The 62,320-nt window shown below is 35.1% G+C and overlaps 5 protein-coding genes, 1 long non-coding RNA gene and 1 other non-coding gene across 12 annotated transcripts; 5 read left to right on the plus strand and 2 right to left on the minus strand.

Moving 5' to 3' along the window:
- Nucleotides 1-2,557: 2,557 nt before the first annotated feature.
- On the minus strand, nt 2,558-2,929 carry LOC100257008 (uncharacterized). The gene has a single exon (XM_002280925.4). It carries the CDS (start codon nt 2,927-2,929, stop codon nt 2,558-2,560), a length of 372 nt encoding a protein of 123 aa, XP_002280961.1.
- A 1,748-nt stretch (nt 2,930-4,677) lies between these two features.
- TRNAK-UUU (transfer RNA lysine (anticodon UUU)) lies at nt 4,678-4,750 on the plus strand. The gene has a single exon. It is a non-coding gene; the product is annotated as a tRNA-Lys (tRNA).
- Nucleotides 4,751-7,700: 2,950 nt separating this feature from the next.
- On the minus strand, nt 7,701-10,826 carry LOC100262117 (subtilisin-like protease SBT4.4). Its single transcript, XM_010653145.3, has 8 exons — nt 10,741-10,826; nt 10,545-10,636; nt 10,202-10,448; nt 9,466-10,059; nt 9,150-9,374; nt 8,946-9,057; nt 8,556-8,769; nt 7,701-8,471 (listed from the first exon to the last, which is right to left on the minus strand). Exons 1-8 carry the CDS (start codon nt 10,815-10,817, stop codon nt 7,921-7,923), a joined length of 2,112 nt encoding a protein of 703 aa, XP_010651447.1. The 5' UTR covers nt 10,818-10,826; the 3' UTR covers nt 7,701-7,920.
- A 5,812-nt stretch (nt 10,827-16,638) lies between these two features.
- LOC109122819 (uncharacterized) lies at nt 16,639-22,491 on the plus strand. 2 transcript variants are annotated; one of them, XM_059737462.1, is made up of 3 exons: nt 16,639-16,886; nt 21,330-22,136; nt 22,296-22,491. In XM_059737462.1, exons 2-3 carry the CDS (start codon nt 21,648-21,650, stop codon nt 22,308-22,310), a joined length of 504 nt encoding a protein of 167 aa, XP_059593445.1. In that variant the 5' UTR covers nt 16,639-16,886; nt 21,330-21,647; the 3' UTR covers nt 22,311-22,491. The 2 variants fall into 2 exon arrangements, with proteins under 2 accessions (XP_059593445.1, XP_019076271.1); XM_019220726.2 differs by lacking the exon at nt 16,639-16,886 and having other exon boundaries at nt 20,949-22,136.
- An 11,702-nt stretch (nt 22,492-34,193) lies between these two features.
- Nucleotides 34,194-47,203, plus strand: LOC100260350 (protein INVOLVED IN DE NOVO 2). Of its 5 annotated transcripts, none has more exons than XM_010652710.3 (8): nt 34,195-34,390; nt 34,561-35,472; nt 35,962-36,143; nt 44,868-44,936; nt 45,033-45,320; nt 45,486-45,695; nt 46,303-46,535; nt 46,868-47,203. In XM_010652710.3, exons 2-7 carry the CDS (start codon nt 34,572-34,574, stop codon nt 46,531-46,533), a joined length of 1,881 nt encoding a protein of 626 aa, XP_010651012.1. In that variant the 5' UTR covers nt 34,195-34,390; nt 34,561-34,571; the 3' UTR covers nt 46,534-46,535; nt 46,868-47,203. The 5 variants fall into 5 exon arrangements, with proteins under 5 accessions (XP_059593447.1, XP_059593446.1, XP_010651012.1 ...); XM_019220727.2 differs by having other exon boundaries at nt 34,196-34,295; nt 34,391-35,472; XM_059737464.1 differs by having other exon boundaries at nt 34,194-35,472; nt 46,836-47,203.
- A 3,294-nt stretch (nt 47,204-50,497) lies between these two features.
- On the plus strand, nt 50,498-52,167 carry LOC132253915 (protein INVOLVED IN DE NOVO 2-like). The gene is made up of 5 exons (XM_059737283.1): nt 50,498-50,600; nt 50,702-50,883; nt 50,988-51,056; nt 51,165-51,335; nt 51,937-52,167. Exons 1-5 carry the CDS (start codon nt 50,498-50,500, stop codon nt 52,165-52,167), a joined length of 756 nt encoding a protein of 251 aa, XP_059593266.1.
- Nucleotides 52,168-55,484: 3,317 nt separating this feature from the next.
- On the plus strand, nt 55,485-57,504 carry LOC104879617 (uncharacterized). The gene is made up of 6 exons (XR_002030276.2): nt 55,485-55,695; nt 55,798-55,986; nt 56,289-56,356; nt 56,469-56,651; nt 56,728-56,923; nt 57,008-57,504. It is a non-coding gene; the product is annotated as an uncharacterized LOC104879617 (long non-coding RNA).
- The last annotated feature ends 4,816 nt before the right edge of the window (nt 57,505-62,320 follow it).

The following is a 62,320-nucleotide window of genomic DNA, read 5'->3' on the forward strand; positions in this document are numbered from 1 at the left end:
TTTTCATCAAAAAAGTTTTTAATACTATAACTATAAGCACTTTCTAGAAGCCTTATCAAAGGGTTTTTAGTCCATTTGACAATGTTTTTGAAAAAAAATTAGAAATTTGACAAAATTTTAAAATTATTTTAATTTTTTTAAAAATTATTGATAGTGCTTTATGAAGAAACTTTTGATAAGTGATTCTCTCGTTTAGAAGGTTTCGTGAAAAAACTTTTGATAAGTGATCACTTATAAAGAAAATACTTCTATTAAAAGTATTTTAGAAAGAAATATTATCAAACTAACTTTTGATGGGTGATTTTTTAAAAATACTTTTAGAAAAGAAATTTGAAATAAAAATATTTTGAATATAAATAATTTCAAAGGCATTATAAGTACTAACAGTTAGAAAACATATATTTTTTATTTTTTATTTTCCAAACTTACTATGATCATAAAAGAACAAAAAAACAGAAAAAAAAAGAAATGGAAAAAACAAAACTAGGCCATGACTCATGAGTAAGGATTAAAATATCTGGATATATTGTCGATATATCTGCGATATATCCATTATCCATGGATACCAATACAAAATTCGGAAAAATATATATTGTGAAACAATATTTTCAGATATTTTATTGATATTTTTGGATATTTTACCGATATTTCTAGATATTTTATCGATATTTCACTTTTTTATTTTATTTTATTAAATAAATAAATTATAATTATTTTATTTTTATATTTTGATTTAATTTATTACCAAAAATATAAAAACATAATTTTCTTAATAGGTATTTTTTTTATAATCTATATATTTATTAAATATAATAAAAATAAATATTAAAAAAGTTATGCATAAAATACAATTAAATTAAAATGGATCATAATTTTAATATTAAATATATTTTAAAATTAGACATTATCATAATAATATTATAAAATAATCTATAATGCAATTTATAATAAATGTATATTTATATAATTTATATTTTTTTATTTACGTAAAGGATATTATTATCAAATATGATAATATATATATATATATATATATATATATATATATATATATATATATATATATATATATATTAAAAATAGCTTTAAAATATCTAATTTTACTTTTTATATAATTTTTTAATTTTTATTAATTTTTACGATATTTTGTTTCAAAATATCTATGGATATTTTCATCCTCGAACACTTGGCTTCAAATACCAATGACATTAATACTAGTCAAATCCCCTAAATCCCCTCTCTTTCGTAGAAAAGAGAAAACACACAGACAAACAATTTTTGCATTAGTGAAAGCTAGAACCTGAGACAGGCGGGAGATAAGAAGAGCCATCCCCAACTCAGCCTCAGATGTAGACTGGCATCGTAGGTCGAGGTTGACCGCCAATGTAACGAAAATAATAATAATTTTTTAAAAAAAAGAAAGTGTAAGCGTAATTTATGTGTACGACGTTTGCCATTTGCTGACACCCCATCACCGGCTCGTCCGCATGATAAGTCTAATCACGAGATGCAGCAGCCCCGTCTCTTGGCTACTTGTGCAGTTCAAAATTTCCCGATGCTTTTCAATGATACAGACTCCAGAGTAATTAAGATAGCTTCAGTTCAGACTTCACAGCCCTTCATTTATTTTATGGAATTCTATCCAGAGTCCAGATCATACAAACAGGGTGATAATGGGAGCTGGACTTTGGGGAGGAGGGTGGTCCTGTGCCTACTACTACTACTGTAGAGAGCCGCAATAATTAACTGACTGCAGAGTCGTACCAAGTACACAGCCACGGGAATTGGGAAATCGTTGAATCCCCAATCCCAATTGCTAGCTCCTGCATGATTTTTCAGCTTTTCCTCACTTTTTTTCACGTCCTCTTTCCTCACCTCACAATCATTCTAATTAAATTTCCCTCACACTCATCCTCATGCTCAAAAATCTAATTCAAGGGTTTGACAATCGCAGAATACGTACCCAGGTCCAGTTCTGCCTTATGCATCCAACGGCTGGGGATGGCAATAGGACTGACAGAGATATTATTTGAATTAAAAAAAAATGCTAACTGTTTCATTATTTTTTGTAGTTTATTTAGATCATGTCATAGTTTGAAAATAAATACTATTTTTTATTATAATTATTTATGACAAAAACTTTGAATTAAAAACATCTTTTATAAGTATCATTTTCAATAATAATTATCGGGCGGTTGTGATATGCTCTCCTGGATCAGAAGGGCCCAAAAGTGACAATGATTTTAGGTAGACATATGCATGAGGATGCATCAACCAAAGGACAGCAGACAAAAGCAAGAAAAGGAGCAACCAAAAATGGGAAAACAGGCCGAATTCGATAGAAAGTTGAACGAACAACAAGCTAAGATGAGAAGAAAGCATAAAAAAATGGACGAGCACAGAAACAGAAACACTTTATTCATGTAACTGACTACCACTACCACGAGTTCCTCACACTATCACACCATAACAATGGTGCACCCCATCATCCACCAACCAACCAACCACCACTCTTCAATACAGAGCGACCGTATAATTCTTCTATACTGATGTATGCTCAGGCCTCGCGGACTTCAAAGAAAGATCGATTCTTGACGACGATATCGTAAAAGTGAAAAGACTTGAAGTTGGCAAAGCTTTTGGGGAGGGACAGGAGGTGAGAAGAGTTGTCGGACTTGTGGAACTGGACCAGGCTGGGATGCTGGTAGTTGTGGTACCGACTCCACCCCAGTTGGTTCAGTCGCTGCTCCAGTTCCGTGTAGCTTCGAATCACCTGATTCTCTGGGAGGTACACCAGAAGCCGTGGACGTGCACCTGGGGCGGTGGCTGTGCCCGGAAATGGCGGCTCCTTTTGTTCGAACGACTCCCGGGTCGGGTTCGTCACGAGCCGGGCCACGCCATTCTTGTCGAATACCCAAACACCAGACATTGCAACAGAGAGAGGGAGAGAGCGAGAGCGAGAGAAGTGGGGAAGGGGGGAGTACGGACGTAAAGGGTGGGTTTAGGGTGTTATGAGATTTAATGGGGGAAGAAGCAAGGTGTCAGTTCTACATATCTGAAATGACCAAATCACCCTTCTCAAGGCGAAAAATTATGAACATATGCATAAGTAATAGAGATTTTGGTATTTTTAGTTTAATTCTTGTGAAATTTTATCCGAGTTGTGTGCTTTGGCTTATGGTACAGATAGGGCTATATTGGTAATTTGAATACATGGTTCGCCCCAAATATATCGAGTCAATGGTTGTGTGGGCAAAATGGTTTTATCATCGGTTACAGTTAAAAGTGTGGGTAAGGATTAACTAATTTTACATATGACTATATGAGCTATGCTGAGGTGACCGTTGACAGAGTGGACATTTGATATATCACATGAGTTATCTATGTGTCTTTGACTTGCCAGACAATTTCCTGTTATTTTTCTCAATATCGTTACGGTAAATTTTGTTCAAATTTTAAAAATGGTTTTCATAAAATTACCTCGATTTTGGGTTTAAGGATTTTTTTTGAAATTTCTGTAATCATATATCAAAACTAAAACAAAATTTATTTTCTCACACTAGGAATGAGAAGTTCCCTCAACACCTCCATAATAGAGAGTGTCTCACATGTCAATCACCTAAGAAATGTCTCGAAAGGTTCATGAATCATTGGCAACTAGTAGGGGAGGCCCGTGGTTTAAAAGAAGCTAAGGAGATGGATGACCCACCAAGCCAAAGACAAAGTGGTCTTTTCTTGTTGAGCCTGTGTGTGATTGTGAAAGACCAGATCCTGAACACTCTATAGGCAGTTCTCGTAGAAACCCATATGTGGGTCATCCAAGCTACCTCAAATTCAACAAAAAGGGTTCTCACATGGGTCCTTGATGGCCTCTAGATAGAGGGTATGAGTCATTTCCCCAGTCCTCTATGACCCTACACTTGTAGGGACTGAAGCAAGTTAAAAGATCTCAATACCCAGGGCTATCTATAATATGTCTTGTTTAGTTGTGATATCCAATTTGAGATATAAAGGAAAAATTTCTTAATTATATATATAAATTTTTCTTAATTATATAGATACATTTTCAAATTGTAAGAGCCTATAAAACCTATAACAAATAATATGTGTATAAAAGGGAATGAGTTATTACGTATTACTTTTTTAGACAAATTATCATGAAAAGTTGTGGAAATTGTACCAATGAAGATGATTGAAGTATTGACACCTCATAAATCACTAACATTGTTGTTTTAGTACAAGTTATGGGTAGTAGTACTCCTTGTGACAGGTCGAAAACTATTAACCATTAAAGTACTAGATGAGGACAATGGTAAGTAGTTTTGTCGGAATAATGATGAAAGCAATTATTAGAATGTGTACTCATTTTAGTGGTGGACATATAAAGACATAAAAATTGCCTTAAGTTGAATTCATATTTGATTGTTTCTGGCATCTCCTTCGTGATAGAGGAATTTTTATAATTCAAGCTAGCTAGATATGTACTATTTGGTTGGAAAGGTGGATAATTTTCGAGTTTCATTCTCATTGTTAGTAAATCATTATTTTGAGTTTGTATTAGGGTAGTTTGTAGCTTTTGGGAATGGAGAACTATAGAGTATACAATTGCCTCATGGTAGGGAGGAGCCAACAAAGTGAAGTGTATTAAATTAATATGTTTCACAAAATGACCATCAAGCCGTCTTAGCTCAGCCGGTAGAGCGCGTGGCTTTTAACCACGTGGTCGTGGGTTCGATTCCCACAGACGGCGGCCTTTTTCCCTTTTTTAACTTCTAAGAAATGTGGGAGGAGGAGAGTATGACATGTTTCAAAACCTTTTTCGAAACAATTTTTTTGTTTTTTTATAATATAAATATTTTTATTTATTTATTTAGGTTTTCAAGTTTTTTGAGAATATTGTATTCAAAATAAATTTGAGATGTTTTTAATATATGGTTGTTTTTTATATGCGTTTTGAGAAATAATTAGGCATATGGATAAAATTTAAGAACTTTTACATTATATATATAAGATAAAAAAAATAAATCTTAAAACTATTTTTTATATTTAAGTTTCCATATAAAATTTTTTTGTTCAAAATAAACCAACATTGTTTGAAAAAAATTTCCACATAAGATCCTCTATATTTGTTTGGAGAGAGATAGAAAAAGAAAAAGAAAATAAAAGGAAAAAAGTGAGAGGAACGGAGGTAGAACCATGGTTGTTCATGTTAGATTGTAAAGCCTAAATCAATTTTATGGGGCTTTGTACGAAATGCCAACTATTGTGATTTTTCTTATTGTATTTGAAAAGTACATACATTCCACAAATAAATTTTAAATAGGCTTACCATTAAAAGACTAATCCTTACTCCAACAAAAATAATATTTCTAATATAATAAATAAGGAAGAAGAAAGATGGTTAAACCACAAAAACAACACTTACCTTTCTTTTTGCATGTGCATCACCACTTTTGACTCAACAAGATAACAAAGAGTGGAGGGAAGATAAATGCAAACACTCTTTATAATGGTTTGGCAACCCACCTACGTCTACCCTTTTCAAATTTTTAATCGAATGAAGGTTCCATTATCCAAGACTTCAATTCAAACCCTCAATCTTTTACATTTGGATTCATTGATTCTAATGGATATTATAATTCCTTCAAGTTCTCAACTAACTTGAAATCTCCATTACTAAAAAAGAATAAGAGTATGAAAATTTAATGCTCCCACTTCTAGTACAAATGTAGTTAGCTCAATACAAAGAAAAGACTAAGATGGATATCAAAGGGTGAACAAAAGGATTTGTAAATGAAGGATCCATTGCACTTAAATGAAGAGTTTTAAAAGAAAGAAAGTAGATGAAAACCAATTCAATGAAAGTGTTCTATTATCAAGAAATATAAAATATTTCTAAATTTATATAAAATCAACTTAGACACCCGAAAGAACACAAAAATATTTTGAACGGTTGAGATTCAGTTTAATCAATTAACTAATTGTTGGTACAATTAATGTTCTGTAGGTCATTGTTGGTGTTTGTAATGCTTAATCGATCGTTGAATAAATGTCAACTACTAAAAAAGAAAGAAAATTTTGTGCAAACTTGACTCGTTTTCAACTGGAAAAGTCTAATCGGTTGAACTAGTTTTCTAATTGATTTGACCGGTTTAGGGCATCGTTGACCAATTGCACAAAAAGTTGTCAAAAATGCTTTTATTTTGAGTTTAAATTTTTTGGTAATTTAAGCATTGCATTTGAAAACCTTTATAATATGTTTTTGAAAGAATTAAGCCTTAGGTTTTAAAGTAAAATGTATATAAATCTAATTTAATATAAAATGCCACTTTTAAGTTTAGGTAATGATAACTATGAAGTATTTGGAAGTGCATAAAAAATATTTTAATCTAAATGCACCTAGGAGATTATTTTACATAGGTTCCTTAACAACTTGAGTTTTTAAGGATTCATTTCTTTATAACGTTTGAATCTCTCGCAAGCATATTTGAGTTTTCATTTAAATTTATTAATAAAACCTCAAAACTTTATTTGATTTATATAATTTAGTATATTTATCCTTGTTTTGTAATAATCAAAATGTAAGTAAGAGAACTTTGGACTAATATAATATATGCATTTTTTCTTCCGATGTAGAAACATTTTTTATGAAATATTTCTATAAAGAAAACTTTTGTACTGGTCTTGAAAAATTTCCTTTCATTTAATTATTATTCAAATAAATATTTATTTTTTATTAAATAATTTTGTATTTATTTCTTTCTTGTTTACTATATGAAAGGAAAAAAATCATTAAAAAAGGAAAAAGATAAAAAGAAAGGAAAAGGATTAACAAAAGAAGAAAATGCATTTTTTAAGAATTAAAGAGAAAAAGGATAAAAGAAGGGAAAGGTTCTAAGGACCACGGATGGCCGAATAGCCACAAATGCAACTCTTTTCCCATCTTTCAACGAGGAAGAGAAATAAGAGATGAAAATCAAAAGAAAGAAGATTGTTGATAGGAATATGATATTATGGAAAATTTTCAAAAAAAAAAAAAAAATAGAAGAAAAATCCATGGAATATATTCTGAAAAAAGAAAAAGGAAGATTGTAAATTGGAAGAGGGATATTATGGAAAATTTTCAAATAGATATTATGGAATGTGTGGTAAAACAATAATCATAAATTTAGGTATATATTTAGGAGTATTTGGTCCAATTTAATACTTATTTATTAATTATTTAAGTTGACTTTAAATTAAATTATATTTAAACGATTGATTTAATACTTATTATTTAATTTTTGCTTTAAGCATTAAAATTATTTAATATAATTAAATTAAAATTTATTCTAAATCATCGAATTTAGTATTTATTCTCATAAAGTATAACTATGACAAAGAAACCAAGTAACAATGAAGGTGTCGTAAGTAATAAAAGACATTGTGTAAGTAGATAGGGCAAATGAAATCAAAAAGGAAAAATGAAAACATAAATTTAAAAATAAATTAATTATTTTTATTTATTACTTAAAATTATTTTTTATTTTAAATCATATTATTAAGTTATTTTATCAAATATATTTAATTTATTTAATGACTTAAATTAAATTATTAAATTGATTTATCAAATACCCACCTAAAAGAAGTGTGGTAAATGAAAAGTAAAATAGCACGTATGCCATAAATGAAAAATGGGCCATTAGGGAAAGCCATCTTGGACTCTACATTTATAATTTTATTTTCTTAAGCGAATTATGTAAACATAAAACAAAAATTGGTTTATTTATTTACATGTAGTTTTCATGGTCATTATTCAAATGCGGCAAGGGGTTTCCTTCAATGGAGATGAATTAAAAAAATGTGAACGAATATCAAATTCATCATGTTCTTGATTATTAGATCGAAAGGAAATAAAGCTACTTCTGTGACAATTACGAATTAAAATCCATCCTTGAGTACATACACGAAAATGGGACTCCTCACGTGATGATTGCCATCGGACCAAGCCAGCGATGCAGACGCAGTCGGATCCTTTTCGAAGTTTAGTCCGTCTCCGGTAACAGTCACAAGAAAAGATTTTGTCTCGTTCAATGATTTGAAAGAGAGGGTGGAAGGATTCACTTGGACCTTTATATGGCGACTCCTGATTCTGATCTTTGCTTTGTAAGTGGAATTTGCAAAGCCAACGTTTGTAACAGTCCTTGGAAACTTCACTGCGAAAGGCTTTTTTGGGTCAACTTTAGCTGCCATTGAAGGATAATTGAGATCCCTTGGAGAGCCTTTACCATCCTTAGGACAACTAGTGCTGTTGTCTCCTGATATGAGCCTCACTTGATTTGTGTCATATCCCATGGTGCACATCATTTTAATGTAGTCTTCTTTGGAGGCATCGTACACTAAACCCGGACTTCTAGCTTTTACAGGATCGATATGGCCAGATCCATAGGCGAGTTCGCCATCTGGGTTGTTGGAGGGGTCCAGTCTCTGGGCTATAAACACAAGAATTTTAGAAAACTAGAACATAAAGTTATAAATGTAATAGTCCAAAACTGCGGAAGATTTATGAAGATTACCGGTAGTCATAATAGCGGATTTGATGGCGGAAGGAGACCAGGTAGGGTGAAAGGACTTGACATAAGCAGCAACTGCAGCAGCATGGGGGCAAGACATGGAGGTTCCTGATAAGAAATTGTAGTTCACCCTCCTGTCATCTTCATCAGTGTCCGAAATAGGAGCAATCGGGGAAAATGCAGCTAAGATATCAACACCGGGGGCGGTTATATCTGGCTGCAACAATATTAAAGTGAACCTGAGAAATGGATGAAAGAAATATTGAAATGAAACAAAATTATCACTGAGAGGCTTTGAGCTTGGTTGCCAGTGATCATAGGAAAGCTTCTAGTTTTAGAAAGGTTAAAAACCTTTTCTAAAATCACTATTCTGGACTACATGGGCATATATACCTTCAAAAAATCTGGTACGATTCTGTTAGGCCCTCGTGATGAAAAGAAGGCCACAACCGGGGCAGAAGTGTCGTTGAGGGATTCACTTTTCAGTATGTTTGCTTTAGGCTTTCTGTAAACACAATTTTAAGGAAACAATCAAGAAAACCAAACAATTATTCAAGAAATGTAAATGTAGTACTACTTGTTTATTAGAATCCTCACTTTGTGGAATTGATGTAGGCCTCCACCTTCTCAAAGTCCGGACGAGTCAAAGTTGTCATGGGTACAGGGACGATGAATGGAACTTTTTCTTGGTATTCCTGGGCTAGCGTGATTGTCCCAAGGGCACCAACCCTACTAGCTTCTACATATATTTGTGGATTGTTTTTACACAGCACAATCTTTCCCTTCGACAAATCCTCGTTTAAGCACGAGGGCCTGCAAATCCTGTAGTGCAGCCGCAATTCTATTATACTTACGTGTGAATTGCTGTATCAAATAATTTAATGGTCAGGATGGATGAACCTCTTGAACTTACTCGGCATTTTGTTTATCACATGTACTAGCGGTCTTTCCATATACAATAGGATGGTTAGTTCCATTCAACTCAAAAGAATTAATGGCAATACCCTCCACAGTAACTCCATTTCCAAGAACAACCTCGCCGATGATTCTGCGATCAGTGGTGCTGGCTGCTACGCTGACCATCCATGGTGCAACGCTGCTTACTGATACTGGGACAGGACCATTATTTCCTGCAGAATTCAAGGTTAAAATACCCTTTGCCATAGCATGGAAAGCGCCAATTCCAATGGAATCGGAGTCCAAAGGCAATGCTGCAGCTGCTCCAAGTGAAACCGTAATTATGTCAACCCCATCAGAAATAGCATCATCGAAGGCAGCCATCACATCTGCCACCGTGCACCCTGTTTCGTAACACACTTTGTATACGGCAATCCTTGCAGAAGGAACTCCTCCTCTTGCATCTCCTTTACCCACTCCATAAAAACTCGCACCCTTTACTACGCTTCCGGCTGCGGTGGAGGCAGTGTGGGTTCCATGACCCTCACTGTCTCTTGCAGTATTATCCGGAGATATCATCGAGTTGTATACTCGAGCTCCAATTATCTTCCTGTCGAGTATGATCATCAATATAAAAGAACATAAAAAGAGGAGATTATCTCTGCTTAATCAACATTAATGTGTATATAATTATACAAGAGTTACAGCATTAGAGGCGATTGTGAATACTAAAGGAGATTAGTTAGGCTTACTTGTTGCAAGTGAAATTTTGTCCACCTTTACAAGAACCTTTCCATTTTTTTGGGACAGGGCCCAAACCCTCATCACTAAAGCTTTTTGATTCAGGCCAGATACCAGTATCAAGAACACCGATGATAATATCACTCTCAATACTTGGAACTCGTTTTACAGTCTGAGGGAAACCCATAAAATCCCAAGATCTTGTGGTGTGAAGTTGAAGGATTCCACTTGGGAAAACAGACACCACTTCCTCCTTACCTGCATATTAAGGTCTGAAAGATGAGTTTTCATCTTACTATAAATCAAATAAATGAACTTGTTTTGAATCACAAAGATCGATGCAGCTATACATACTAGCCAATTTTTCTCGTTCTTGTTCTGTGAGCTTGGCTGCAAATCCATTGAAACTCCTTCCGTAGCTTCTTACCAGAGAGTCCTCCGGTGAACTTTATGGAGAGCAAAGCATGATCATACAAACCAAAAGTAGTTCATAAGAATATAATCATATCACAAACCCCCCACCTAAAAAGGGAAAAAAATCAAAGGTTACCTGCCCCCTAGAGCATCCTCAAGGATGCTAAGGTGTTGAGATAAAGGTGAGAATTGCTGTTGAGGGAGGGCTCCCATGTACACTATATACGTCTACATATATCATGATCAATAGATCAGTATCATTGTCATAAGAAACAAGTTAAAATAAAAATAAAAAATGACTGTTGATCAACAGCCAAAACAAGACTTGCCTTCCTTTCTTGATCATTAGCCGCACCACCCTTGAAGCTTGTAGCAAAAACAAGCAAACAGATGGAGAAAACCCCAACAAAATTGAACCTAGCCATGGTTGGTTCTCTCCAACAATGGTGATCTGCGTATTGTCCTTCACTAGTTATATATGGATTATTTTCAGGAATTTTGTTCTTATTTTATTTTAGGAAAACAAACATCCTTGTGTAAATCAAATTAACTTTTGGATGGAATAGATGGGAAGAAAAGATATATATGGAGGTCATTTTGTTTGGTATAAAGAAGGGTATTTTCCTTGGAATGTTTCCATAAAAGCAAGTGATGTCCAAGATTAGATAGATCCTTATATGAAAAAAAAGGCAGATCAAGTCAGGCGATCAAGTCAATGGACATTTTTGAAAAATAATAATAATAATAACATTTTTCTTGAATTGTCCTTGTTAGTGCGATTCTTGCAATGAGGTTTTAGTAGGAGTAAAAAGAGAACGGAAGCATAGAAAGTTAAAAAAGAAAAAGTGATAATTGTTTAAAACTTTTATCTTATTTCATTTGTTGAAAAAGTTGATGGAAACAAAATTAAATTCTTTAGGAAAACTTCCAGCTTTCTTAGACTTTCTTTTAAAGAAAAAAAGTCTTAAATCTAGGTTGTCCAAACAAATTATTATAAATTATTTTCCTTAATTAGTTTTTTCTTTTCCTGTATAGTTTTCATGTGAAATTTTTTAGGGATAAAAGAAAAATAATAGGAAACAAATCTTAAAAAAATCAAAAAATTCTAGCATTTCATATGAACCAAACATATGACCTTAGGTTTTGTTTGCTTGGTCAAAAATAGTATGAGATAAAATAAGAGATGGGATATTATATCATATAAAGTGATAGATATGATAAGTTATTTCATCATTTAACTTATAATATGTTTAACTAAATGAATATATTATCTATCCTGATTATGTTTATCCCTTTTATATGAGATATGTTAATCTCATACTAAGATAGATATGCATGTCTTATATATCATAAATTTATTTTTTATATATTTATTTTGTAAAATAATTTTTTTTATTATAAATTAAAATTTTAATTAAAAACTAAGAAATAAATTTATAAATTAATATTATATATAATATATAAATTATTTTTATATATTGAATAACATAATATAAAAAAATTATTTATAAAGTTTAAATATTTTAATCATGAATATTGTTAAATATAAGAAAATTTTTAATTTTTTAAATAAAAAATATTAGAATGCAATAATTTTTATTTTAAACATTGAAAATAATATATATTTTATATTATTTTTTATTCATTTTACAAATTAAATATAAATATGATATAACTTATAAGCTATCATTACCATTGGATATGCTACCTTACTATTGTAGGATATATATATATATATCATAATCTATTCCATCAATCAAATATTAATGTTTTTGTAAAAATCTCGTTATTATTATTATTATTAGGTTATTTCATATCATTTGCAAATCCTTCTTTTGGTAAATTTTTTCTTTTTTCAAGCAGAAACACATCAAATGTTTGTCCTTGAAAAATATATTGCATGCATGTTCAAAATTTATATATATATATTTATAAAATACACTTTAAGAAACTAATATCTCATGACAAGGTAGTATTTAAGTGTCATATTTGAGACTGTAAGAATGGTAACCAGCATTTAATAGAGTTCTATCAGTAGCCAGTTTCTATTTTTATTTATTTACTATTTTTGACTAATAGTATGGCACATTACACATTTACACCTACAATAAAAGCAAAATTACATTTGGAAAAATAACATAATAAAGATTTTTTCCCAAATTTTCTTAGGCTATGTTTGTTACCCGAAAGTACTCCAGAAAGAAAAAAAATGTTAGGAAAATAATTTTTTTTCATATTTTGTTTTATTATGAAAAATACTAAAAAAAAGTTAAATATAATTAAAATTATTAAAAATTTTGTATATTTTTAATTATTAAATATTTATATAAAAGAGTTAAATAAGTAAAAAAAATCTGAAAGTGTATATAAAAATAATTTATTAACTTTATATATATATATATATATATATATATATATATATATATATATATTTATTTATTATTATTTTCCTTTCCTTACATTTTCTTTTGAACCAAACAGAACCTTAATATTTCCTATCAAAATGTTTGCTTTAATAATTATTTATTTATTTTAAATGATAAGCTTAATATTATTTAATCCGAAACATTTACCAATCTCAGTTTACTAAGGTCAAGTCCGAGCCCATATTAAGATGATCAAGAGCTTATGGGTGAGACCGAGTCGAGAAGAAGACATGCATGGTTGCCACAGTAGCTAAAATCATGCCATGACTAGTCATGGACGTGAGTCATGGCTAAATTTTAGCTCATCATGGTTCAGTCACCCTTCCCTTAATTAGGTGCAAAATTAATTTTTTTTTAACTTTAACATAAATTCGGCAATCTCTCTCCCTTTCTTTCTCTTATGTGAATTTACTAATAACATGTGGACAATCATTGTACATAATCTCTCTCTCTTATGTAAATTTACTAATAACACGTGGACAATCATTGTACATAATCTCTCTCTCTCTCTTATGTGAATTTACTAATAACACGTGGACAATCATTGGACAAACACTATGATAGAATCATTTATTTGTTATAATCTTGTTAGGTATATTGTATTGCACTTACACATGGTTGTAGTTAGTCATTTCTTTGTTACAATTTTACACTAGATTAATCTAAATACTTTTGGACGTGTTTGAGCACCTTGGTCTTTGGAGGGTAGGATTGGAGACTTGTTTAGACACGAGTAACATATATCAAGCTTGTTTGGACTTATGACATACTTTGTCTCCGAAGGCCTCCATATTATTCTTGAATATTTAATGTAAAAGTTATTATTTTGGATCATTATAAAAAGGCTCCATAGGTTTTTTTGTAAAATTCAATACTTATCATTTATTGAGTTAAGTTGATTTTAAGTTAAATTATACTTAAGTTATTGATTTAAAAATTTATTATTTAATTATTACTTTTAGTATTAAGATTATTTGATAATAATTTAAAATTTATTCTAAATCATCAAATTGACATATTTATAAAGTAAAAAAATGTCGAATAATAATAAAAGTCATGAAATAGTAAAAGAGATCATGGAAGTAATAAGAACAAATGAGGGTAAGAACTGTAAAGTGAAGATATGAAGTTTAGAATAAATTAATTATTTTTACTTATTACTTAAAGTTATTTTTAATTTTAAGTCTACCATTAAATTATTTTACCAAACATACTTGATTTATCTAATGAATTAAATTAAATTATTAAATCACTTTAAGTTATTAAGTTGGTTTACCAACCACCCATATATAAGCCACTTTGATAATATAGCTCTCATAAGTCACCTCTAATCCAACCTTTCTAATCAATTATATTTTCAAGCTACAAGATAATTGAAAAATATTAAAATGGTAGATTTTTTAAATTGCATGTTAAACTTTAAAATATCCATGTAATTGCATGTTATATTTTATATAGAAATTTATATTTTTAAAAACTATATTTTCAAAATTTTAAAATTTGAGGTTTTAATACTTGAATTCTTTTAATCAAATTTTAAAATCTATTACATTTTTATTATAAATCTCTAGAAGTTGTTATATTTTATTTACATAGACTATGTTTTGTTCTTGAAAAATTTGATGGAAAATGTAAAGAAAAGAAAATAAAGTGAACAAGTAGAAAAAAGGAAAAATGGAGGAAAATAAAAATAAATTTAAAGTTAATTATTTTTATTTGTTACTTCAAACCCATTTCACTTGTTTTAATTTATAGATATAAGTGTTAAATAATTTGAAAATATGTAAGTTGCTCGCTAGTTTTAATTATATTTGGTTTTTTTAAAATTTTTCCATAGAACAACAAAAATCATTTTTTAAAATATTTTTTTCTTTCCTTAATACTTTATGCGAACCATACATAACCATAAAGTTTATCGAAACAAACATTTCATCCCCACTATTCTCTATTTAGAAAAAAAATGAGTTTTGACATACTCATATAAAAATTATCATGAAATAGAAACTCTCTAAAAATAATTCAAATTTCATGTATTTATTGATCAAAAATTGTATTTAAGATTATGGTCAACTATAACACCTATATCATTAAAACATAGGATCTGAATGGTCAAAAATAATATATTTGACCCAAAAAAAGTATGAAATACTAATTATTTTTAATTAATTAATTAAAATTTATATTTTATAAATTTGTATTGCTATTTTATGATTGTTTTGTATGAAAACATACTTTTTTCCATTCTATTTGATTTATTCACTCAAATTCGATTATTTTAATCAAAATTTCAAAATGCAAAAATAAAATAAAACTACTTTTAAAAAGTTTAGGCCAAGCTAGAGGTGTCCATTGGGCTGTGCCGCCCATTTTGGCCCGTGGCTCGGCATGCCAAAATGCTGGGCCGGACTGGCACAACCCAACACTGTAGTAGGTTGGGTCGGCATGACCCAAAGGAGAGGGCCATGTTGGGCCTAAAAAAACAGCCTATTGGCTCGATGTGTTGGTCCACCGTGCTGGCTCACTTGACTCTTTTAAATTTCACTTTTTACTTTTTATTACATATCAAATGGGGGTAGAAAAGCAAATCAACTATAGTGATACAATTCTCACATTTTTTTCTACTTATTTTTTCATGTAATTTATTGAAATATTGAATAAAAGAATTATTTTTTTATATTTCATTTCATTTTATATTCCATTATTTTAAATTTATTTTTATTTTGATAAAAAATAACTAAATTCAAATATAATTTTTTTTTACTATTTTTAAAAATAAAAAACTAACATTTCTATAAATTTTATAATTATAAACTCGATAAATATAAATGTAAAAATAAAAAGAATAATTATTAGAGGTGTATAAAAAATAAAAAAATATAATTATTAGAGTTGTTTAAAGTAACAAAAGAAATTTTATTTAATAATGAAAAAAACTTAAGAAAAATGACTTAAAAAAATTAAATTAAAATTTTTAACAAAGTGATCGGACCATGGGCCACAACCCTCTGACACGATTAACCTGTAAACTTATGGGCCGTGCCGAGTTACCTTGCATTGACCGGCCTAACCCGACACAATTTTTAAGTGGGCCGCATTGGCCCGACACGTTGGCCCGTAATGGCCGGGTCAATATCATGGGACACCTCTGGGCCAAGCTCAAAGCAAGCTCCTTCAAATTAATTATCTACTTGCAACTCTCTGTCTCCTACAATTAGTGAGCTAAATCTTTAATTACTGACACATTAATATTGAATTAAGGGAAAGTTGTGTTTTCATGGGCCAATATGGTAATAATATTGTTTTTGGAACCTAGGTTTGTGAAAGTAGAAAAACATCTGTTGATGTGGAAACTTATATCAGATTCATGCACTCTGAGTCGACTGTATTTTTTCTACCGAAATTGCCCCTCCACGTATCCACGTCAGCAGCCCATCTCAGCACGGGCTGAAACTGAACCGGTTGTCTTGTGCAAAATCAAATATTGAGCTTCCCACAAAAACACCTTGGGCGACCGACCTTTCATCCTCACTTTCTCTCATTTGGTACCCATTCCTCTCATCTTTTTGCAGTCCGTCACCAAGGCAAAGCAGAGGTTCCCATAAGAAAACCCTAGCCGATTGACCGTTCTTTCTTCCCTCTCTCTCATTTTGGCACCCATTCCTCTCATCTGTCTTCACTCGGTCACCAAGGCGAAGTAGAAAATCCCATAAAAATAGTGTAGCCGAGGGTTCTTTCTTCTCTCTCTCATTTGATACCCATTCCTCTCATATTTCTTCACTCCGTCACCGAGGCGAAGCAGATTTCAGTTGAGAAGGCCTTAATCCGATTTGTCACATCTTAGATTTTCTTTGTCGAGGTAAGCCATTCGTTTCGTATTTTGCATTCGCATTCTTATTCATGAAAATCTACTGTTTGTGTGGGTTTTTTCTGAACTAGGCGTGGCTCAAATGTTGACATTTAGGAGTTGGTACTGAAATTTTAAATCTGTTGGTAATGAATCATCATCGTCTTTTTCAAATCTGATTTTGTACTGTTTTATTTGGATTGACAAATTATCGCAACTCTGTTGTTTTGATATAAAGTGAAGGCAAGAATATGGGTTGTGAATTGTTTCGTTGAAAAAGACATTTGTTTTGGTTTTGGTTTAGAACTGAGAAAAACATATTTTGAATTGATTAACGAAAAATGAATTTTTTTTTTCCCAGTGGTGTTTTTGGGTATTGGGAAACAATGCATTTTTAGTGAAACCCATTTATTGGATTGTGTTTTTGGATTGAGCTATGCAGTGGATGACCAAAAGGGAACATTTTTTCGGGATGAAGTTTTCATTTTGAGAGCGAAAAAAGTTCTTAAGAAATGATGATTTTTAGATGGGAAAGTTGTTCCAAATTACTCAGTTTTTTGGGTTTTTGTGATATTGATGGTTGATGGGTGCTAAAGTTTTTGTTGTGTTTTTTTGTTTTTGTTTTATATGTATAGTTTCAAATCACGTCCCATTTCTTCAAACATATAGTAACATATGTATGGTTACTATATGTTAATGTTCTTGTTGATTAGTAATTGATATTGATTTAGAGATCCGTTTTAGAAGATGGTAATAGGAAAGGCTATATAGGAACTATTGGTATCCATGCATTGGTTTAATTCTCTTCATAACATAAGTAGAAAATAGGGAATGCTGGTCAGAATGGATGAAATGCATTTTTATCTATATATTGTTTGTTTTGGTGATCAGTTGGTTAACCTTATTATATTGGTAAGTTAAGCTTATGTACTACCTCATTATTCCTGAATGTACGACCTTAATCGACTGTATGTACTGTATTAGTCAACATCAGGTACTACCTGAGCCAACCTTGGGTACAAGTTGTGTGACGACTGGAAACTTCATTTTTTAATATTCAAATAATTCATATGTGAATAAAAGTTGTCTTTATTGTTAACCCAATGGGGTTTAGTTTGTCAAACATAGGACTTACAGGCTGTTTTCAAGTCATGCATAAATTAAATTGTATTCACTTCCACATACAAGCTATCATGACATTATGTGTTTGACTACTCTACTCATTTGGTTCCCCGTACCTTTACTTGAGACTGTACCATAGGTACTATCTTAATTAACCTTAGGTCTAACCTTAGTAATCTTTAAGTACTAGGTTAGATATCCTTAGGTACTACCGTAGTTGGACTTGCACACTACTTGTTTGCATCGGCCAATTAGCATGTTTGAACCTTAATTGTGTGCATAAGCCAATTAGCATGTTTGAACCTTAAAGTCTATGGAATCAACATGCATAATTCCTCAATCTTTCGTTGTTGTATTGTTTTTAACAAATCTTTATGTCAATAAGGAAATGGAAGAGGACATGTTTTGTTACATTCATGAAGGTGGTGAGCTTGTTAAGACTACTGTTGGGTCCGTCGAATATAAAGGAGGTCGGACCAATTGCAGTGTTGTTAGCAAGAATATCTCACAATCTGAATTCGTTTCAAAAGTATGTGGTGTACTGAACTTGGATTCCAATTCCATTAAATTGGAATTCACAGTCAAGTTTGACCCATCATGTCTATTGCCACTGCATAATGATGGCGACATAGTCAATATGTTCAAATTCAACGACATGTTTTGTCATGTCTACATCTCCCAGTGTACTGAATGTGGTGATGACTTCATTTGCCCTACTAGGTACCTAATGTCCTTCCACAATAATGTTCCCTTTTGTATAATCGCTTTTCACACTTAGATTGATGGAGGATCAAATTCTTTCCTTATGTTTTTTGCAGTGGCCCAACCCCCATTGTTGCTTCAAACTCAGCTCATGTTTCCTCTATTGGCGAACCCCCATTACACATCTCTAATGAGTCGCCCACAATTCAGTCATTTAGGTTTTCCCAAAGATGTGCTATGACAAATACTGTTCGACTTCAACCAAGCCGGTTCGAACATTCAATTGTAGGTAATGGACATACCTTCCCAAATGTGTCGGAGTTTCGAGATGCAATCTATTTGATGTCTTTGGCTGGAAAATTTCAATATTCTTACAAAAGGAATAGTCCAAAACACATGACCGTAGTATGCACAATTGAAGATTGTCCTTGGAAAATCACTACGCGTGCAATAGGGGATTCAAACATTGTTCAAGTACACACATTTCGAAATGTGCATAACCATTGCTTGGAAGATGTTGTCTTGTCTCAGCCTTTAGTGAGATCCACTTGTGCATCGTTGGTCATTGATGATGTCATTTGATCTACTCCTGAATACTAACCACGCCAAATTTGTAAGGACTTTGTAAGGCAACATGGCATCCAGTTAACTTACCTACAAGCATGGCAAATGAAGGAGAAGCCTAAGGAGCGCATTTATGGACAACCCAAAAATTATTACAAATTGTTGACATGGATGTGTGAAAGAATGCTTGCAACAAATCCGGGATCGAGTGTTGAGTTGAGTTATTCCGATGACGACCATTTTGAGAAGCTTTTTGTTGCTCATTCAATATCTATCGAAGGGTTTGTAAGGGGGTGTTGACTAATCATTGCAATTGATTCGGCCCATATGAGTGGGCCTTATGGCAGTGCTCTATTTTCAGCCACCGCTTACGATGCTAATGACTCCATGTTCCCCTTAGCCTTTGGAGTGATGAGCTCGGAAAATTATGAAGATTGGTTATGGTTCTTGGAAAAACTGAAGATAGTTGTGGGAAACAAGGAAGTTATTATTATCTCAGATAGACATCCTGCTTTGCTTCGTAGTGTCCCTGAGGTGTTTGGCATTGAAAACCATGCTTATTGCTACCGTCACCTGAAGGAGAATTTTAGTAGTTTATTGTCCAAACATAACACACGAGGGAACAAGGGTAAAGAAAATGCATTGCAATTCCTAGATAGCATTGCGTATGGAAGGTTAGAACATGATTATAACGTTTCCATGTTTGAACTAAAAAAATACAACGAGGCTTTAGCCACATGGGTTGAAGCAAATGCGCCGCACCATTGGGCCATGTCAAAATTCCCAAAACAAAGATGGGATAAAATGATTACGAACCTTGCCTAGTCATTTAATGCTTGGTTATGGATTGAAAGACATCACTCTATTTGTAACTTTTTATTGGAGCACATGTCTAAGTTAGCTTCTATGCTTGTGAAGCATCAAGAAGAGTCCAAGAATTGGAATAGGGTGTATAGGGCCAAAAATTGAAGCTAAGGTGCAGGAAAATATTGCAAAGGGTGCGGTGTATCCAGTCACACCGTTCAAGAATGGAGTATTTGGGGTATGTATAGGGAGAGCTTTGTTGAATGTAGACATTCTGAACCGTACATGCACTTGTAGGGGTTGGCAAATGTTGGGAATCCCTTGTGAGCATGCCACAACCGTTGTTATTTCCATTGGTCAAAATGTTATTGATTTCGTCGATGATTGCTACAAATACCCAATGCAAGAGTTGATATATGGGGGCTTTTTCTCTGGCATAGAGACCCATGACATGCCTACTGTGGACGATGATGGTTTGGTTCGATCTATCACCGGGGATGTGTTCTTCTCTCTAAAGCCTTCACATACAAAGCGCGCTCCCGGAAGGCCAAGGAAGAAGCGCATTGAGTCTCAATTTTAAGATAAACGGACTGTTTGTTGCTCTCGTTGTCATATGTCTGGCCACAACAAAAAAACCTGCAAAAATCCTTTGCCCTAAATGCATATCTGTCTACTTATTGCATTATGCTGATCTTGTATTACTCTATTTCAACTAACTGGTTGTCACCCAATCATCGTTACTATTTGAATGTTTTGTGCCTTCCCATTCACCTGCAATGTTCATTGAGTTACATTATATTTCTCTGCTGATTCAGTTCTTTCACAAAGTTCGAACTATGTTTGCACCACATCTTGTTTTAATGGTATTTACTCAAATCCCATGTATTTGCTAAGATTACATTGCTTAAGCCATTTTAACCATACTGCAGTTTGTGTTCCCATGTATCATTTGGTGGCATCATTTAATTATCCGAAAATAAATACTTTGAATGAGTGGCATTATTTGGTGGCATTTTCAGAGGCTGGTTGCTAATATCAGTGTCAGCTGGCCTGTTTCATTTAATTATCTGCATATTTGTCCTTTGATTTGAGTGTTATTTTCTTTTATACTCCCCATGGTTTGAAGAGTGCAATCAAACCAATTTTTGCCCTAACCTTTGCTTCATTTTTCATGCACTCTAACAAAATTTATTTTTCACCACACTTCTTCATGGCTTGTGCAATACCAGCCACAACTGTACGCTAACAGTTCTTACTTTGCAGGTTTAATTAATTGCGCTTCCATTATATCCATCTGAACGAGAAGGTCATCTTATTCTAGGCATGGCAACAGAAAGGAGGAAAATGAAGGAACATGTCCCTGCAACATGTGCACATGTCGGTAACCCGGATTTCATTCAATAATGCATTCAATCTTCAATTTCACCTTTAATGCATATTTCCATATATTCTATTTTCCTATCACTGACCAATATTTAATTTTAACTGTAGGAAAAGCTCCCAAAGTCCCGATGTTCTAGAAAGAAATTCATCATTGTGATTGCGCGCTTACCACCAGAAAAACACCAAGCCATCATAGATATGGGATTTGGGGGCCTGCTAACATTTGCCTGTCGGAAGCTGAGATATGAGCTGTGCGGGTGGCTCATATCTCAATATGACTTTACCTACCACAGGCTTAAAATGGCAACTGGCAGTGCTGTCAATGTTAATGAACAACATGTCAGCCAAGTCATGAGCATCCCTAACTCCGGGGAAGACTTGGTTATTGTTAAGAGAACAGGCCCCTCCAACCGCATATACACTCTCAGGGTTTTGGAGCAAAACCTTGACAATCTGCCCGTTGGTGATGATTTTTTAAAATCATTTTTAATTTTTTCTTGTGCCACTCTACTGGCACCTAATTCCAAACTTGAAGGAAGCCATGACCTATGGGACACCATATGGGATTCTAATCTTGGTGTCCAAAGGAATTGGGCTAAGTTTCTGCTGCAACACTTAGAGGACGACATTAGGGAATATCGGCAAAAGCAGCCTACTTACATCCGAGGCTGCCTCATGTTCCTTCAGGTACAGTCAAGGGTCCACAGTATTCTGCAATTAGGTTCAACTTTGTTTACATTTTATTTTAAAACTCATCGTTACTACAATTCCATAATTTAATGCTTATTGTTTCGTATACTACCCTTGTACAACTCTTTTATATGACATTCTTCTATATGCCATCAGTTATTGTTGAGGTGACCTGGCCGCTTGCTGCTGCATGGAGTGACGATGTCATAAAGCGCCGTTTAGCGGCTGAAATATCAACTTTCGGTGGATATGGGCATGTGGATGTATGCTATAAATGAACATAGCTTTTCGTATTAGTTAAATGACCATAGTAGCTTATTCAAGTCAGTCCCAATTTGTTGCTTCTCTAATTCAACTGATGGTGCATTGTGCAGGCACAGGAGTAGCCACAAAGCACACCTCACATATTGCTACTATCAGTAGCCTCGACCTCCACAGCCGGTGACGATGCTACAGAGGTATTGCATAGCCACTAACCACTCATACATGTTGTTCCATACAGACTCCATACAATACTATGCTTATAATATTTGTTGTTCCACTTTATAACAAGTTATTGAAGCCCGCATTAGTGAGACATCAGAGACTATGCTTAGATTAGCTTTGTCTTTGGTGCGGGATGTGGGTGCATTACGTTGGCGGCTCGGTGGATCAGAGGGGAATTCTTCCATCCCTTGCCCATCAACAGAGCACCACACTAAAGATCAACCAATGCGGCCAACACTAGTGAGGTAGCCATCAGCTGAGGAAATTGAACCAGAAGACAGTCTCGTACCAACCCCCCATTCGCCAGTTGGAATGGGACCATCATCAGCTCCCACTTATTCTAAACCACTGGTCCCACAGTCTCAAGCAGAGGCATCCCTTCCAGCTGAAGTGACAGTAGTGACAGTAGAGAATGCGGAAAAAGGTGAAGGCACAGGTGGGAGTGGCAGCCGAGACCCTAAACCTTCATCGATGAAGAGATATAAGCGGACCGCTAAGAGGATTGTCAAGCGTCCTCCCGCTTGCAAAAGTCCGTTTGTTGCCCAATGTGTTAAATAATTCCCAAAAATACCTCATGCAGATCGGGTAGTAGCAGATTATGCTTTGGCTGAAATGGGTGATCCTAGGTACACTTAAGATTTCTAAAACTCATTCTTATAATCATTTTATAGGTCAATAACTCTACATCATAATGACAAATTTACTTTCATGTCATTGTAGTGAGATTTTGTGCGACATGTATGGGATGTACATTAGACGGGAGAAACTTTCTTGTCTAAATGCAAGCGGTGGGTTAATTCAATGGTAGGTTACTTATTCTTATGCCTTACTAAATTCACAATTAATAAGTCATATGAATCGATAAAGTGTTGATGGAGGTTGTAAAATATGTTATTTGACACAACTTTGGCAGATTGTTGCGATTGTCTCTCGCATGATGAATGGACAACAAGCACCATCAGCTCGCACATACTTTTTTGAGCCTTCGTTCTCGGTGAGCCCTCTAATATCCTAAATTCACTTGGTCTGAAACTAGAAGAGTAGATGTTGATGTTTGTATTGATTCACCTCACCCTTGAATAGGATGTTCTGAGCAACCTCAAATCTAATGCAACCACGCAAGTCATCCTAGAAAGATGCGCTATGTATCTGGATCCTAACACATTGGGCCATGATCTTAGTTCATGTGACATGGTAAATGAACATAGCTAAAGTTCAATTCCATAGTAATAAATGCAAGGGTATTGGGAATGACTATAAAGTAATGACATAAAAGCTAATAACTCTTGAATTGTTATGCAGATGTTCATCCCGGTTTGCGAGAATAATCACTGGCACGTGCATGTTGTTAATTTTGCAGCTGGAAGAGTTGAGATACTTTCGTCATTGCCCTTAAGGCGGGGCAACAACATCAGTGCTGCAACACAACGATTATCAATGACACTTCACAAAGCACTGCATGCATATAGAATCCATATGGATGCGGATGTCTCAAGTTTGTGCATGTCCAACCACACCTTCTCCAACAGCTGAATGGGTAAAGTATTCAGATATTCCAACGAAAACAAACATTTCTAAATAATTTGATTTATCAGATTTCTATCATCTAACACATTTCTGATGTGTTATAGGTCCGATTATGGTGTCTTTGTTCTAAAGTTCATGGAATTTTGGAATGGGGCGACCTTAACTACTTCAGTGGCAGAGGTTAGAGTTGGTTTACACTGTCAAACTTGGACCGTTTTTCTTTGTTTTTTTCCCAACCGCATGGAATAGTTTTTTCCCATTTCCGTAGGACAAGACGAACATGTACAGACTCCAGCTAGTGCGGAAACTAGTGCTCAATGAACGCAACAGTGTCAGAGATACAATTATGGCCGCATGTCATTTGTGACTTCATAGTTCATGATAAGTTTCTTCCTATCTACTGCCACGTACCAAAATGACCAAGGGTTGATTGTAGTTTTTCCAAAATTTATTAATTCATATCATGTTGTGTGCTGATGTGATTTGTTCCAATTGTAAAACCATTATTTATGTTCTATATGTGATGTATCTAATGAAGTATTCCACATCCCATTGTAATAGTGGCAGTTGGGTTATGCTGAATATGAGGACTTTATGTACAAGAATGACCAACGTGTAAGGGAAAGGAAGAGTACCTGGTAATGCTGCTGCTGGAGCATATGGGATGCAGTAACAACAATGTAATAGGGTTGTTCATTTTTCCTTCAATATTGTAAAGGAATGGAGTAGGAACATGGACAACACTCAGTATTTGTTCTTTTATTATAGTTAAGGGTGCTGGTCAGTGTTGTATTGGCGACTGATTGGACAACAACTGTGATTGTAAGATGTGATCCAAAGTGATAGGTTTATTATGGGGTATGGTACTAATTTCATAAGAGAACAACAAACATAGACTGGAACCTATTTGTTTGTACACTGATGCAGTTTCAGTTTATCCTTCTATACTCGCATTAGTAAATTGTTTGACGACTTTCCTTTCATATTTAGTTATTGTGTAAGCTTTTACATAGCATCTTCTGTTAATGTTATTAGTAAGTTGGGAGGTTTGTTTGGTTTGATTTACTACATTAGAAACAGTTTACTGGTATACCAATAGTTTGCAATGGCGCCCTTCAAATCCTGATCTACTAGGGTTCAGGACTATTGCACATCCTTATTGGCAAGGGCTACTCAGGGTTCCTAAATGATTGTGCATTTTGCTAATTTTGTGCTTCAAACCATGTACAGGTTGTTATAGAAAAAATAAATGTGGTAGAAAACCAATAAATATTTGCTTCGCATGATCACCTTCCGTATCCAACCAAAACCATCGTAACTTGACATAACCAAAAAAATGAGAAAACAACAGTATGATTAAATAAATACTGAGAGTGAAAAATTGTCGGGAGAGCAAAATTTATCGAATATGGTTTAAGGTAGTGTCATGCTGCAATAGGTAATGAAATTAACTAATAAAAATCTGAAGCCACAGAATGGCTACATTTCTAGCAGGTGCGTTAAGGTAGTACTTGAGGTACAATAAGGTAGTACTTGAAGACCATTACGGTAGTACCTTAAGTGCATTAAGGTAGTACCTGAAATTTCTTATGATTACATAAGGTACCGTTGGAGTAACCTATGAGAACATAACAATGTCATGCTGCAATAGGTAATGAAATTAACTAATAAAAATCTGAAGCCACAGAATGGCTACATTTCTCGCAGGTGCGTTAAGGTAGTACCTGAGGTACATTAAGGTAGTACCTGAAGACCATTAAGGAAGTACCTTATGTGCATTAAGGTAGTACCTGAAATTTCTTATCATTACATAAGGTACCGTTGGAGTAACCTATGAGAACGTAACAATGTCATGTTGCAATAAGTAATGAAATTAACTAATAAAAATCTGAAGCCACAGAATGGCTACATTTCTCGCAGGTGCGTTAAGGTAGTACCTGAGGTACATTAAGGTAGTACTTAAAGACCATTACGGTAGTACCTTAAGTGCATTAAGGTAGTACCTGAGGTGCATTAAGGTAGTACATGAAATTTGTTATGATTACATACGCCACCGATGGAGTAACCTATGAGAACATATTATAGCATGCCATTGTTATGTTCTTATAACTTACTCATTCGGTAGCTTATGTAATCATCAGAAATTTAAGGTACTACCTTAATGCACATGAGGTACTACCTTAATGATCATGAGGTACTACCTTAATGTACATCAGGTACTACCTTAAGGCAGCTTGGAGATATGTTGTTCTTCTATGACTTAAGTCAGAATTAGTTCATTGCATTACATATTATAGCATGACATTGTTGTGTTCTTATTGCTTACTCATTCGGTAGCTTATATAATCATTAGAAATTTGAGGTACTACCTTAATGCATATGAGATACTACCTTAATGACCTAAGGTACTACCTTAATGTACCTCAGGTACTACCTTAAGGCACCTTAGAGAAATGTTGCTCTTCTATGATTTAAGTCAAAATTAGTTCATTGCATTACATATTACAGCATGCCATTATTATAGTCTTATTGCTCACTCATTCGGTAGGTTATGTAATCATAAAAAATTTAAGGTACTACCTTAATGCACATGAGGTACTACCTTAATGACCCTGAGGTACTACCTTAATGTACCTCAAGTACTACCTTAAGGCACCTTGGAGAAATGTTGCTCTTCTATGACTTAAGCTACAATTAGTTCATTGCATTACATATTACAACATGCCATTGTTATGTTATTTTTGCTTACTCATTTGATAGCTTATGTAATCATCAGAAATTTAAGGTATTACCTTAATGCACATGAGGCACTACCTTAATGACCTTGAGGTACTACCTTAATGTACCTCAAGTACTACCTTAAGGCACCTTGGAGAAATGTTGCTCTTCTATGACTTAAGCTACAATTAGTTCATTGCATTACATATTACAGCATGCCATTGTCATGTTATTCTTGCTTACTCATTCGATAGCTTATGTAATCATCAGAAATTTAAGGTACTACCTTAATGCATATGAGGTACTACCTTAAGACCCTGAGGTACTACCTTAATGTACCTCATGTACTACCTAAATGGACATTCGAGAAATGTTGTTCTTTTGTCAATATTTTGTTGTGACTATTTATTTAAGTAAACAGTTGTTTTCCCATTTTGGTATTCATCTAGATTTTGAAGGGTTGTGGTTGGATATGGAATGTGATCATGTGAACCAATTTTTTTTTGATTTTGTAACATATATTTATTTTCCTATCATAACCTGTAGATTGTTGGAAGCAAAACATGCTACATGCAAAACCATTTTGGAACCCTGTATAACTTTTTGCAAATGGGGATGTTCTTTCTTTGGGAGAGCGAGTGCCAGCCCTACAAGATCAACATTAGAATTCTCATTTCCATAATGATGTTAAGTTAGGGACCGAAGGATGAAGAGAAATTTTCTTCATGAGTAAGAGCTAAGCCAAATATTAAGAACATGATGAAATACCAGATCATCACTTAATATTATTAACTAAAAGAAAAAAAACTCGTGATATGTAACAAAGAATTATCTTAGCACATGACAATCTAAAAAAATCACCAGTGCCAATAGTCTTCAATGATTCATTACGAATACCATCCAATGTCTTCACTATCACCCATGACACCTAAATTTGTCACCATGGTTTGTAATATTCTACTTCAACAAAGGATCATTATTTTTGAACTATATTTGGAGAGGACACTGGGATGGAACAGGGAAAAAATTGAAAGGATATGTAACAAATGCCTTATCTCTATTAGGATTTCTTGTATAAAACAAAACACAAACATAGTCCTTGGAATTTGTACATCAGCAAAATGTTTCTAATATAGTCAACAAACCAAAGAAACCTCCAACCTACCTATAACATTGACAGAAGATGCCCCAGAATAATGAACAACTCCTTTTCTACTCCCTTTCCTATACAATATTTCACATTAATGAACAACCCTATTATAGTGATGAATCTCCTCATTTGAAGAGGATTGAATAATTGATTTATCCATGTCCTAATTTTGATCATATGGTAAACCAAGTTTGCTTCATACAATCTGAAGAAAGAGGATAACATATGACTCATTTTGATATTACTCCCTCTCGTAAGCTATAGCAACAACATCACCATGCAGTCTTTCTTTCCCTTACGTGTTGCCCATTGTTGTACATAAAGTTCTCACATTCAGCATCACCATATCGTCACTGTTACAATGGGATATGGTATACTTAATAATGGTTTTAGAATGGGAACAAAATCACATCATCACATAACAGGATATGAATTCAGTCATTTGTGGACAAACTACAATCAAGTATTGCTTTATATGGTAAGTAGCATCAGATAGGAAAAAACTTATCATCAACCATGAAGTCACAAATGACAGGAGGCCATAATTTTATCTCTAACAGTGTTGCGTTCATTGAGCACTAGTTCCACAACTAGCTGGAGTCTGTACATGTTCAGCTTGTCCTACAGAAATGGGAAAAACTTATTTCATACTGTTTTTTTTTTAAAAAAAAAGAAAAACCAATTAGGATGTAAACCAGCTCTAACCTCTGCCACTGAAGTAGTTAAGGTCACCCCATTCCAAAATTCCATGAACTTTAGTGCAAGGATACCACAGTCAAACCTATAACACATCACATTTAGGCTTGTCATGTAGATGATAGAAATCTAAGAAAAAAAATTCACCTCAAATGTCCGTTTTGGTTAAAATATATGAATATTTTACCCATTCAGTTGTTGCACAAGGTGTGGTTGGACATGCACAAAAGTCGAGACATCCACGTCCATATGAATTCTATATGCATGCAGTGCTTTATTGATTGCCATAGATAATCGCTTTGTTGCAGCACTAATACTGTTTTCTCGCCTCAAGGGCAAAGATGAAAGAATTTCAACTCTTCCAGCTGCAAAATTAACAACATGCACATGCTAGTGATTGTTCTCACAAACCGGGATGAACATCTACATTATCATAAAAGAGTTATTACCTTTTATGTTATAAGATAATAGTCATGTTCAATGCCATTGCATATATTACTATGGAAATGAAATTTAACAACCGTTATTTACCATGTCACATGTCCCCAAATCATGGCCCAATATACCAGCATCCAGATACATGCGACATCTATCCATGATCACCTGGCTGGTTGCATTTGTTTTCAAGTTGGTCAGAATCACCTGTTCACGGGTGGGGTTAATCAATACAAACATCAACAAATGCTATTCTATTTTGAGACTATATCAATTTAGGATATTAGAGGGTTCAATGAGAACGAAGGATCAAAATAGTGTGTGCTTGCTGTCCATTCATCATGCGAGAGACAATCGCCACAATCTGGCAAAGTTGTGGAAATGAACATATTTTACAACCCCATCAACACTTTATACATTATATGACCTATTAATTTTGAATTTAATTCAACATAAAGATAAGTAACTTACTACTGAATTAACCCACCACCCTGCATTTAGACAAGAAATTTTTTCTCGGGTAATGTACATCCCATACATCTCACATAAAATCTCGCTACAATGATTGAAAATGAATTATGTCATAATGATGTAAAGTTATTCACATATTAAATGATTGCAAGAATTATTTTTAGAAAAATGAAATGTACCTAGGATCACCAATTTCTGCCAAAGCGTAATTCGCTACTACCCGATGAGCATGAGGGATTTTAAGGAATTGTTTAACACATTGGGTGACAAATGGACTTTTGCAAGTGGGAGGACACTTCACAATCCTCTTACAAGTCCACTTAAATCTCTTGATAGATGAAGGTTTAATGGCTTGATTACCACTCCCACCTACCCTATCACATTCTCGCGCTTCTTCTATTGTCACTTGTGGTGGAAGCGATGCCTTTGCATGAGACTGTGGAGCCATTGGCTTGGAATGAGTGGCTTCTGGTGACGGTTCCATTCCAATTGGAGAATGGGGGGTTGGTGCGAGGCTATCTTGTGGTTCCATTTCGTCAGCTGACGTCTGCTTGCCCGGTGTTTCGCGCATTGGTTGATATTCAGCGTTGTGCTCTGCTTTTGGGCAAGGGATTGAAGATATCCCCTCTGATCCACTTCGATGGGAACATAGTGCAGCAACATCCCGCACCAGAGAGGAAGCTAATCGTAGCATACTCTCCGATGTGTCAATGACACGAGCATTACATAGTGGAAAACAGAATAATTTTAGAATAGTATTGTATGCATTGTATAGAAGAACTTGTATGAGTGGTTAGTGAAGAAGAACTACCTCTGTATCATCGTCATCAGCTGTAGAGGTTGAGGCCACTGATGGTACATTCATATTGGCTGTGCTTTGTGCTCGCTCCTGTGCCTGTGTCTTGCATCATTATTTCAATGAGAGAATCAACAAATTGGTTACTATTGGTGCGAGGCTAATATGGTAATTTAACTAGTAGGGAAAGCTTTGTTGAGTTAGAGCATTCATGCACATATCCATAACCATCGAATGTTGATATTTCAGCTGCTAATCGGTGTTTCATTACATCGTCAGTCCATGCGGCAGTTAGCGGGCTGGTCACTTCAACATTGATTGATGGCATGTAGAAGTATGCCATGTAGAACAACTATCCAAGGGTAGTATATGAAAGAAGGAGCATTAAAAGAGCAAATTGCAGTAAGCATGACATTCAAATTAAAATGTAAACTAAGTTCATACTAATTGCAAAAGGGGTTGGAGCCTAAACTGTACCTGGAGGAACATGAGGCAGCCTCGGATATGTAGGCTGCTTTTGTCGATATTCCTTGATTCCATCTTCTAAGTGTTTTAGCAGAAACTTTGCCCAATTCCTTTGGACACCAACATCACCATCCCATATGGTGTCCCAAAGGTCATGGCTTCCTTCAAGCTTTGAGTTAGGTGCCAGTAAAGTGGCACATGAAAAAATTAAAAATGATTTTAAAAAATCATCACACACGGGCAAATTCTCAAGCTTTTGCTCCAGTACCCTGAGAGTGTATGTGCGATTGGATGAGGCTGTTCTCTTAAGGATAACAACGTCTAGCCCGGAGTTAGGGATGCCCATCACTCTGTTGACATGTTCTTCATTGACAGTGATAGCATTGCCGGTTTCCATATTAAGTCTATGGTAGGTAAAGTCGTATTGAGATATGAGCCACCCGCATAGCTCATATCTTAGTTCGCGACGAGCAAAAGTTAGTAGGCCCCCAAAGCCCATCTCTCTAATGGCTTGCTATTTTTCAAGAGCTAGGCGTACAATGGCAGTTATGAATTTCTTCCCAGAACATCGGGACTTAGGAAGCTTAACCTACAGTTAAAATGAAATATGGGTTAGTGACAAAAAAAATCCAATAATGCAAATTTCCAATTAAGCTGAATTTGAAGATTGGAGCCATTGTTCAATGAAATCTGTTTTGCCGACTTGTGTGCATGTTGGTGGAACATGCTCCTTCCTTTTTCTCTTTTCTGTTGCCATGTGTATAATCAGTATGTTTGGATGGCGATACTGAATCAGCGAGTTTCGAAACCTACAAAGTAATCAATGGCCTTATGAACATTGAAGCCTATGGATATGAAAACTGTACAAAGGAGTAAAAATAAGACACGTATGACTTCAAATAGATTATTGTGATATATATTAATGTCATTGGTTTAGCACAAGATCAACAGCTCTGAAACATGAAGAAGAAAACTATGAATAGTGATGGAAAAAAATGTTTCCCAAATTTTCTACACGCTCCTGTACAATTAGTTTAAAGTCAGTATGCACTAATGAACAAATCAGAATTGTCAAAACTATGAGAAGACTAACAAACAAGTGAAGATAAGCTGTGGTAGCGAGAGAAATGGGAAATGAGGGAAAAACTAAGAATAACAAAATACATTGATTCAATGGTATACAATTCATGTTATTGCGTAGGCGTACTATATAGTACAACAAAGCAGTAGTCTTTATACATGGAAACATATACTACAGTTTGGTTAAATTGGTTTAAGCAATGTAATGGGAGGCAATACATACGGTTGGAGTAAATACCAATAAAACAAGATGTGGTGCAACCATAGTTCGGACATTGTGAAAGAAATTAATAATCAAAGCAATATAACTTAACTCAATGAACATAGCAAGTGAAGGCAAAGGTACAAAATATTGAAATAGTAACGCTGATTTGGTGACAACCAATTCACTAAAGATACTTGAAATAGAGTAAGACAAGATCTACATAATGCAATAAGGTGACAAATATGCATTTAGGGTAAAGGATTCCTGCAGGTTTTTCTGTTGTGGCCAGACATATGACAACGAGAGCAATAGATAGTGCGTTTATCTTGAAATTGGGACTCAACGAGAGCAATAGATAATACCAATAGTTCTTATATAACATTTCCTATTTCCATCTTCTAAAAGAGATCTCTAAATCAATATCAATTACTAATCAACAAGAAGAGTAATATATACTAACCAAAAATATTTGAAGAAATGGGCTGTAAATTTAAACTATACATATAAAACAAATACAAAAAAAAAAAAAAAAAACAACGAAAATGTTAGCACCCACCAACCATGAATATCACAAAAACCTAACAACCTGAGTAATTTCGAATCTATAAATCACCATTTCAGAAGCACTTATTTCGCTCTCAGAAGAAATACATCACCCCCAAAAAGTGTTCCCTTTTGGTAATCCACTACATAACCCAATCCAAAAACACAATCCAATAAATGGGTTTCACTAAAAATGCATTGTTTCCCAATACCCAAAAACAGTTTGGGGAAAAAAAATTCATTTTTTGGCAAACCAATTCAAAATATGTTTTTCCCAATTCTAAACCACAACAAAAACAAATAGGTTTTTTTAGCAAAACAATTCCCAACCCATATTCTTGCCTTCATTTTATATCAAAACAACAGATTTTCGAGAATTTGCCAATCCAAATAAAACAGTAAAAACTCAGAAAACGCATGGAATTGAAATAAGATGATGATGATTTATTACGAACAGATTTAAAAATTTAGTACCAACTCCTAAATGCCAACATTTAAGCCACACTTAGTTCATAAAAAACTCACACAAACAACATATTTACGTGAATGTAAATGTGAATGCAAAACAAGGAAGGAATGGGTTACCTCGAGACAGAAAATCTTAGATGAAACAAATGGGATTAAGCCCTTATCAATTGAAATGACAGAACTTTTTTAACACTCTACACGGTTCTTTGCTTCGCCTCGGTGACAAAGTGAAAATAGATGAGAGGAACAGGTAAGGAATGAGAGAGAGGGAAGAAAGAACCGTCGACTACACCGTTTTTCTAGGAAGCTCAAATCGCCTCGGTGACGAAGTGAAGACAGATGAGAGGAATGGGTATGGAATGAGAGAGAAGGAAGAAAGAACCGTCGGCAAGGGTCTTGAAGCGTCGGCTACACCGTTTTTCTGGGAAGCTCAAATTGCCTTGGTGATGGAGTGAAGACAACTGAGAGGAATGGGTATCAAATGAGAAAGAGGGAAGAAAGAATCGTCGACTAGGGTGTTTTTGTGGGAAACTCAACATTTGATTTTGGAGTTTTCAATCGGTTCAGTTTCAGCCCGTACTGACATGCCCTTCAGTTGTTGCTGACCTGGATACTAAGAGGGGCAATCTTGGTAGAAAAAAGACAATCGATTCAGAATGCATGAAACTCATATAAGTTTCCATATTGAAAGACATTTTTCATATTCCATAAATCTGGGTTCTAAAAACCATATATTTAACAAATTGGCCATGAAAACACAACTTTCCCTTGAATTAAATGGACTTTTTTCTTCACGTGCTGTTGAGCTCTTGACACCTGTCTTGACAAATGTACTCACGGGCCCATCAAATCAAAACCTAAATGCCCCGCAGTCACACCCACGCAATGCTAGTCTACAATTGTAGACGCGCAACTAGGCCCTCCGTGTCATCTGAATGACAATTTCGCCCACCAAGTTCCAGGAAACTACTAAACCGCCATCCCTATAGCGCAAGTGCAACCCACTTTCCGACGCGAGAGTAGCAGTCAAAAATCGTAGATACGTTTTGGTTATGGAAAGTGGAAACAGAGTAGGGAGGAAGAAGAAAACTACGCGGTTCGTCTCTGAAGCACACAGTAAAAACCTAATTTTGTCTCTCTAGTTTCTCTCTCTAAAACCCTTGGCACATTCCCTCACCAAACATTGTTTGAAGGCAAATTTTTTTTTCCAGGTACCTTTCATCTCCGTTATGCTGTGTTTTCATGTTCTGTTTCTCTGCTTTGTTTGGTTGACGGGAAAATTGCTGTTCCACAAGTTCTCTCTACAATCGTAATAAAGGACTCAGGCGAGGACTTTAAGTACTGCTCATGCTTACGTTTATTGATTTCCTTTCCATTTCAGATCAGTTTTTGATGGCCCGGAATTCAAGATTTGATACCCGCATTAGCGAGTCTGAACTGGATGATTACAGATACAGGTATTACAGAGAACTGCAGAATGGTAGCGTGAGGGTGAAAATTTCAGATACGACATTTAGATGCCCTTATTGCCCCAGCAAGGATGATCGAGATTACCGGTGCAGGGAGCTTCTCCAACACGCTTCCCGTGTTGGCAGAGATTCAGGAAGCGGCGATGTTAAAGAGAAAGCGAGGCATTTAGCTTTGATGAAATATTTGGATAAGTATCTGGACACGAAGCAGTCACCGGCGTCCACCAAAGATACTGAAAGTTCTACGGCAAATGATGCTGACGGGCATTTTGTTTGGCCTTGGGTGGGCATCATAGCCAACATTCCAGTTCAACGGATTGATGGGCGATATGTTGGGGAGAGTGGTACCAAGATTAAAGAATATTTAGCCGCTCAAGGATTCAACCCCTCGAGGGTTAATCCGCTTTGGAACCACCGAGGTCACTCAGGGTTTGCCATAGTGGAATTTGACAAAGACTGGCCAGGATTCACAAATGCAATCGCCTTTGATAAGGCGTTTGAGGCGGATCATCGTGGGAAAAGGGATTGGAAAACAGCAAAACGCCTTGGAGATAAACTGTATGGATGGGTTGCTCGGGAAGATGACTACCGTTCAAAAAGCATTTTTGGTGAACATCTGAGCAAGAGTTGGGATCTGAAAACTGTTGAGGAAATACAAGCAGAAGATAAACGGAAAACAACAAAACTTGTTTCTAACCTTACCAATGTGATCGAGGTTAAGACTATGCGCCTTAAGGAGATTGAGAGCAAATACGCGGAGACTTCCATATCCTTAAGCAACGTGATGTTACAGAAAGATGCAATGCACCAGGCTTTTAATGAAGGCATGTGTTCTTAGAATGACTTGTGATAGAAATAGCTTAACTGTGAGCTACATCTTATATCATGCTAATGAGCCATTGGGTTTTTGTTTGGTTTGCCATGGAAAATATCAATGAATATAAAATATTAAATAAAAATTATTTAGAAACTTTTACATTTGTAAATTCTCCATTCTCTGTATAAAAGAACAATGCTACTGGAAAAGCCTGGTAGAGAAAGATTACTGAGCTTAAACTTAAATTTTATTTTCCTTCTCATTTTTGCCCTTTCCCTTTTCCTGTTTATTTTCCTTTCTTCATACTTGCGCTTAAACTTTCCATGATTCAAATAGGGCCTAAGTTTTTTTGGTTGTTGCTTATATATATTAAATTTATCTTGATTTGAGCTTTCTGCTACCAAATGGTGCAAAAATGAACTTACTCTGGCACAATAATTTTTTTTCCCGGTACCATGTTCTAAATAGTTTACTTGTTTTACATTTTGTGCATTAGAGATAACAAAGATTCAGCAGCAAGCACGTGATCATTTTGAGAAAATTTCGTTGGAGCATGCAAAGAGTACAATGCAATTAGAAGCTCAGAAGAAAGAACTTGAGAAACGTGAGAAAGAGTTGGAGAAACGTAAAGCCCAAAATGAAAGTGAGAGAAGGAAGATCTATAATGAGAAGAAAATGGTACCGTATCAATACCAATTGTGTGAGAATATTGCTTGGTTGAATCATTAATCAGATTTTATTGATGCATCTGCTGCATAATAGTGTTTTTATGATTCTATTGACTAAACACTTATGGTTGATTGCAACAAAATTATAATTTCCTGTTGCATTGATGAAAATAACCTCTTGTTTTAATATGAGTGCTTTTTTTCAGTGATACATGGTTGCATATGCATTTATTTCTTTTTCTTGTTTTCTTTTTCCTTTCTGGTGTGGGGTAGGGTGGGGATGGATGTCTTTGCAGAATTTCTTGTCTTTGATGGAGTAAATGTGTTATTTGTTGTTTGTTTATTTCAATTGTTGTTTGGATTGATCCATGAAATCGACTACATGCTCGTAATTTAAATTGGAAAAAGAGCTCTATGCATATAACTTTGATCATTTGGCTTTGTAGGATTTCAAGTTTTCATAAAAAATTAGGTGGACCCCTGTTATATATCTGCATTCTGCCATGCCTTGATGCTTGCATATCTGCATTAGTGTGTTTTTGTTATCACACCATGAACTATTTTATGATGCAAGAGGAGTATAAGGCCATCAAATCTAGCAGGGAAAAATTAACTACAGTTAGAGAAAAATTGAAAGAAGAAATAATGCCTAAGCTTTAGGGTAGCTTGCTGAGTCAAAAGGTTAGAGTGGAACAGAAAATAATGTCCAAAGGATTTTGAAGAAGAGATTAAAAGCTAGAGTTCAACAAAACTTGTGCTGTAGAATGGATTTCCAGGTTTAAGGAAGCAAAACAAAACAAACAGTTAAGGTAAATCAGGTTTAGTTGGAAGCTTGTTAAAGATAGATGGATGATCAGCAATCCATCAGTGCCAATGTAAATGTTAACTTGACTAAATCTGCAGCTTCAAGTGCTGGCCCTTGAAACATAACATAGAGAGCGATGTTTAGGAACACAACAAATTTAAATCACAAATGGTGAAAGATATTTTACCTTAAGCCTGACTTAGTTTTATATTGATTGAAAACTTAGTTCATAGTTAATTCAAGATGATCTAGATTAAATTTCATGCATTTCCAGCAGCTATTAGACTTTAGAAGGAAAAGAAACGTAATGTTTTGAACATCTCTTCAAAAGTATCCCTCCTCTTTATAGGTTCCCCTCTTTAGATGTCAACTCTAAATGAGAGAATGGCATCTTAAGACTGTTTACCTAGTGGGGTTGGCTTACCAGAAGATGATGCCACTTTCACTTCTTGCATTGGTTTCAATAGTCAGTGTCTATATTATGTGTTACTTGTCTTTTGGACACAACTATTTTTCACTAGTTACAATATTTTGTGGCCTTAATATTTAAGATTGGTTTCTATAGCTGCTGAGGTGCAGTTTGTTTAGGTCCTGTTGGGACAATATCAGAATTTTCATCCAAGCTTGTAACCACAGTTGTCAAAAGTTGATGATACCCAATGCTATACATCCAGTATGATACACTTTTTCATGTAAAATAATAGTACCACCAATACATCTCTGATCTTGACTATATCTCATGATAAATATAGGATAATATACTAGACAAGTAGGTTTGACATTTTGTAATAGTTTTTAATGTCAGATTTGATTCTGTCATTACAAAACCTCAATAGACTATTGTCTAAAAGGGTAGTTTAGATTGCTACTGGATGACACGAAGGAAGCAACATACATAATGATATATGGGTAAACATTATTGAAGGTGTTTATGGGAGACTGAATCCCAACTGTAATGTGCTTCCCTCAAAATAAAACAACATTCTTTTGAGTGTTCATCCAGGAGAACAATAAGAGCATTTGACTAAGAGAATCCTAACCACATGAAATGAGAGGGGGAAGGTGTTGGTTTGCGATTGAGTCGAAGACGTTTGAGGTTTTAGTAGAGGAAGTTAGAGGGAAGATACGAGGTACCATTGTGGAAAGGAGCAGAGGTTTCTCTTCCTGGATCAGATTTGGGGTGACAAGTTTGAGAAAGTTTTTGGAAGGTCTTGAAGAATGCTGTAGGGAGGAAAGGAAAGGAAGATTAGATAAAGTGTGGGAGGAAGAAGGTAGAAAGTTTAAAGTGGAAAAACGCGAAAATGGGTCGGGGAGATTCATCCTCTGTTCTGTGATTGATGTAGAGGCTAAGAGGTTTTGTGTAGTTGTCCCCGAAGGAAAGGGTTTGATAGGAGGATGGGCCTTGTTTGCTGAGAAACTCAGGGGTTTAGGGGTAGTAACATTTGAGGATATGAAGGTGGAAGAAGTTCATCGAGGTGAATCAAAGCTGAAAGTGGTGGCAATAGAGAAAATGGATGGAAGATACTAGGAAAAGAAGGTGCAGAGTACGAAGAAGACCTTTGTGGAAGTGACTAAGGAGCAAGCTGGAAGGCAAGGTGAAGGAGAAGCTTTATGGCTTCAAGTTGGAGGGAGAGGGTTGAGTGACAGGAAGGAAGGATTGGGTCGGTGCCTTGTTGGAAGTTGGGGTGCTGGATCAGTGGGGGAGTCGGAGTTGCAGTCGGTCAGAAAATGGGGGGTGCACAGTTGGAATATAAGAAACGGATTGAAGGTGAAGAGTATGGGAGGTCCCTTCATGTTGCTGGAATTCGAAGATGAAAATGAGGCAGAGAGAACACTAAAGAGGGGGACACGAAGATTTAATGACAAAGTATTGCATTTAGAGAGATGGAGCGTGGAGGCAGGATGCTCAAAGGTAGGAAGCCTAGTTGAAAATGTCTGGGTAAGAGTGGTGGGACTCCCGCTTCATTGTTGGAGTGAAAAAGTTTTTAAGAGAGTAGGGGACGTATGTGGAGGCTTTGTGGAGGTGGATAGAGAAACAAAGAATTATTCTCAGATCCAGTGGGCCAGAATTTTGGTAAAGAATAGGGGTAATTTATTTCCGGGAACTATGCACTTAGTGGTAGACGATTACTGCTATGTTTTACAGCTGTGGTGGGAGAGGCTACCATGGTTTTCAAAGGTGTTGCCGATGAAGAAGATGATAGGGGGGGAGAAGGAGAAGGCAAGGGAAGAACGGGAAGTGGGCTCACGCGCGGAGAATAGGAGTAGCAAAAGGACAGAAAGTTGGCGTGTTGCAGAGGATGTGGGGGCAGACTCAGCCAGAAAAGATGGAGGGGAAGAAAAGCCTGTTGAAGATGGGAAGTCTGGTACAGATGCAGCTTTTTCAGTCGTAGGGAAGAAGTATGGTGGAAAAGGGAAAGGAAAGGTGGGCTTAAATGAAGGGGTTATTGGGCTTAACCATTGCAAGCCCAACAGTGAAGGCTCTCAAGACCAGCTGGACTGGGCTTCAAAAGTGAAGAAAAAGTCCAATGGACTGCGGGACTGCTGGGAAGAGGGGCAGTCCAGTGGAGTTTCAGGGCGGGCCTACAGTGCTGGCCATTTAAATTCCTTTTGGGTTGGGCCGGATAGGGAGGATTGCAGGCCCAATCTGGTTATGAGAGAAGGACAGTCTTTTGAGGCCTTGTGGGCTGGCACTTCTTTCAGGCCCACAAAGGGAAGTATTTTAAAAGAAGCTAGGGCTTCTTTAGGACAATCACGTTCAGAGAGATGGTTCAAAGAAGAACTCTTGCCCAGCGGGATGCCGTCTGCAGCGGAGAGATGCGAGAAACAAAGGGCTTCCCTTACGGACGAGTGGCTGATGGAGGAAAATTCCAGGTACTCCAATCTTGAGCCCTCTGCGATGTGCTTTTGGGGGGGACAAGTCTCTTCTTCTTCTTCTCTCTCTGGGGGAAAGGGGGCTGTGATTGAGTTGGATGAAAGGTGCGGTAATGACGCCGTGGAGGAGGAAAGTGAAGGGAAGTTAAACTTTACTCCGTTGAGAGTGTGTCCGGCGGAAGTAAGGGAAGATCAGATGGGAGTGGGGGTTTCTTTTATGTTGGAAGAGGGGAGAGGCGAAGGGGTTGAGAAAGAAGGAGAAGACGAAGAGAGTTGGAGGTATAGTTGTCTGGCAAGATTTTGTCAGTGTTTGGGAATGCCTTCGGAAGGCTTTGAAAGGGAGATATTGCAACTCCTCAATAAAATTAGGGAAAGAAGGGATTGTTCTGAGAGGGTTACAGGAAAAAAAAGGAAAGGTAAGGGACTTTTGAGATTTGATCGTGAATTAAAGAAACTTGAGTGGTCGGTGAATTATGGAGGAATTGTAGAGGATTGGGGCCATCAAGAGTCTGGTAGATGAAGCTAAGGATTTTGTCGTGGAATGTAAGGGGGGCAAACGACAAGGAAAAGAGAAGGGTGATAAAGGATGTGATTAAATCACAGAAGGTTGACCTAGTGTGTATTCAGGAAACAAAAATCCAGGAGATGTCAAATGGGTTGGTCAAAAGCCTCGGGGTTGGAAGATGTTTGGAATGGGGGTCTTTAAATTCCAGGGGGACGGCTAGGGGGGTGTTGGTGTTTTGGGATAACAGGGTATTGCAATTAGAGGAGATGGAGGTGGGCAAATTTACAGTCTCTTGTCGTTTTAAGAGCTGTGAGGATGGGTTCTGTTGGTGTTTCACAGGAGTTTATGGGCCCACAGCAAAAGCGGAGAGAGAGGATTTTTGGAGTGAGCTGGGGGCAATAAAAGGGTTATGGAATGAGCCGTGGTGTGTTGCAGAAGACTTCAATATGATTAGATTCCCATCCGAGAGGAGCAGAGGAGGCCGTTTAACCCAGGCAATGAGGAGATTTTCAGAGGTGGTTGAGGAGTTAGAATTAAGGGATTTGCCACTTCAAGGGGGGGTGTTCACGTGGTGTGGTGGTCTCAATAATCGATCAAAATCAAGAATTGATCGATTTTTCATTTCTGAGGATTGGGAAACTCATTTTCAAGGGGCCATCCAAACTGTCTTGGCTAGGCCTATCTCTGACCATACCCCGATTCTTCTAGATGGGGGAGGAATGAGGAGAGGACCCACGCCTTTTAGATTTGAGAACATGTGGCTGAAAAGTGAGGGCTTTAAAGAGGTAATGAGATAGTGGTGGGAGGGGATTCAAGTGAATGGATCGGCTAGTTTCATATTGACTGAAAAACTGAAGGCCTTAAAACCGCTGTTAAGAAGATGGAATAAAGAGGTTTTTGGACAGATTGATTTAGAGAAACAGAAAGCATGGAACTTAATAGAGTACTGGGACAAGCAAGAAATGGTTCGTTCTCTGTCAATAGAAGAAGAAGAAGTTAGGAAGGAGGCAAGGGAGTTATATAAGAAGTGGGCTCTATTGGAAGAAGTATCATGGAGGCAAAAGTCCAGGGAAATTTGGCTAAAAGAGGGGAACAGAAACACCAAGTTTTTTCATAAAATGGCAAATGTTCATAGAAGGAGGAAGCAACTGAATAGAATAAAGGTGAATGAGAGGTGTTTTACTGAGGAGAGTGAAATCAAAGAGGAGGTTGGCAGAAATTTCCAAGAACTGTTGACAGACCCGGGTGATTGGAAGCCTAGTATTGAAGGGCTAAACTTTGAGAGGCTGGAAGAGAGGGAGGTAGAGAGGCTGGAGCAACCATTTTCAGAGGAGAAGTTCTTTGAAGCTCTGAAAGGCTGTTGCAGTGAGAAAGCACCAGGGCCGGATGGCTTCTCAATGGCCTTTTGGCAGTTTGCTTGGGATTTTGTGAAGGTGGAGGTCTTGAATTTGTTTAGACAGTTTCATGAGACGGGGAGATTTGTTAGAAGCATGAATGCAACCTTCTTAGTTTTGATTCCCAAGAAAGGGGGGGCTGAGGACTTAAAGGACTTTAGGCCAATAAGTTTGGTGGGAGGGCTTTACAAATGGTTAGCTAAGGTATTGGCTAACAGGTTAAAAGGAGTGTTAGCTAAAGTGATATCTTTATCTCAAAATGCTTTTGTGGAGGGGCGGCAGATTATGGACGCAGTTCTGATCGCTAATGAGGCAATAGATTCCATCCTGAAAAATAATAGAGGGGCAATAATGTGCAAATTAGATATAGAGAAAACTTATGACCATGTGGATTGGAAATTTTTGATAGCGGTAATGGGGAAAATGGGATTTGGAGGTAGGTGGTGTAATTGGATAAAGTGGTGCTTATCCACTGTCAGATTTTCAGTTCTGGTGAATGGCAGTCCAACGGGTTTTTTCCAGAGCTCGAGGGGCATAAGGCAAGGAGACCCCCTCTCGCCTTATTTATTCGTAATAGTGATGGAGGCTTTCAGTTGTTTGATGAAAAGAGCAGTTGATGGTGGTTTTTTGACGCCTTGTTTGGTTCGGGGAAGAAGGGGCGAAGGGGTCCAGATTACTCATTTGTTGTTTGCTGATGACACGTTGGTCTTTTGTGAAGCTAAAGAGGATCAGTTGACACACCTATGCTGGCTGCTAATGTGATTTGAAGCTTTATCAGGGTTAAAAGTGAATATGGAAAAGAGTGAATTGATTCCAGTTGGTAGAGTTGAAAATGTGGGAGAGTTAGCTGATGAATTTGGTTATAAGGTGGGAAACTTACCATCCACCTACCTAGGAATGCCTTTAGGTGCTCCTTTTAAATCTAGTGGTGTTTGGGATGGAATAGAGGAAAGATTCAAAAGGAGATTGGCTATGTGGAAGCGACAGTACATATCAAAAGGAGGAAGGATTACCTTAATTCGGAGTACTTTGTCCAACTTGCCAATCTATTTCATGTCCATCTTCCAAATTCCAAGGGCGGTTAGGATAAGACTGGAAAAGATACAAAGAGATTTTCTGTGGGGAGGAGGCGCTCTTGAGCAGAAACCTCACTTAGTAAGGTGGTCGATTGTGTGTGATGATAAAGGTAAAGGAGGGTTGGGGGTAAAGAGTCTTGGTTTGTTCAATAAGGCTCTCCTGGGAAAGTGGGCATGGCGTTTTGCTAACGAGAAAACGGCCTTATGGAATCAGGTGATTAGAAGGAAGTATGGGGAGGAGAAAGGAGGATGGAGATCTTGTGAGATTAGGGAGGCTTATGGGGTTGGTTTGTGGAAAGCTATAAATAAGGTGGGACAATTTGTAACCCCTTTTTTTGGCTATGAGGTGGGGGATGGTAAGAATGTGAGGTTTTGGAAAGATAAGTGGTGTGGTACCAGCCCTTTAAGCGAGGCTTTCCCTTCTTTATTTTCCATAGCAACGTCAAAAGAGGCATGGGTAAATGAAGTGTGGACAACCGAGGGGGAGAGGAGGGGAAGTTGGACTCCTACTTTCAATAGACCGTTTAATGATTGGGAATTGGAAGAAGTGGGAAGGTTACTTAGGTGTTTGGAAGGAAAGATGGTGAGGGTGGATGAGGAGGACAGGGTGAGATGGGTGGAATCAAAGGATGGGGTTTTTTCGGTAAAGTCCTTGTATAGGGCAATGCAGCCGGTGTCGTCAGCTTGGTTTCCTTCAAAGATTATTTGGATGTCTTATGCTCAACCCAAGATAAGCTTCTTTGCGTGGGAGGCGTCGTGGGGTAGAGTCCTAACTTTGGACCGTCTGCAAAAGAGGGGTTGGGCTTTGGCAAATAGGTGCTTTCTTTGCCAAAAGTGCGGTGAGTCAATTGACCACCTCCTCCTTCATTGTGAAAGAACAAGGGAGGTGTGGACCTTGCTCCTCTCTTTTTTTGGAGTCTCTTGGGTTTTTCCGCGTTCGGTTAAGGAAACTCTAATAGGTTGGAGAGGTTCCATTATGGGTAAGAAGAGGAAGGTGACGTGGCTTTTGGGACCGTTATGCTTGTTTTGGGTCATTTGGAAGGCTAGAAATTCAATTGCTTTTGAGGACGGGGTGCTATCTATACAAAAGCTGAAAATTTCCTTTGTGTATTTGCTATGGTCGGAAACCAAAGTGTGGATAAAAGATGGTCCTTCGACCTTATTAGATTTTATAGATTGGGTGTGCATGTATTAAAGAAGAGGGTTTTTTGTGCTTTCATAGAGGGGTGGGTTCTTTTGTAAGGGGGTGAGTCGTTTTTTCTATACTGTAATTATTTGAGTCGCTTCTTTAGCGTCTCTTTATCAATACATATATTACTTACTGATCAAAAAAAAAAAAAAAGAATCCCAACTGTAACTATTTTTCCAACAAATATTAGGGAAGGATTATTTGAATGAAATGTATATTGTTTTGGATGATTTAAATATTAACCTGGTATATGATAAAGACTTTTGCTTACAATATTAGTTTTTATTGTATGAGTTTTTTGAGGAAATGAAGATGAATTGGAAGTCAAAACTTTGAACCGAGCACCTAAATGTCAATAATCCAGGCAAGAATGTTCACATTTGTACATGCCTATAAAAAAAGGTATTTTTATGCTTGTACATGGTAAAAAATGCATTTGTTTATTTATTTTATATTGATTGAAAGCTTGTAGGAGCTTCAAACAATTGACGCCATGATCTTTATCAGAGGATTAGTTGGAAGTTGGCACTTCAAGTTATGATTAAAAGTCTAAAAGGTTCAGTTTATGAATTTTCTGATGAATGCACGAAATAAAATAATATACTTTGTTAAGATGAATTCACCAAAACTCTAGCTCAAATTTCTTTGCATATGCACAATGATTAATGAATACTGACATTTACCTCTTTTGAAATTGGTTATCTATTGTTTCATCATGCATTTATAATATATGTATTTCATATTTGCATACACTTACAAACACACATATATATATACCAAAAATTTATGAAGCATGATATGATATGACACATGATGAAATATGAAACTTTCACATATATACCAAAATGTTTCTTGAGTTGCAATATGTAATATCATTTTTTATTTTTCCAGAATATGAAGGCAACCATAGAGCAAAAGAAAGCAGATGAAAATGTCTTGAGGTTGGCTGAAGATCAAAGGGTGTGTTACTGGATATTGTTGTGAATTGAATTAGTGATTTAATATAAAACAATATTTGAAATTTCATAATCTTGTTTTGTGGATGAACAATGGCAGAGGGAAAAGGAGAATCTTCACAAAAGAATTATTGAGCTAGAAAGGAAACTTGATGCCAAACAGGCACTGGAATTGGAGATAGAGCGTATGAGGGGGGCTTTACAAGTAATGAAACACATGGGAGAGAATGGGGATATGGACATGAAGATAAAAATGGATGAGATTCAAGAAGAACTAAAAGAGAAAGAAGAAGAGTTGGATGACCTAGAAGCACTAAATCAAGCTCTTGTTGTCAAGGAGCGGAAAAGCAATGATGAGTTGCAGGAAGCTCGCAAGGAGCTAATTAGTGTAAGGATTTTTAGTTAGTGTGGTAATATCCTTATATGTTTGGAATGGAAGGTCAATGGAACAATTCTTATGTTTTGTTGTTTAGTAGGTCACTGCTTAAAATTTTCTTAATGTGTGGCAATGGCTTCATCATCTGGTAGAAAGTCTTACTTTTGTGTGTTGCAGTATTTCAAAGGACGGTCAGGCCGCGCTTTTATTGCCGTCAAGCAAATGGGAGATCTGGACACTAAACCATTTCAGAAAGCAATGAAAAGAAAATATTCCGAGGAAGAAGCAAATGAGAAAGCTCTGGAGTGGTGTTCCCTATGGGAGCAGAACCTTACGGATTCAAGCTGGCATCCTTTTAAGGTCATTACTGATAAAGGAAACTGTAAGGTATGCATTTGATTGGTCTAGACTAGTGATTATTTTTATCATCCTTATGAAATGCTTAACTCAATGGGGGTGTGGGGGTGTGGCACACACAAACTTGAAATTTCAAAAAGCTAGTAATATCATGGTCGTGAAATTTTTAATTGCTTTTATACATGAATGTGAGTTGGGAACATGCATTTGTACCTATTGAATAACCTGCCAAAACTTATTTGAGGTTATGAAGAAAAAGAAATTGTTTGAAAAGTGCTTCGGAGCTACACACAGTAAACCGCCAATTCTCCCGCTTTCTGTCTTTCCCACTCTGTTCCTTATTCAAGGTTTCTATTACTTGCTACTACGCATCATTGTTTTGTAGCAACAAATGCGGGATGGCATTGTTACAGATCCTGCTTGAGTGCACTCCACCGGTTTGTTATTGGATTATAAATCTGGTCATTTTGCCCCTTTGTTTACTACTGTTTTGGATTTCCAACTTGTTCCCCTTTTTTTCCTTCTTTTTTAATTTTTTTTTCTTTTGCCTTTCATTTCTTGATCAACAGCTTTTTGTTCCATCTTTCTTAATGTATATAACATCATGAATGGTTTATTATTGGATGTGGTCACTCAGGAAATAATTGATGAAGAGGATGAAAGATTGAAAGATCTTCAGAATGAGTATGGTGATGAAGTTTATATGGCAGTCACTGATGCCCTTAAGGAGATGAATGAGTACAATCCAAGTGGGAGGTACGTAGTCTCAGAGCTATGGAATTTCAAAGAAGGTCGGAAAGCAACTCTAAGAGAGGGGGTGGAAGATATATTAAAGCAATGGAGATTGCATAAGCGGAAGAGAACCTAAAGGTTGGTACTCGAGTTTCAGTTTTACTCTTGTGAATTAGAGGCAGGAATTGCTGAAAACAGGATCTCAGGTCTTCAGATTAATGTTACAGTCATGTTTTTGAAAATTGTGAATACCCATCAGGATGAAGTCATTTTGTTCAGTTTCAAATAGCATCTGAAGTTTCTTTACAGTTTGTTTTGAAGTACTGAAACCGATCTTCACTATTTTTCTAAAACCAAATTTAAGTGATTTTAGTGGAACTGGATGTCGTCATTTTTGTTTTGATTGTATTCTGGATGGTCTCTGTTCTGGATGGCCAGCTTTTTATCATTCAACTTATATATGAATGCAGTGGAATGCTTTTGATTAGCTCGGAAGGCTACTTCCCCCATGAAAAGCTGCACCCGAGCTACTGCTTCTTGACACTGACGACTATGTACAGAGAAATATTTCTTCACATGGGAGTAATTGATAGTAGATGAAGTTGGTTAGACATTCTATAAGGGAAAATGACATTGTTTTCTTTCATCATGTAATGCAAGTGAAACAATGGTTATGACTTACGATTGATGTGCAAAATATGCTCTAGCAACTGATAGTTCTGTAATCTTTACCTCAACTGATGGTCCTGATGCAAGGTGAAGTTGGTTATTACTTCCTATGCAAAATGGTGAAGGGGTTGGCTCTGTGACTGTGCTGCCTAATGTGGATTGCAGGGTGCCGTATGAGGATTGAGGGGAAGTTGGGTATGCATGGTGTTATTCTGGGATACTCTTGGGTTTAGTTTCAAGCTTGGAAGCTTCAGCTATGGTTATGGGATTCGATTTTGAGTAGTTCCATGGGTCTTCCTGCATAACAAGCAGGAAATTTTGAGATCCCAGGTTGATGTTTCATTTTTCTAACTCTGAAATTCACTTATCAGCCAATTGTAGCTTTGGCTGCATAAAGGGGCCGAAGCATCCGAAGGATGAATACAATAGCATCAATCATATGGCCCAGAGAAAGCGTAACTGATGATGCTTTTCATTTGTTTGGAAAATCATTTGTGGTTACGCAGTTATCTCATCGGACAGCAAATTGTGAGAATTGAGAGCAAAACTATCAAATAAGAAAATAGGAGCTTCCATCAAAGCTTGTTGATTTTAGTTGATTTCAGTCCAATTACTATTATTTTTCTAAAACTGTATGATTGTTGGACTCAAGAAAAAAGAGAATGAGAGAAAGCAATGGAATTAATATTTTTTTTAATACATTATCAATTGTGTATCTATTAAAATACCAATTAAATGCAAGTCGTTTAAAATTCGATGGAGCCATTGCCTTCCTCTTTTGAAATATAGGAGGAAATCAATCTTAGTCATGAAAATTTAGTCATAGAAATTAATTTTTAAATATCTCACATCCAATGTTGGTATGAAACATTTGGGGTCTAAGAAATTATTTTAAATCAGATACTACCAGATTTATTTATTATCTAATTTCATGGCATAAAAGTTCAAAATTCAAAACTATATGTAATTGTTAGTTTTAAGTGCTAGTCGCTTGAGCCTTGGAAATGACAATGATGAATGACCGATGAATCGGGTGTAAAATGCAGACGTCTCTTCCATTTCTTCATCTTTGCTTGTAAGTTTGTAACTGCACTCTCTCTTCTTCTTCTTCTTCTTCTTCTTCCGGTAGAGCAGCCCAACCCAAGGTAATAAAATCTGTTTTCTCACATTCCTTTTTATTTTTTTGGTCATTTGGAGGTGTGATGATTCTTGTTGAAGCTTTCAATCTGTTTTCTTCAAAGTTTTGGTGGAAAAAACAGGAAAACGATTTGGGTGGTTTATTATCATGGCTTGACCTTTTGGTTTTGATCAATCACCTCCGTTATTATTTTTGGCCTTTTGTATCAATTGTGAGATGTTATGATACTTCATACTTCAGTTTTATTTGCTTCGGTACTATTTGGTGGCATTAGTGGCGCCCAACATTTGAGACATTTATCATTCAATTGTTGATTCTAATTATTATACCTATTTGATATTGATTGATATCTACCCCACTTTGTGACATGTTTGTGATTATTCTATACTTGTTATCGTACATTAACTATATTTCTCTTCTACTGTGTTCTTGCTCAATGCTAAGTTACACTCTAGTCTCCATTTTATTTATTCTTTTACGCTCTATGCATGAGTTACCTTATCTTATGTTAATTCGTCTCTATTTTATTTATTCTTTTATGCTCTATGCATGATTTACCTTATCTTATGTTTATTCCTCGGTGTATTGATTAGCTAATTGTCACGCTCGTCCAATTTGATTAATAGATGCTTATTCTTTAAGACTTAAAAAGGGTGCTATAACTCACCATCATACTTTCTCGATAAGTAATCTGACCTCGAACCAAAACTTGGTTTTCACAGACTTATATTTCATTTTTTAAAAGTCACGTGTAGGGTTTTTCTTTTTTATTTAGTTTTTTCTTTTAAAAAATAAAACAAAAATAAATAGTGACTTAAAAAAAATAAAAAATTTTAAAAGTAAAAAACAAATCTCACTATCCAATGGGAATGTATACAAAAAATGTGAGTCCACACTAATTTTGATGAGATTTAAAGTAAGAGATAGTTTGATAAAACTTAATATTTATTAATTAATCTCTTAAGTTGGTTTGAAGTTACACAATTCTTAAATTGTTGATGTAAAAAACTTATTATTTGATTTTTATATTATAATTAATTGATAATTTGAATTTAATTTTTTTTAAATGATCGAATTAAAATATTTATCCTCATTAGTTTTTATTAATACTTATGTTCGTTAACTATTATTTGTTTTTATTCTTTAATTAATGTATTTGTTATACATACATATTTAAAGTATTATGGACACAAAAATAACTAAAAAATATGGTTTATAAAAATATACAAGTCATGAATGAGAAGTGATGAATGTAAAAGAGAGTATTTGTCATGGGCAAATAGGATGAAAATAAAAACTCTTATACAAACATAAAAACTTATTTATATTCTTAAAATTACTTTTTAAAAGTTTTTAATTTTGAGAAAATAGAAACTTTAGTTTTATCATTGTTGTAGTGTCTTTGTAATATAGATTTTAACTGATATATAATACAATCAAATAATTTTATTCAAAATTCATAAAAATATTGTTATTTTCCTTTATAAAAAAGGTTAATTTATTTTTTAGGTTCATTTCATTCATCTTTCCTTAGATTTTGACTAAATACATCTAATCCCCATAGGTTTAAAATTTCATTAAACACCTTCCATGTCCTTTTTATTTCTTATTTTCACTCATCTCTCACCTCATTCAAAATAAGGAAGTTGTATGATGAAATTTTAAACCTATGAAAACTAGATGTATTTAACTGAAACCTCGTGAATGAAACTAACCCATTTGTTTTCTTTGACTTTTTATTTTTCAAGAAAAGAATTGCTTCAATATTTGTATTATCTATATAAATATATTTTTCAATCCTTGTAAATGTACTTGTTAAACCAACACCATAAATAAATATCCTAACTCTAACTAAATTTGAAATTAATATGATGACAATGATTAAAAGACTTTAAACATGTAAAAAAAATTAAAAAAAAAATCCTTAAGCAACTGTAAAAAGTCCTTTATTTTGGTTGAACATTAATTCAACACAACTCATTAAAATGTTGGATATTATTATGATTTTGGTTTAGAAAACTTTAGGATATCAATTTGGTATCTATCAAATTTGTGATCCGAATCATTGAAAGTGTATGATGACAAAGGGTGCTAATACATGAGATCAGGTCATGAGACCCAAGTTAGAGACCAAATTATATACATTTGATACATTAGCTGAACTTCGTTTTAATTGAAGGTTAGATCAATAGGAAATGTGTTTTTTTTTTTAAAAAAAAAATACAAAATAGCTAGCATGCTAATGAACTTAAAAATCAATCAAGTTAGGCTACCTACATCTTCCAGAAGTCGGATGGCAGATGCTGAGGAGAAGGGGACCTTTGAACCAGTCCCTGCCAATGGAGATGACCATTTTCCATTCCAGTCATGGAAATCACTCTCTCCGGAGTTCACCAGTACGTTCGAATTACCGACAATTTTCAAGTCTTCCTTTCTTTCATTTTCCTTTGTCTCACAATCCATGACCTCTTTCTCTGTATATACCATGGTCACATAGGGATAAGGAAGGTGCAGAAAAGAGCACGGGAAGCTTGGGAGAAAATGTTGTTGGACCATGATTCTATTGCTGCCAAGTTGGAATCTCGTTGGAAACTACTTGAATACCAGGCAAAACTCCTTAAGAAACGAGAAGACCAATTCCACGTTGAGGAACACAGGTGGATTCTTGAAAAGGAAAGGGTAAATGTGATCTTGTCCAACCCTGATTCTTTAAATATTTGTATGACATGTCATCCATTCTTTTGGAATTACTCAAAGTGCATAACATCAGTTTTCTGCTTCAGAACTGGACTCAGATCTCAGAGCTAAAGAGAGCTAACAGAGAGTTGTTGAGGTTAGATGAAGATCAGAAGGTTTGATGCCCTTCATTAATGTGCTAAAACAACTATATATATATATATATATTTGATCATTCTAGAATCTAGAGTATGGTAATTTTTGTACTTTGCTGTCAATGCCAGAGGGAAAATGATAGACTGCATGAAAGAATCATGGAATTGAAAAAAGAACCTGAGGACAAACAAGCATTGGAATTAGAGATAAAGCGAATGAAAGAACTGAATGAAACTCTCCTTGTCAAGGAGCAGAAAAGTAATGAAGAGCAGTCGGAAGTTCGTAGATTGTTGATTACGGTAAGGAGTTGATTAATGCGAATTTCCATCTTTTTCCCTCTGAATTTATCCATGTTATTGTTTGGATTGTCTTCCCAAAATGCGATTAACGTAGATCCTAAATGATTCTGTATTCCGAAACAAGTATATATTTTCTTTCCATGAAGTCATAGCATCATAGTTTTGTTGGAAGTCTTAACTTTCATGGCTTACGGGGTTTGGAAGAACTGAGGAAAAGTTCTTGTGTTGATTTCATTGGCATTAAGAGGATAGGGGAACTTGACAGGAACCCATTCTTAGTTAAAAGAACCAGACTCAAACTTTCTAATTTAGAAACACTTGAGCCAAATGAAGAAGCATGGTCTGAATCACTTAAGAAAGCTTTCGAGCTGTTGAATCTTTGGGAGGATTACCTTTGGAATCCAAGTTGGAAACCTTTCAAGATCATCACAGTTGAAGGCAGTAGTAAGGTGTGCATTTCATTACTCAACAGCTATCAAATTCCTCCTCTCACCCATCCTTCCCAACATTTTTTTTTTTTTTGATAAACTTGTTCAAGCAGCTCATCATTTCCTATGTTTGTTCAGCTTCCTCAATTTTTTATATTGATGTTCCTGTCCAGGAAATAATTGATGAGGAAGATGAAAAATTGAAAGCTCTAAAGAGTGAGTATGGTTATAAAGTTTATGTTGCTGTGACAAATGCCTTAACAGAGATAAACAAGTACAAACCGATCTCTAGATACGAAAATAAAGAGTTATGGAATCACAGAGAAGGAAGAAAGGCAACACTGAGAGAGGTGGTGTCGCATATGCTGGAGCAGTGGAGATTGTATGCACAGAAAAGATACTAATAGTAGTTTTACATTGCTGAATACTAATATGAATGAGGCAATTACTACTTTTGCAAATGCATTTTTGTTGAATATCAATTGTTGGAGGCATCAACTCCTTTTTTGTTGCATGTGAATGACTCAAGGAAAATACTGTCTCAAGGTTTCCATCAGGGAGATGATGCTATTAGCATCCATCTCTTCCTTAAATGAATATATCAGTTTTTTCCCAATTCTTCCAGGCACGTGGAGAGATAGAAGAACTGTAAATTGGGGGAGAAGAAACAAATGGGGAATGAATATCATGAAGAGGTGTTTCCTGCCAAACCAAGCCATTCCATATTAAACTACCAATTTTCTAAAAAGTTTAAATTTGTAGGATTCGGATTCAACATGCATGTCATCCTCTGTTTAACAATATGCACAACTTGGTAAAAAGCAAAGTTGCTCATGGTCTAAAATTGCTTCAAACTAAGGGCATTCTTGCTCTGAACCTTCTCTTTCTAGAAAAAATTGAAGTGTTTATAATCAGACTTTTTGTTTTTCTTTTGTGCATTTATTGCATGGCCGTTTATTAAACTGCTTATTGGGGTATGCTAAAATAAAGCAACTTCTTTTGATGATAAACATGAACTTCCAAAATTAACAATGTTCTGTCCAGGAAATTTCCCTATTAACAGTTTTTGCAGAATTTAGCATTAAGACAAGAAACTTGATAGCAAACAAGCATTGGAATTGGAGGCGAAGGAGCGACTTGATTATGTGGAAGAGATGCACGTACGAATGCAAACCAATTTGTAGATATAAAAAGGAAGAGTTATGGAGTCGCAAAGAAGGAAGAAAAGCAAGACTGAGAGAGGCTGTATCTCATACACTAAAGCAGTGGAAACCAGTTCTCAAAATGCTTTTTATTGAAAATCTTTCGTCAAAGGCAGCAATCCTCTAGGATGCATGCAGAGTGATAAAAAATAAATGATTTTAAAAGCCTCCATCATCTGGATTTTTAGCACTTGATGAAAGTGTTCCATTTTTGTATCCAAGATTACTTGTCTTCATCTTTTGCTTTATTACGATTTTCTTCCTTCTATAATATGTGTGATATTTGTTTATAGTTCATTTTCCACTTCTTTTTAGTTTTTTTGGTTCCCTTGTTATTTTAATATTTGAAATATTTGGTTAAAAATGATAAAATAATTTCAATCTAACATTTTCATATTTTTTCTTGAAAAATAATCCATTGTTAACACAAATACCCTTTACCATTTCAAGTATCTATATGTATGTTTCATAAGAGAATATTATTTTTATATAAAAATAATAAAGGTATTTTTGTCCAAATGAGGCCAAAATAGGATGGTAGGTCAAATTTCAAAAATTGGGTTTTTAAAAACCCTTTTAATCAAATAACTTTTGATATTTTAGCTCCTTTGTTTCTTTGTAGGAATTAATTATCCGAACCCGAATTCTTATTAGATTAAGTTGCTCATTTTATTAATTGAAAATACTACAAAAACAATAAATTCATTATGTTAATTGTGAAGTATTAGTACGAGGGATTAAAGATGAATAGAAATATGATAGAAATCTAGTCTTGTTAAGAAATATTAGCAATTCTTGTATAGATGGTCCTCCAAAGAGATGAATTAGACTCTTCTTTTGCTAAAAGGTCATTTAGGAGAACTTGAACAAGGTTCTTAATGTCTCTCGAGTTTAAGGTTATGTTTGGTTTTTGGAAATATAAAAGAAAGAAAAAAAATGTCAAGAAAAATGATTTTTTTCATATTTGATTTTATCGTGAAAAATTTTAAAAAAAAGTTAAATATAATTAACATTAATAAAAAACTTATATATTTTTAAATTGTTTAATCTTTATAAAGAAAGTTAAATAGGTCAAATAAGTTTGAAATAATATATAAAACAATTATTAATTTTAAAATTATTTTTTTTATTCTCCTTCATTTTTTTTTTTTTTTCTTTCTTTTACATTTTCCTTCAAACTTTCTGTGAACCAAACATAATTTAAAGGTTTTTTCGGGGTAATTTAAAACTATATTGATTTTTAGTCTTACTTTATTAATATATAATACAAGAATAAAAAATTTAAAAATTTTAAATTTTAAATATAAAAATAAAAAAATATGATTTATTATACTTTACCTCCAACCTATAACTTATTTTTCACATTATTCCCTCACATTTAAAATCGAACAATGTGCCCTCCATACTTCTTAAATATCTATAATGTATGTCTGTTATGTGACGGCATTAACTTTAATGAACAAAAGTGTCATGTGCTCAACACATGAACTAATTAAGTGAGGATAAATTTGTAATTTCAAATAAAAACCCTCAAAACCTCAACCCTCATTTTTTTAAAAGAATTTGGAAAAAAAAATTAAAAAATAATTTAAATTAAGAATTTTAAAAAAAGAAAATTTTCTCCAATCTTTTTTAATTTAAAATATGAAATCTTCTAAATTTTTAAAATTTTAAATTGTTTTTAGTAAAATATGATTTTTAAATTGATTTGAAAATCCGCTAAGTTTTCTTCTATATATGCCCTATTTAAATGTGTTTTAGGATTTGATGCTTCATAAAATCAATCCTAACTTGCCCTATTATTCCCAACCTCGCTTGAAAATTCATCAATCAAATTCCGGATTGTTGGAAAGACCATTGGAGGTGTTACATCACAGATGAAAAGGATAAAGCTTTCAAGTAAATTTGTATATTTTGATTTCATATAGATTATTATATTAGAGGTCTAATTTTTATCTCTCAAGTGAGGGTTTTCCACATAAAATTATTTGTCTCTTGTGTAGTTGTATTATATTACCTATTCATAATATTGTATGGGACTTAATTGTTTCAATAAGGCTCAATTCTTCCTATTTGTTTTAATTGAGTTAAAAATTTCAATCCTTATATTATAATCTTTATATTTTCACTCATTCATCTCTTCTCCATATTACCCCACTTAGACAAAAGGTTTTTCATATACTATTTTACACTCCAACTTCTTCCATAAGTGAGAACACTTCTTTGCACTTTAATGGAGATTAATTTTTGCAATTGGGAGATTAACTTTACACCTTGGTGGGAGTTCCACATACACATCATTCTTATGGTGACGTCAAATCTTAGGAATTAAAGTATTCTCCAATAGTAGTAGCAGATTAAGAGACAAATAGTTTTTCCATAGAATTATTCTATTCAGTCTCTTGTTACTTTCCTCTTCATTTATTTATATAGAGCATAATACAGATTGCTACAAAAAAGACACAGAATGAGAAGCCTTTTCATTTGTCATGTCTCTGGAAGCATTACCCGAAGGTCACTGCAGTTACCGATTTTGAATAGAATTAATTGATTAAAAAGAATTAAATGATCCACGAATCTACTTAAATATACAGTTTCCAGAGTCTTTAACATTCAGAGCCCCAATGGCGGATTCTGAAGATATGGAGAACTCTGAAGAAGAAGTCTCTGCAGATGAAGACCATGACATATCTTACCAGAAATGGAAATTGCTTTCTCCGGAGTTTACAAGTGAGTTGAAATCAAATTACTTACCTTTTTGCAGCTATTTTTGTTATGACAAAATCAAACAGCTTATTTGGTGTTGTTTTGTGTTTGAACATTGCTGATCAGAAATAAGAAAGATGCAGAAAAGGGCAAGAGAAGATTTCTGGAAAATGTTGTTGGCCCAGCAGTCTGTTACTTCCAAATTACCAATTAGCAACGCTTTCAAGACAACTTGAATAGCGTTCAAAAATTCTGAAGAAACAAGATGACCAATATCAGAAAGGGTCACACAAGCGCTTTCTTGAAAGTAGGAAGGTACTCGTAAAGTATTTATGTGAGGAGTCTACCATTTAGTCAGTTTTTGAAAAAGAATAGAAAGCTATTTTCTTTATGAATAATTTTCCTTGTGTTCTTTACGTATTTGGGTATTTAAGGTTGTGTATTTTTGAAATGTTTAGTGCCAAATTCACTCTGATGAGTGAGAAGAATGTGGGTTCTCCAACAGATCTGCAACTCAAAACATGGAATATAAGCTTAGAACTATTCGTTTTTCTTGCCTAGTTCATTAATTTGTAAAGGATTTTCAGTCCTTTTTTTTTTTTTTTGGTCCACTGCAGAACTTGAGAAGATCACTGAGCTACAATAAACGAACAAAAAGCTGAGGAGCTCAGAGGAAGATCAGAAGGTGTTGCCACTGCTTTTGCCTATTGTTGAATTACAAAATCAATTATTAGATATGTAATCATTCTTGAATTAGTGTCGTCCTTACAGTGTTTTACTTTCACTCTCAATGTCAGAGGGAAAAGGATAGACTTAATCAAAGAATTGTTCGACTCGAAGAGGAACTGTTAGAAAAGGATGAGGAATTGAATAACATGGAAGAAAAAATTGAGCATTTAGAAGAGATGAACCGAGTTCTCATCGCCAAAGAGCGGAAAAGTAATTATGAATTGCAGGAAGCTCGGAAGGAGCTGATCAATGTAATAAGTTAATTATGAATTCTGATTCCTTCCCTCATCATGCTTTGGATGAAAGGCTGACTTTCATGTCCTGCAGGGTTTGAAAGAACTGCCCAGCAGCGCTTCCAGTTCTTTTATTGGCATTAAAAACATGGGAGATCTTGACTATAAACCATTCTACACTGCAATCAAGAAGAAATATCCCAGTCAAGAAGCATCTTAGAAAGCTCTGGAGCTGTGTTCTCTTTGGGAGCATTTCCTCAAAGATCGAAACAGTTGACGGAAGCAGCAAGGTATATGATACCCATCTAATATTTTCTTTCATCTGTTGTTTAGCTGCTTACTATATCAGTTTTTGTACCAATGTTGCTTCCCAGGAAGTAATTGATGAAAAGAATGAGACATTGAGAACTCTGAAGAGTGACTATGGAGAGGAGGTTTACATAGCTGTAACAACTGCTTTGACTGAGATGAATGAATACAATCCCAGTGGTAGGTCCATAACACGAGTTATGGAATCACTTCGAAGGAAGAAAGGCGACACTGAAAGAACTGTGTCATATATATATACTAATGCAGCGGAGAATGGACAATCAGGGAAATGGATATTGCACTTGGGGTAATGAATCTAATTCATCAGCAAACGAATCTGCTGACAAATCAGCCGGTGAGTCTGATCTCCGAGCAATCCGTTCCTATATTCCAAGAAAGGCTTGAGATGGGTAGCTTATGTTTTGCAAGATTGGAGGACATTGAAATGAAATATACCTATCTGGGATGAACCATGAAAACTCAAAAGTACTTTTTTGTTGAATGTGTAATTAGTAGAAGCCATATGCAGCTACTTTTGATTGTATATATGCTTATGACTAGCTAGAAGGCTAATAACAAGCTCCAATCTTTAATCTACATATTTTATTTACATGAAAGGTGTTTTATTCTCCATCTCCTTTCCCAGCTTAATGTTACAAAATGCTTCAAATGACCCTCCCCATGGGCTTATATAGGAGGTCAGAAGTTTCTAAAGACCCTTGGAGACATCTATACTTAACTACAAAGTGGAAGATCATGGAAGCTTCTAGAGAGGGTTAAAGATGTCCACACATCTCTCCACTTGGCTAGGAGAGCATTGGAATAGTGTGGGGTGTTCTAGAATCTTCCAAAGTCATCTTGTACATAGGCTTGTACATAGAATCGTGTAGGGTGTTCTAGATTATTCTTGAGTTGTAAGGAACTCTTCAAGGTTCCAGAGAGTTCCATTGGTGCCTATAAATAGGTGAGACCCTCATTTGGCCAAAGCACTATCCAAGAACCTAACCAACCAAGCAAGTAAGTTCCCAAAGCACTTGTAAAGGCTTCCTTGAGTAATAAAAGCTTACATTCTTTAAGAATTGCCTATTATGCCTTCTAAAGTTTCTGAGTCGTGAGCATCTTAGCCTAGCGAGCTAAGCATTGAGAGTCAGACTGACTTAGCAAGATCAAGTGTCTTGATTTGTCTAAGTGTCGCACAAGCTTAGGAAAAGACTAAGTTCATGACATTAAGTTGCTCTTGAGCAGCTAAAAATCAAAAGCATAGATGTTAATCCTAGGTCCTTGAAAGAATCCAATGCTTTCCCCTATTAATATGATATTGATACCAATTAAGTGCTTGTGTTGATTTTAAATTATGGTCATGGGCAATGCATTGAAATCTCCAATATGGGAGACAAATTCATTTCCTATTTAGAGTTTCAACTACTTGAAAGCAATTCAAATATATCGAAGATCTTATAGGTTCTCATTTGAGGCTAAAAGTCCCTCCTGGTTGTAGAAAGGAAGCTAAATTACATCTTGTTTGTTGGTTCGGATGCAAGCTAACTAGGCGGATTTGAACTCTGATGTAATTTCTTAAAGGAATTGAGGATAAACTGCATAGTAAAGAATACCCTAAGGTTCCTTAGAAATTCTCCTCAAATGGTTAAGTTAGATTCCATGCAAGCATTAAGAAAGAAAGAATAAAAAGTGGTAGGGTGTTTTGGAGAATGCATGGAACCTCCCCTTTCTTTCATTTTGGTTTCCCTTATATATATATATCATCTTAGGAGAGAAGTTTAGGAAGAGTACTTAGGTTGTTCATAGGTGACATACTCTGGCTAGATGGGCTAAGTCCATGGAGTTATTACATGGTTAACAACCTCTGTGGGGACAACCATACCAAAGTTAGTGACAATGTTGTCCTATTATGAGGAACAAAAGGATGTTTTGGTGTGGCACACTTACTTGAACATGTAAGACCATACTATAGTTAGGTCACTTTATGTAAGTGATCAGACAAAGAAATCTAATTGGGATCATACTAGATTTATGAAGTTTAGGCACATAGTCATGATTGGTGGGGACTAAGCCTTTTTTTCCTTGATTATGCCCCCTTTTCGGAGTAGTGCCTAGTCTAGAGAGGTGGCGAGTGCAAAAAGTTATTCGAGCAAATCAAATTTTTGGTTGACACCAAATGAGGAGATGCAGTGCTCTGTGGAGGTGTCATTAATTTGGAGCAGGAGACATTGTGTCCATCAGTAAGGGGGATGACATTATCATGTTAACGTTCCCATTCCCTATGCAATGGTTTACTCCTAGTTCTCTATTAAAGAGCCTTTTTTTTTCAATAATTCTACCCATTTTCTACTACTAAAGCTTTAATGATCAATGTCTTATTCATCTCTAAGGGCATTAGGTTGTTTGTGGACATTGTTACTCTAGCTTCAACAACATGTTGTGTGTTATAATTTGGTTGGTGTCTTCACCTTCCCCTTTCACTTTTTTCTTTTTCTCTCCTTTTTTCTTGTTTTATGTTTTCCTTCTCAATGGCTAGCCTTTTTTTATCCTTGTGACTAGGACAAGCACTTAGACTCACCATATGATTGGTACCATAGTTGAAAAGGTATGTTGATAGTCATAGATTAGATTAGCTCACTAACATGAGTGATCATCTCTGATGCTTTGTATAGTAAGCAAATATGAGATACAATGAACCCAAAGTGCTTAAATAGTATGCTTGACTATTATATTTTATATGACGCCTTGGATGGGTAAAAAATGAGGTCCACAAATATATTGATGAGAACCAAGTATGGTGAGCCCTACAGTTTATGCCTAGCATGTGTGTAAGCCAAATACGAGATTTCAATATGGTGTTTGAGTTAACGAGCATATGAAACACTCAAATCGAGTGTTTGATGCAATTGGATTAAGTTACACACTTTTTCAAAATATGACATACACCATGTTTGAAGAACTCCACCATAGCATGCACTTCATACAACATGTGCTTGGTGACCAAACAAGAAGGTGAATAAAAAGATCCATTTTTACCTTGTTATATGAGTTCTTATAGGTCATTGTGATCACCTCTTACATCCTATGTGACCGCTATTTCATAAGGCAAAATATACAACTTTAATGTGTTGTCTAAGGTCATGATTCATATGACATAAAGAGACATCCTTGTAGACTAAGACATGAGGACAGAGGGAAGACTATTTAGTTACACATTCTAGTCTTAAGCTTACTATGATATTCTATATTGCAATTAAGGTGTTGCAGTATATTCATGAGCAAGATTGATTGGAGCATGACTTTGAAATATATTCATTAGTTGCAATGAAATGAATTTGGAGCATGCTAAGACTTTTTAAGGATGAACTAAACTTGTCTATAAAGGATTTTGCATAGTACTCTTGATTTTCCTTTTATGTTTTTTGTAGGCATACACTTCATTACCAATATGAATCAAGATGGTAAAATAGATTGATAAAAGAAAAATCCATACAAGTGGGAGATGGTAGAATTTTTAGGCATAAGTCATCCAAAGTGGGTAAACTCTTATTACATTAAGTCCTTTTTATTTTTTTCTCCATTCCTAGTTTTTCTTTAGTTAGTGTTTTGTTTGACTAGAAATGAGGAATGGGAGTTTTGATCTAATTCTACTAGGCCCTTCCCCTTAGTGTCTATAAGAAAGGGCTCATCTTTTCTCAGCATTCAAAACATGGAAAACTTATTTACAAAGCACATAAGTACAAACACACAATTATTATTTCCCTCTCCCTTCGCATTTTGAGCGAATCTTTTTAAATTGTGGGTATATTGTGCATGCTTAAATAGCATTTACCACCATAGAATCCTTTTCCGCTATATCATGAGGACACCATCAAAGGACTTAGATCGAAGTATGCCTAGATTAAGACCTTCTACTATCTAGCAATATATTTCTTGATATTATATTTATTATTATTATTATAGTTTTGATTTTTTTTAGTATTAATACTTACACATACCACAAATTTTTTTTATTATTATTTTTTTGTCAATAGCAACCACGTGAAATCTTACCATCAAAATAACAATTTGTTTAAAATACCATTTACAACAACTAATCAGCATCAATGGTGGAGCTAGGAAATGAATTGAAGAGGAAGGGGGCTAAGATACGGAAATATATTTTAGGGAGGGGGCTAAGATACGAGAATATACTTCAAGGAGGGGCAAAAAAAATCAATAAAGCTTAAACCCTTTTCGATTTTCCCTTACAAGGAATTTAAATCCCCTTATTCCAAGTTAGAGGCAGGCTACTCCTTTATATGAAAATGTTCCGCAGAGAGAAAGTACTAAAAAAGAAGAAAAGAAAAAACATGTTTGAGTTACTATTTTTTATTTCTTGCAACCTTAGTCACTTTTTTCTTTCCTGCATCAAATAATATGTTTTACTATTTAATATTAATGAAATAGACAGGAGAAGGGAAAGGAAAATGTCATAAGTTGGAGACAATAAAATAAAAATATTAATATGATGATAATGTGGAAAAATTACAAAATTATAACTTAGTATTTAGTTTGGGGAAATAAAATTTTTAAAAAAATTGCACCAAATCTTTGGCATACTTCCTATGAATTTCCTCCATTTCCAACATTAAATTAGAAGATTTGAAATCAATTTATGATTTAATGTATCCTAACTTAAAAGAAATTAAAATAATAAAAGTTATTAAAAGACCTACAATTGCAGTGGAAGCTTTTTCTCTATTTGGAAAGAAGTTTATCTTCTAATTTAATGTTGGAAATGGATTCAAGGACATATCGCATCGTTTATCTTCCATACACATCTTTTATTTGCTTTTAGCTTTTAGGCTTGCCCATTGGATTCTGATCATTTGAACATGGGTTTGAGTCTGACTCTGACTCTGATCCAAATAGGCCTAAACTGATTTGCAGGCCTGATTGGCCTCTGGCAGTGGGCCTCGACCAAATACTTGCCTGGCCTCCAATGAACCAAATTTAGGAGCCAATAGAATCATTGAAATGGCAACCCCCCCTCCCCCCCTCCTCTTCTCAAAACTATACCTTGATGTGAAAGCCAATGCTATGAATGAAAAAGGACAAACCAGCATCAGGAAAAATTTGGGAAAGAGAGAATTAGAGGAGGTATCCAAAGCTCTATTTTGTTTTCCCTTTTAGGGAGGTGGGAATCCAAAGATGTTTTGTCTCAAGGAAATAGGAAAAGTCGAAGGAAAAACTACTTCCCATTTAATATGAAGAAAGAATGAGGCCCACCATGTGCTAGTGTGGTTAAAAATCAAAATCCACTTACTTTGTTACACATTTGTTTAGACGTGACTTGTTTGTAGTTATTATCTGCTTACAGCTCAGATTTTGCTACC

The sequence above is a fragment of the Vitis vinifera genome, chromosome 6 (assembly GCF_030704535.1).
Source record: "Vitis vinifera cultivar Pinot Noir 40024 chromosome 6, ASM3070453v1".
NCBI classification, from domain to species: domain Eukaryota; kingdom Viridiplantae; phylum Streptophyta; class Magnoliopsida; order Vitales; family Vitaceae; genus Vitis; species Vitis vinifera.

Coding starts and splice junctions, on each gene's coding strand:
- LOC100257008 (XM_002280925.4), bottom strand. CDS start 2,929: ATGTCTGGTGTTTGGGTATTCGACAAGAATGGCGTGGCCCGGCTCGTG.
- LOC100262117 (XM_010653145.3), bottom strand. CDS start 10,817: ATGGGAGCCCTCCCTCAACAGCAATTCTCACCTTTATCTCAACACCTT. Junction 10,060..10,201: donor CAAAATTTCACTTGCAACAA/GTAAGCCTAACT, acceptor CATACTCGACAG/GAAGATAATTGGAGCTCGAG. Junction 8,770..8,945: donor TCGTACCAGATTTTTTGAAG/GTATATATGCCC, acceptor ATATTGTTGCAG/CCAGATATAACCGCCCCCGG.
- LOC109122819 (XM_059737462.1), top strand. CDS start 21,648: ATGGGATTTGGGGGCCTGCTAACATTTGCCTGTCGGAAGCTGAGATAT.
- LOC100260350 (XM_059737464.1), top strand. CDS start 34,527: ATGCTTACGTTTATTGATTTCCTTTCCATTTCAGATCAGTTTTTGATG. Junction 44,937..45,032: donor GGTTGGCTGAAGATCAAAGG/GTGTGTTACTGG, acceptor GAACAATGGCAG/AGGGAAAAGGAGAATCTTCA. Junction 45,696..46,302: donor CTGATAAAGGAAACTGTAAG/GTATGCATTTGA, acceptor GTGGTCACTCAG/GAAATAATTGATGAAGAGGA.
- LOC132253915 (XM_059737283.1), top strand. CDS start 50,498: ATGGCAGATGCTGAGGAGAAGGGGACCTTTGAACCAGTCCCTGCCAAT. Junction 50,884..50,987: donor GGATTCTTGAAAAGGAAAGG/GTAAATGTGATC, acceptor TTTCTGCTTCAG/AACTGGACTCAGATCTCAGA. Junction 51,336..51,936: donor TTCGTAGATTGTTGATTACG/GTAAGGAGTTGA, acceptor GTTCCTGTCCAG/GAAATAATTGATGAGGAAGA.